The 72,089-nt window shown below is 34.4% G+C and overlaps 3 protein-coding genes across 13 annotated transcripts in view; 1 reads left to right on the top strand and 2 right to left on the bottom strand.

Moving 5' to 3' along the window:
* The window catches only part of LOC147393138 (stromal 70 kDa heat shock-related protein, chloroplastic), a 10,607-nt gene extending 4,065 nt beyond the window's left edge, over window positions 1-6,542 (bottom strand). Inside the window, exons 1-2 of the mRNA XM_086455208.1 lie at window positions 5,646-6,542; window positions 1,489-1,741 (exon numbers count right to left, since the gene is read on the bottom strand). Coding sequence (XP_086311334.1) covers window positions 1,489-1,741; window positions 5,646-6,203 — 811 coding nt within the window. The 5' untranslated portion in view covers window positions 6,204-6,542. The remainder of the gene's footprint in view (window positions 1-1,488; window positions 1,742-5,645) is intronic.
* A 21,462-nt stretch (window positions 6,543-28,004) lies between these two features.
* On the top strand, window positions 28,005-32,651 carry LOC147393137 (glucan endo-1,3-beta-glucosidase 6-like). 2 transcript variants are annotated; one of them, XM_086455912.1, is made up of 3 exons: window positions 28,005-28,767; window positions 31,514-32,397; window positions 32,516-32,651. In XM_086455912.1, exons 1-3 carry the CDS (start codon window positions 28,436-28,438, stop codon window positions 32,581-32,583), a joined length of 1,284 nt encoding a protein of 427 aa, XP_086312038.1. In that variant the 5' UTR covers window positions 28,005-28,435; the 3' UTR covers window positions 32,584-32,651. The 2 variants fall into 2 exon arrangements, with proteins under 2 accessions (XP_086312038.1, XP_086312037.1); XM_086455911.1 differs by having other exon boundaries at window positions 28,007-28,767; window positions 31,514-32,618.
* On the bottom strand, window positions 30,379-53,287 carry LOC147393136 (endonuclease V family protein). Of its 10 annotated transcripts, XR_015182106.1 has the most exons (10): window positions 53,153-53,287; window positions 52,798-53,074; window positions 46,131-46,193; window positions 45,852-45,891; window positions 45,321-45,385; window positions 44,949-45,065; window positions 42,611-42,739; window positions 34,767-34,839; window positions 34,614-34,669; window positions 30,379-34,574 (listed from the first exon to the last, which is right to left on the bottom strand). XR_015182106.1 is itself a non-coding variant. In XM_086455914.1 (9 exons), the coding sequence occupies exons 1-8, from the start codon at window positions 53,209-53,211 to the stop codon at window positions 34,774-34,776; spliced, it is 816 nt and encodes a 271-aa protein (XP_086312040.1). In that variant the 5' UTR covers window positions 53,212-53,287; the 3' UTR covers window positions 30,379-34,669; window positions 34,767-34,773. The 10 variants fall into 10 exon arrangements, 9 of the variants coding, with proteins under 9 accessions (XP_086312040.1, XP_086312042.1, XP_086312043.1 ...); XM_086455914.1 differs by having other exon boundaries at window positions 30,379-34,669; XM_086455916.1 differs by lacking the exon at window positions 34,614-34,669 and having other exon boundaries at window positions 30,379-32,455.
* Between the last annotated feature and the right edge of the window lie 18,802 nt (window positions 53,288-72,089).

Below are 72,089 nucleotides of genomic sequence, written 5' to 3'. Positions count from 1 at the left end.
GATCCATCTTGATGATGAATTCCACAATAACAAGACCAAGAAATTAATCATTCAATTTATGCTTGTTATCCCCTTTTCAATTCCAGTCCTAGGAGTTCAAAACATATCATTAAACGGATATCACAGGAACTTCTCTCTTTCATATTCCTTAAGAACTTGTGAAAATATCACAAAATGTTTTGTGCGTAACTCAATGACTAAAATATTTAAAACTACCAAATTCCAATATATATTATTTTCATTCTTCCATCCCTTCCAAAATTTTCAACCCCTAACCCAAAAAGAAAAAATAAGAAATATTGAAGGAACTCCCAAAAATTGTCAAATCAAAAGTTGAAGGAACCACACACAAAAAAAAATAAAATAATAATAGCACTACCCTACTCCTATTCCCCAACCCAAAAAAATAAAACAATAGATAAGTAAAACTCTCAAGTAAGAACACAGAGAACACCTTTCACATATTCCCGGTGTTTAACTAAAATATAATTAAATCAAAACAATATATGAATACATATGGACGATCTATGTCAAACAGGAAAAAACAAAAATGAAAAGAAGAAAGGCACGTAGTTGTAGCAGGCATCCAGTCAATGACCATTCATTTGTTTCTAACAAGGACACATATAGGAAAGAGGGAGCACCCCCACCCACACAAAGGCCTATATAAAATTCCCAAGCTTTGGGCAGAAGTTATAATGACAACCAAAGCTAAAATAAAATACTCATAAATGAACTTCAGGATTGGCACCAAAGTTGATATATACCATCCTACCTATAAACTAAGAAAAGGTTGTTTGATTCCTTAAAAACTCTAAGTATAGCCAACACATGAAATAATTAGAATTAAAAACAAATTTCCAAATAGCTACGCAAATCTAGAAAGTAAAAAAATAAAAACATGAACACTACGTATTCCTTCAGCCTGGAGTCCAAGAGCAAACTAGATCCAGAATCAAACTATGATAAGCTAAGGCACTGGGGTCTAGGTATGCAGGAAGGGAAATCCATATGGGAGCAACAAGAAACTATCCTTGTCTAAAGGTATAAATCTATCTATAGCAATAGATTTCCCTCGACTGTGGTAGGCATGCCTCACTCTTAGATATGACTGACATGGTCAGCTCTCTGGTCAAATGCTTGGCCACCTGCACTGGCTTCGTCCCAAAAATTCATTCCTTCAGATGCTATTGATCATTCAACCAATAATTGCAGGAAGTTGTCTACATATATCATGAAGGCTTCTAGAACATACAATTCAGCTTGGCGGAATGAAGTGAAATTCGGCTGTGACCAATTAAAAAATGGCCTAACATTTGTACAGGCTAAAGAAATTATTATGCATTCTACACATGCCACATTGTGTAGTAATGGAGAGACAAAGGGCATTAAGTGACATAATGTAATAAGGTTGAGCAAGTCAACGTGGTATTTGGGAGTTGCAACAAAAGAAAGATGGGGAAACATATGTTAAAATAATTTTGTTACCTGAAACATCAAAAGTACCACCTCCAAGATCAAAAACTAGAATGGTTTCATTGTTCTTTTTCTCAAAACCATAAGCTAATGAAGCAGCAGTTGGCTCATTTATAATTCGGAGAACTTCTAATCCCGCAATACGACCAGCATCCTTTGTTGCTGTCCTTTGGGAATCATTGAAGTATGCTGGCACTGTAACCACAGCTTTAGTGACTTTATCATTCAAAAACTTTGATGCATCATCCACAAGCTTTCTTAAGACCTGGTTGCAGAAAACCAAAAGTATGCTTGTTAGCTAAAAGAAAATTAAAATCATGGCCCTAAACAGTAAGATTGTAAAAGAGAAATCCTAGTTGAAAGATGTAAACCATAGGAAAACCTGGAAACTGCTAAAATCATATTTAGCAATTTACCATACAATGAAAATACTGCACAAGGAAAAGCTCAAGTGTTGTTTGACTGTGTCAACAAAAACTTAAATAGATTAAAAGCTAATTTAGTGAGTAGTTGTTGAATAATATGTATAATATTCCTGACCCAAAAAATATGTGAACTTTACAGATATTTTGAAAATATTGGGCATATAATATGTTTCATAAAGAAAAATAATCCTCACATACAATATGCATATAATTTGCAATATTTCTAAATACGAATAGAATATGGAAATTTTCCATTAACTACTTTTCTTCGTTTAGAATGATTTATTGCACTAATACTTCTAGTATAACAAACACCAAAGTAATAAAATAGAAATATCTAAGAATAGTTTAATGGCCTACACATTAGGCCACAGAGGCACCAAATTATAGAAGAATAACTTCACCCCTTTACAAACTAGAACCAAGCCAAATTACAAAGTCAATTCTCTCTCATAACATACAGTGTAAATTGAGACCTTTATTGTGATCCAACCAATCTTCAAATGTTTGATCATATGCAAAACATCAGATGGATGCACTTTATTCTCCCAAATAAAATGGTGTGAGACGTTAAAATTCTCTGTAGTTTTCGATTGTTACACTATGATCACATGAAACGTGGACAAATTACAATACCAATTAAAATGCAAGTTGAAAGTTCTAAAAGAGAGGAGGAATACCAAAAGAAAGTAAACTGAGATAGTGAGAAAGCTATGAATACACTAGAATTAATAGAGGACATGGGTTTAAATAGAATTGAATAGAAGAATATAAGTCATCCAACCCACCCCAAAAGTCCTCAAGATAAAGCTTTGAAGGTGACAATGATGATGAGCTGAACGGTAACTCATCATCTAATGACAACATTTTGTATGAAAACTTACCAATATGTGACAAAACAATTTGTTCAGCTACCCTGATATGCATTTAGAATTACTTCTAGAGACTCCCAATTTATGATGCTGGACCATATAGTGTGGATACAACATTTACACAATAAAAAATGGAAGTATTCGGCATGGAACAACATAGTTATGACATCCATTTCAAAGAATGAAGGCATCATAAATGTAGTAGCTTTACTCTAAAAAATTAAAAAATATATATATAAAAATAAATAAAAAAAATATGTATCTCACTTTGTTGTCAAACAGAACACCTTTCCACCTGTCATGAATGATCTTGATTCACACATTTCGAATTCAATGCATGGATATTCATGCTTTGTTGTCAATTGTTTTAGGTGATGTTAGATAATAAGTAAAAAATACCTAGATATCTTGTAAACTACTTTTAAGGTCTAGAAAAAACAAAAAATACAGACATACGGATTATATTGACGTAATTAATTACATGCGTATGAGAATCGTTGAATAGTGTGAGAACAAATTAGGAAAAGAAAAGTGATTTCCTAGCTACGATTGGTTTAAATTATGGATTGACTCTAAGACAGTAAATGTTTTCCCTAGATGAAGTGTTTGTTGACACCAAAATTTAGAATACTAAAAGTACCCCCACTTTTACATTTAATCATACTATTATCAAGGTCATTTTTGTCAAAACGTATAAAATAACAATCCCACAACCCTATGAACACTTAAGTTTTAAGTTTTCCAAAAGTAAATATCCTTTTATTACCTTCAAAATTGCATTAGTTAATACGTTAGATTGCAAAAAGACATTAGAATATATCAAATGATAAGCATATGATACAATTATATTATCTATTTGAAAAGTTTAAATAAATTTTTAAAGTAATTATGAAATAATTTATTCAAGTGCAAAAATCCTAATTTTTGTAGTACGTGTGTTTGCACATGCCATCTACTACTGCCCAATTAAAATAGGACTAATTATAGCCCTCGTCAATGAAGATTACTAATCATGCTTATGTGATTACAATTGAAAGGTAATGATAAAGACGTAACTGACATTGAAAAACCAGGGATTGGATAGAAATGAATCATTGAAAAAAATATGTAGTACAAAAAAACCTACTAAATGGGGAGAAGGAAGATTGATTGGTAAGGTTTTAAGGGTTGAGACTCTTGGTTATTCTAAAATTATTCCTTCGCTTAGTAACTGACTTTGTCATCAGTGCCCTAAGTTCGAATTTGCAAGCAAACAAGGAGATGAAGGAGATTGATCTGTTCATCAAACGAGTGATCTCGAGCATTCTTCTAAATATCGGAATATATCAAAATCCATTGGCCGATATGTATCGGTATTGGTCAAAACCGGTACAAAATATTAAGCACTACTCATTGGATGTTTTGGGAATGTATAACAATGTATCGACCCATTTAGTATCAATTTTTTCCTTGACCGGAACACATTCATCTGATACAATATTTTAAACCATGATCTCGAGGTTTAACAAGAAATCATGCTTACAACACAAGTATGGACCAATTGAATACTTACCAAACCATCAATAAGTAACACATGGCTCAACACTCTGCAAATATAATGCCAATTATCTCAATCTTCAGATGTGAAGATTCCCCCAAAAATTATAAATTGCACATTCAGATTAAGAAAAGCTGTAATATAAAATATAGGGACAATGACTCTACAAGACTCTTTATTGAGAATATACTGAATAGTTCCCTAATAAACAAGGGAAAATCACTAAAAAAGGGTTAAATATTTTAATATTGACAAAAAACAAGTTTTTTGTTTTAAATTACAAAAAACGAATTAAGTCGCTGGATAGTCCAACGATTTAAATGGAGGCTAAATTACTGGGGTGTTAAAGCAAACTATTAAAACGCTGGACAATCCAATACTTCAAGTATTCAGAGCACATTTTTGGTAAAAAAATTTATTTTATAATACATTAAAACGCTGGACAGTCCAGCGACTTAATTCGTTTTTGGTACTTTTTGCAAAAAAAAAAAGATTGGTTTTTATAAATATTAAAATATTTAACCCATTTTCTAAAAATTTTCCAATAAACAATATGGACCATTTAAGTCCCACTTAATAAAATATTAGCCTATTAAGAATCTTTTGAAGATTCTTTTAAGAAAAATACCTGAAATACCATTTTTAACAACTTTACAAAGTGGTTTGATCTAAAAATATACGAGGCAAATAAAAAACTTGACCAATTTATTTGGTTATTATATTTTTGTGAAAAATAAAAAATAAAAAATAAAAAATTGAATTTATTAAAAGCTATTTATATATTCAATATAATTTTATTTGACTCATTTAAGTGGACTTGCTAATTTTTTTTATAGAATCAATTAGATGAACATTCAAGTTGATTTTTAAAATTATGTTTTAATTATTGAAATTTTTTTTTATATATTTAAATAAATCTAATATACATAGATCAAATCAGTTTGATGGTGATGATGACCATACTCATCTCCATCATCATCTTTGTTGTAGTCTTCTTCTATGGGAAGACAAAATAAGGAATTTTTTTTTTTCATTTATTATTATTATTATTATTTTTAAAGATGATCATAGTCAAGGGGCTTGTCATTAATTCTAAAACATAATACTACCTAAAATATTCTCAAATAAACACATTTCTTTAAACCTCAAAAATTGTTGAAACTGTAGTTAGTATTTTCCCTTCAAAAATCCCTTTTTGACTAATATTTGATAAAAAGAGTACATTTTCTTTTTTTTAAGAAAGAACTTTTTGGTGATCATTGTTCCTGAAATATAATCAGCACCATAATAAATCTTACGAGTTAAATACCAAAGAATCAAGAAAAAAATACACACCTGAGCAGAAATCTCCTCTGCAGCAAACTGCTTCCCAATAGCAGGGCACTCAAGTTTAACATTCCCATTCTCATCTCTCACTACTCGGTACGATACCTGCTTTGCTTCCTCATCAACCTCAGACATTTTTCTACCTATAAATCTCTTCACCGAGAAGAACGTGTTCTGGGGATTCACAACCGCTTGCCTCTTCGCTACCTGCCCCACAAGCCGATCCCCATTCTTCGTGTACGCGACAACTGATGGTGTAGTTCGTTGTCCCTCGGCATTGGTCACTATAGTGGGCTTTCCTCCCTCCATTGCTGCAACAGCTGAGTTCGTTGTTCCAAGATCAATCCCGACAACTTTCTCATTGACAATTCTAACAGGACCAACTGCGAAATCTCTCTTTCCAGTTTTTCTAATCTTTACGAAAGATGAACGCGGTAGACCGAAGGAAGCACCACTGGAGTTCAATCTCTGCCCGAAGAACACACTTCTTGATCCATTATTGAATTTCTTCGAAGATGGAAAAGCAGAACCACCGAAAATGTGAATCTGCGCTGCTGTAGATGCCATTTTTTCAAGCTCGATGTAGCAGAAAACGAAAATGAAATTATAATTTAATATATATAATTCAGAAAAAGATTTCCGAAATAAGGAAAATTTTGCAGAGAAACACAATTAGACTGAATTAAGAACAGAGAGCAGAGAAATGGTGCAAGAGGTAGTTGTGGAGAAGGTTTTATGGAAAGAGAAAGGTTTCTGGAATGATCTTTGCCCCATAGATTACGACGGGCAGCAGTAGATAGCCTTGTCATCGATTTTTAGCTCTGCCCAGGGTTGCCCGTGGAAGTTCCAGGACCTTCTCGGCTTTGTTGGTGTTTCTTCGTACTTCGAACTCAAATCGGTCCATCGTCGCTCTGAATATGGGGACACAGGCTTTAATGGACTGGGTTTAAGCCCGGATCAAACTGAACCGATTTGGGTAGGTTGGAAATTTTGTTTGATTCACCCGGTCCAACAATTAGATGAACCGGGTTTGTATTTGAGTATTATTTCTCTTGGGCGTATATGCTCTCGCCATAACTTTTCTCATTAGGTTGTTTTAGATAATTTAGGTTGGTTTGGTATTCTATTACAACATATGCCATGTAGGAGATTCCTTCTCCTTTGTTTTCTTTAAATAATGAATTTGTGATTTAATACAGTCTTCTCTAAAGATTTATCTCTTTATCATAGTATCAGATTATGAGCGACCCAAACATGAACGTGAATCGATATTCAAGAGCATCCCAAACATTTTTTGAAAACTCCAGATTCAAGACATAGTAAAGAAGAGATTCAGAAAAAGTAGTAATAATACTACGAAAAAGCAATCTGATCATTGAAGAGTCATATAGAATAGTTGGGGTTAGATTCCTCCTTACCGTTGTCATCTGTAATATATTTTTTTGATTTGTTGGATTAGAGATGATAAATTTGATGTGCTCAAAGCACTACCGAGAATTGATTGTGCCAAGAGAGATAGTTCGATCAATCCAGCTTCATTGTTATTAGTGAATTGAGATTGGAGATAAAGAGATAAATCTTTAGAGAAGACTGATTTATAAGCACTTTTCCCAGGCAATTATCTCAGTTTTCATTCATATTTTGTTGTATTAAATAAATAATCATATTAAGCATCGAATTATCATGTTACATGCTCTACCATGCTAATTAGGCTTAATTGTATATAAATAATTTCATTAGTTAGAAAGTTCTGATTACGCGCGTATTCACTATGTAGGTTAAAGAGTAAATCATCGAAGATGAACCTGAAATTAAAAAAGTAATTTTGCGTTACAACCAAGAGGACAAATAAAACAATTCAGTCAAAATCTAACCCAAAAAGTGATGATATCACGGCGTGTGGCAATGAAATTTAAATGGATCATCCTAATTTTTCGGGGTCTTGCTCCGCACATGATCTTATCCGCAATAGTGATGGCGATTCGAAATGGATCCTTTCAAAACATCAAATTTCTATAAAATATAGTATTTCTCAATATAAAAAGGACCCCCTGTCTTCCCCTTCTTGGAGGCCCCTCCTCCTTTAACCTAATGCCTTTGACCTTTTCTTTTGTATTTTTTGTTGATGATCAATTGTAAAAATAATAGAGACTAAAAAAGTTCAATGTTACCTAGTCTTGAACCTTTTGAATATTATCAGAACTTTAGTACTATTGTTATTTGACCTGCAAGACAATAATAGCTGAATTGAACCGAGGCACAGACTTAGTCATTCTCTTTAAGACATTTCGAGCCTCTACAAACTTTCAAAAGTGCAAACAAAACTGTGGAGGGATAAAATCATTTTTCATCCGGATTGTTCATCTACACTATAAACACACATCCCAAGATAGACACGTGGCATTATTTGAAGAGTATTCTATTTTATTAAGGAAGAATCATAATTTAAAAGGATTCTTCCCCTTTTTTTTTTATGTAATTGATATTTTAGATAAGGGACAATGTGGTCAATTGTAATTAATTAAGGTTAAGACTTTAATTAGGATTTCTCTATTTAAAGGCCTTGAGGCCATTATAAAAGAGGGATGAGGAAAGATGAAGAAGGGGAGAAGAAACTATGTAAATTTGAAATCTATAGTGAAACGGCTACCCGAGCCCGTGGACTTAGGCACGTTTGCCGAACCACATAAAAAAGCTTTTTGTGTTTTTTCTCTTTTTCGTTATTTTTTTCATGATATTTATGATTTATTGGTGAATGATCTTGTTAAAAATTAGATCTCGAGGTCAATCACAAAAATGACCTCCACAATTGGTGCAGTCCGTGGGAACGAATAATAAACCACGAGAAACCACATGGTTCGATCGAGGGTCTCAATCAGAAGTAGGAGGTTATCGTGAATATTGGCATTTCTGTGTTTAGAATTTTCGATCTGATTTATTTATGATTGGATCTAGGGTTTTCATGGATTGAATATTTGAGTTTGCCGATGGATGCATTGTTGGAACCCAAAGTAGGTCAAGGAAAATCGCACAAGAATGGCAAGTCTGCTGTTGCAAAAGGAGGTTCTTTGATTTTAACAATAATATATAAATAAATAAATAAAAAGAGGAATTTTAGAGGACTACTGTAAAATCGTGTGCGAGGGGAAGTCCGTATGGGCGTTGGTGATAGGAGGAGATAGAAAGGGCTTCGATGCCGAAGGATCAGTAGCGGCGCCATATTCATGGAGGATACCATATTAGGGTTCTTCTCCCCTAAATTAAAAACCCTAAACTCATTCTTACTGTAGACACCCAAATTTGAACGAGTCCTCGACGCAAAAATGCTCAAAAATAATAATAAATCATATTGGGCCCGCAAAGCCCATACCTTCAAAAATCTTATTCCCCTCTCCATAAATGGTCCAAGCCCACACCCAAACCCAACCTAAGCCCATCACCCAAAGCCCAACTCATTACCTAAGCCCAATCCACTATCCAAACCCAATCTAACCCATCATCCACATCAAACTAATCACCAATTTAACATCAAAAGGTGACACATGTCATCACCCCCTTCCACCTCCCTCATCTAATCAACCAACCACATCATTTCTCTCCAAAAATCACCTCAACTCATATCCTACCCTACCCTAACCTAACCCCATTCTCTAACCCTATCAACCACCAACATCATAACCCATACCCTACATACCCTAACCTATTGCCCATTCTCTAACACCATCAACCACCCACATCACAACCCATATCTCCCATACTCAACCCATCACTTTCCCTTAAAACACTCCCACAAAATCACCTCAACCCATACCTCCCACCATCACCACCCATACCCTTCTCTCTAATCAACCAACCACCACTACCAATCAACCCATCTCATCATCTCCCCATTTGTCACATGTCATCATCCCTTCAATTCTTTCAAAATCCAACCAATCAACCTCTTACACTACCCATCCCCCCAAATCTAACACATTACCTCTTCTATCAACCCAACACTCCATCAAACACCTAACACCTTACACCCCCATTCTCCCATCAACTATCACTCATCTTACCCCACCAAACACTCTACCCAAATGGATTTGGGCAAAATCCAAACCATTTGGGTTAAAATACAACCCATCTCCTTCATTACAAAACTACCTTCATTTCCATTTCAAATTTCATACCCTTCTTCTCTAAAACCCATGCCATTATCCATTACTCCAATCATTCACCCCATTATACCTCTCAAATAACCCTCTAACTTCTATAAAAACCCCTACATTCTCCCCTCACAAGACCTAATGAAAAATTAAGAAAAATACCTAAAAAATAATCACAACTCACCTCAACTCAACCCTCAACTCTCTACTTTTACTCTACTCCCTAACCACCATCAATTCTCAACTCATCTCATCACTCTCAATTCTCAACCTTCTCTCAAACAAATCAAGAAAGGGAAAAAGAAGACTCAAAGGGGAACATCTTGGAAGATCTAAGAAGATCAAGATTGGTTCAAGGTGGGTTTGACAAAAAAATACCCCTCAACTCCCCTCTTCTACTCATCCCCTTCTTTACACTTTTGCACACACCACAATGATTTGAGTCATTTAAGGGCCCCTTTTTCAATAAGGGTGCCCTCAATGGATTAAATCAACATCAAAATCCCTCATACTTGAGGGCACATATCGACTCTTTTCAATTTTATTTTTCTTTTTATTTTAAAAGACTGAATCTGAGGTTACCACCTAAGGTGGATGGAGTAGGGTGCCTAACACCTTCCCTACTCCATAAATGGACCCCCTTACCTTTGAATCAAAGGTTGGACCATGTACCCTATCTTACGAGAGTCATCAAACATAAAAATGTTATGGTTTTCGAAAAATGTGACATCGAGTGACCATGCACACCCTTTTACCGAATTTGAATGGTGGCGACTCCAAAACACCCCAAAGTGGAGGGATGTTTAAAAATGATGAAAATCCCATGTCCACACTTACAAGCCGATTCATCTGATTCGATGGGCGTTTGATCGAGGAATTCGAGAGCTCCCTAGAACTTTTACAGGTTTTCAATGGTGTTTCACTCTCAAGCTTTCCTCATATATGGTTCTATTGTCTCATCAATTTGCAGAAGGAGTTCGAATCGAACTGAACCTCTTGAAGGGGTCCTTTTCAAACTGGTTGTCGGACAATCAAATAAAGAAGAAAAATCAGAGAGACGGTGGAGAATGGGTTGGTTGTTGTGTTGATGGAGTCGTGGGTTGGCAGGGGTTGCGGCGTGGTACAACAATACGCCTTTAATGGCGGTTTCAAGAACTACTTATTGTGTCTAGGAGGAAAACAGAGAGGAGAGGTGCAAGGCAGCCATTAATGGCAGCCATGGTTGTAGAAAAGGTGAAGATCGATCGGATTTATGAGTTGGGAGCGCTACCGGCTTATCTTTTAATTTTCGTTAGACACGTGGCTTCGATCGAACAATGGAAGAACACAAGAAGGCTTCGAGTTCGCTTGAATGTGAAGGAATCCTCAGGAACCATATACAAAAAGGTATTAATGGCGTTGATGAAATCAACCCATGTCAGGTACCTTTTAACCTTACATTTTTCTTTCAGAGTAGACAGTAGTAAGGGAAAATGAGTTGAATGCATCCTATGTGCATCAATTTTGATGTATATGAAAAAGGTGGGAGTTGATTTTTGTATCTATAGACATCAAGTATGATGTACATAAACCTCAAATCGGTAGATAAAAAGTAGAGGGGTAAAAGACTAAACTTTGATGTATGACTTATACATCAATCTTGATGTATAAAAATGAGATCTTTGTTTCATATTTAAAAAGGATAAAAGGTATTTTCAAAGGTTGAAATTTAGTGCATGGCATACACATCAATTTTGATGTATAAGACCATTTTTCTTGTTAAACCCAAGTAATTAATAACATTGAAAGGATAATATTACTCAATGCTTGACCTACACATCAATTGTGATGTACATTAAAACCAACATTATCGTATAAAGGTATAAAGGACATGGGTACAAGTTAATTCATTGGAATTCCCAATTCTCTCCGAATTGCGTCGAACAATTGTATTGCCTAGGGGCTCGGGTCATACCCATAATTGAAGGTCCCACATGACCTAATTTGTTACATGAGTTAACTCATCATGAAATTAGTGTGGGGGCTTAGTTTAAGTCCAATTCATTAGGAAATTTGGTTAATTACTATACTTGGGGGCTTATTTATGCCAAGCCAAATTTTTATTAGAAAAGTCGGCTTGACAAATAAATTTGGAGGCTATTATATGCCTAATTCAATCGAGTCTACAGATTTCGCTGAATTAAGTAGCTTAATTTATAATTCAATTTATTGTTGTATGATTGGGAACTTAATTCGAGCTCGTAATAAGAGTCCCATGTGATCCAATTTGTTACATGAGGAGGCTCGATTTAAAAGTAGTATAGAGGCTAACCTCGTACCTAATTTGATTAAGTTTAAGGACTCCGTTGAGACGGGAGATTCAGCCCATAATTTTAACCCACCAAGATAAAATGATTATATTTTATGAACATTATGATCTCTGTTGGTTCAAATTTTTCAGGTCGATTCAGCAAATTTTTATAAGGCAAAAAGGTTGACTCCCTCTACAGACCCGTGTATCACTATATGAGGCGAGTGGCACGAAACTCTAATAAAATCGGTTATTTCTGCGGACCTGTGTGTCACTCTATGAGGGTGAGTGGCACGAAATCCTAATAAGGTCAGTTCCTTCTACGGACCCGTGTGTCACTCTATGAGGTGTGTGGCATGAAACTCTAATAAGGTCGGTTCCTTCTGCAGACCTATGTGTCACTATATGATGTGAGTGGCACAAAACTCTAATAAGATCAGTTCCCTCTATGGACCCGTGCGTCACTTTATGATGTGAATGGCACGAAACTCTAATAAGGTCGATTTCTCCTTGACCTGAACGTCACTCTATGAGGTGAGTGATGCGAAATCCAATACAGTTGGTTATTTTATTCATTATCAAAGTTTGGAACATTTTGGGATCCAAGCTAGATCTGGGATTTAGATCGGTTCTTCTATTATCTAAGTCTTGGATCATTTTGGGATCCAAGCCCGATCTAGGACTTCAGTCGGTTCTTTTATTATCAAAGTCTTTGATCGTTTTGGGAACCAAGCCCGATCTGGGATTTCGGTCGGTTCTGTGGTTATTTATCAAAGTCTTGGATCATTTTGGGATCCAAGTCCGATCTGGGATTTTGGTCGATTCTTTTATTATTTATTAAAGTCTTGGATCATTTTGGGATCCAAGCCCAATCTGGGATTTTAGTCAGTCTTTTAGCATTTATCAAAATTTTAGCTCATTAAGGAAACCAAGTCTAACTCGCGGTCAAGTCTATTATTGGAACATCTATTTATTATGGGAGCTCAATTGAGTTGAATATCAAGTTTGTAAAAAATAAGTCCGGGGGATCAAGAATCATACTAGTTCGATGGTGCTCAATCAAGTCAGAAGTACTTCTCGAAGGCGGATCTTGATGTATCAATCTCCACCTTCAAGAGGGGGCTGTGGGGAGGGATAAAATCATTTTTCATCCGGATTGTTCATCTATACTATAAACACACATCCCAAGGAAGACACGTGGTATTTTTTGAAGAGTATTCTAGTTTATTAAGGAAGAATCCTAATTTCAAAGGATTCTTCCCCTTTTTTTTATATAATTGATATTTTAGATAAAGGGAAATGTGGTCAATTATAATTAATTAGGGTTAAGACTCTAATTAGAATTTCTCTATTTAAAGGCCTTGAGGCCATTATAAAAGAGGGAGGAGAAAAGATGGAGAGGGGGAGAGGAGGTCATGTAAATCTGAGATTTATAGTGAAACGGTTCCCCGAACCTGTGGACGTAGGCACGTTTATCGAACCACATAAAAAACTTTTTTTTATTATTTCTCTTTTTCGTTATTTTTTCATGATATTTATGATTTATTGGTGAATGATCTTTTAAAAATTAGATCTCGAAATCAGTTACAAAAATGACCTCCACAAAAACAATGGCACGACACCTCCAAGATACAATGGCTCAATATTAACTTGATTTTCTTCTATCTATTACACCTTAAACATGAATCCAAATTCACAACCAAAATCTTACCTAGAAAAAACAAATTTTTAATTCAAAAAAATATAATAGAAAAAAAAAATTGAGAATAAACTTGAGCACAGCTTGAGCATAGAAGAACAGCAAAGAAGTTCACTCACAGAAGAAAGAAAGAATGGAGAGATCTACTTTACCTTAAGGATTAAATTCGAATATATAGAAAATAGGAGCCTAAACGATTAAATATATTTTTTAATGCCTTAATTAGCATAATCTAAACGACTACATGAATTATTAAGAGTATTAAGTCCAAGCGGTAAGAAAATATTATAGGACCAAATGGTAAAAAATAATTAATTATTACAAAATGTAATTTGTAATAAAAAGATAAGTAATTAATCAAAGACACCTCACCTCACCATGCAGTACCTACTAGACTCGACTCGTATGTGTGTGTGTGTTATTGATTTAACTCAGTGTAGAGTTTACCCCCTCGGGGGGAAAAACTTGGGTACCTTTGGGGCCTAACCTAAAAGCTCTACTTTTGTCTTTAAAAGGAGAACATCATTCTTATCTTCCATCAATGTGGGACTAAAAGATTATAAGAAGAAACATGGAGAGACTTACAAACATGAGTAGTCACTATCACACTCTCTCTAATAGTACACATTGTAATTATCACATTCTCTCTCTAATAGTACTCAATGTACTATACTATTGATGAAAATTAAAAAGAGAACAAAGTACTAAAAATAATAAATTATAAAAATTATTTATATTTTTTTCTTAAAATATCTCCAACAATCTCTCACTTATTTTAATCAAATAGATAAAATAATACTTTTGGACAAAGATAAAATAGTATCGTGCTTAAGTGAAGGTGTCATAAGACTTGAACCTTCATATAATAATAATATGTTTAAAGTATAAGAATTAAAGTGAATAAGTCTTGAACTCAAATTCTCTAATTCTTAGTAATACAGATACCACATATTACACACAATACTTCTAGGTATGAATTTCATTAATCAGCACATTACGTTCTTAGTAATACAAAGACCACATATTACACACAATACTTCTAGGTATGAATTTCATTAATCAGTATATTACGGCCATGTGTTTTATCCCAGTAATAATGAGTGCTCTAAAGAATTAGCCTCATTCTCATAGGAAACAACTCAACTTCCACTCATATAAGTGAGTCTATCAAGAGTGCTCTTATAGCTATGCACCCCACTCAAAAAAATGAACTATAAACTTCATTAAGAGTTTAAAATCTCATCCTTATTTACGCTATAAGATTTCATCAATGAGACTATCTAGGATGCCTTTGCAGCTAACCACCCTACTCAATAATAAGTTATAATCATCATTAAGAGTTACATAACTCAACTTTATGATCACTACAAAATATATCATGCACTTAAAAATAATCGGGATGAATTAAGAGTAAAACTCTATTTTCAGCGTGATTTCCACTTATTATTCAATGACTTGTTTTTTCCTTTGAACATGGTTCTTGGGATCTCCAGTTCCTAGGTAGGGTTTCCATCATCATAATTTATCTATGGGCTTAAGTTCCATCCCTTTTGATGTGCTCCAAACTTTTTCCCTTGTTAAACCTTTAGTCAAAGGATCTGCGAGATTATTACTAGATCTCACAGAATCAATCTTTATGGTACCATTTGTTATCAGTTCTTTCACAGTACTGTGTTTGCAATGAATTTGTCTTGATTTACCATTATAACAATGGTTATATACTCTACCTATGGCAGCAGTACCATCACAATGAATAAGAATGGTCGGACTAGTCCTATCCCAAATAGGGATATCTAAAGTACACCTCTAAGCCAACTTGCTTCTTCACTGGTCGTAGATCATGCTATCAATTCTGACTCCATTGTATATTGAGTAATGATAGTTTGTTTCTTTGACTTCTAAAAAACTACTCCACCACCAATGTTAAATACATATCCACTAGTAGTTTTTGAGTGATCTGAAAGGGTATTCCAATCAACATTGCTATATCCCTCAAGAACAGTGCGACACCTTTGATAATGAATACCTAAATTGAGAGTTCTCTTCAAGTATTCTACTATCCTACTTATATCATTCCAATGATCTATACTAGGATTGCTAGTATATCTACAAAGTATTCCTACAACATAAGCTATGATAGGTCTAGTACAATCTGTAGCATACCTAAGGCTCTCTATAATACTTGCATACTCCTTTTGGTTCACACTATCAACCTCATTAGGATATAACCTAACAATTGGGTCAAAAGGAGTACAGATTGGTTACAATCATAATAATTGTATTTTCTCAAAATCTTCTCAATATAATGAAACTGGTCTAAATAAATACCATTAGGAGTTCTAGTTACTTTGATTCATAATATAACATTAACCTCTCCGAGGTCTTTCATATCAAAATTTTGAGATAATAATATCTTAGAGTCCTTAACTATTTCTAAGTTAGAACCAAATATTAGAAGATCGTCTACATATAAACAAATCAAAACACAAGAGTTATTCTCATATCTAAAAAAATACATTTGTCACTTTCATTGATTCTAAATGCATTCAAAAGAATTACTTGATCAAAATTTTCATGCCTTTGTTTTGAAACCTATTTCAAATCATACAACGACTTGATTAACTTACAAACTTTATGTTCTTGACCGGGTATCTCATAACCTTTAGGTTGATCCATGTAAATTTCTTATTCTAGATCTCCATTCAAGAATGTTGTCTTAACATCCATTTGATGTATAACTAAATTGTAAATCATTGTTATAGCAATCAACACTCTAAAATATGTAATCCTAGATATGGAAAAGTAAGCATCAATGAAATCTATATTTTCTTTTTGTCTAAAACCTTTAGCTACAAACCTAGCTTTGTATTTGTCAACTAACCCATCAAGTTTAAAGTTTTTTCTTTAAAACCTATGTACATACTATGGGTTCACAACCTAAAAGCAAATCTACTATCGTCCATATCTTATTAAACAATATTGATTCCATCTCATCAGAGATAGTCTCTTTTCAGAAATCCACATCTAAAGATGACAAAGCTTCTTCTACAGTAGAAGGATCACCTTCTAAAGTGAAGAAATGAAAATCTGACCCAAACTAAGCATCCCCAAACTTTAAAATATCCTATGTTAGGTTTTTTGACTTTCCAAAGCTCATAGGGAGTTAATTTAATTTTTGAGTGTGTTACTCTATCAAGAATATATCAAACTGCAAAGAGTATTTCTCCCCATAAATTATTAAGTGCCCTGGAACTAATTAATAAGGCATTTACTAATTTTGTAAAAGTCTTATTTTTGTGTTCAACAACTGCATTTATCTCTAGAGAATAAGTCTTCGTAGTTTCATGACTAATTCCTAGTGACTCTAAAATTTTACCAAATCCTATAGAATCATATTCCATACCTCTTATCAGTTCTAAATATCTTAACTTTTGCACTATGTTGATTTTCTACTTCTAAAATAAAAAAATTCATAATGTCAAAAGCATCGCTTTTGTGTCTTATTAAATACACCTAAGTGTATTTAGAGAAATCATCTATAAAGGTTATTAAGTACCTTTTGCCTCCTAGAGTCAAGATCCCTCCCATTTCACAAATATCAGAATGAATTAATTCTAAGAGTTTATTATCTCTATGTAAAGTTTAGTGTGATGATCGTGTTATTTTGGATTGACAACAAGATTCACATTTTTCAAAGATATCATTATTTAATGATAGGATTAATCCTAATGAGCTCATGTTCTTAACATATATCTTGTTTATATAAAGCAGACGATGATAAAGTCTAACATGCCACACATTCACAAAAGACACAATATAAGCAGAAGATGAAGTTATATTAGGATTAGTTACTGCTGAAAAATCTCCAAGGCTTATTTTAGGAAAATAGGACATTCTTGATTATTTTTTGTTTTTCTTAACCTTCTAGAATATTCTTGTAATCTTCTACAATAGGATAGTTTTCTAGAATGTTCTTGTATATTCTTATAATCTTCTACAATAGGATAGTTTCTAGAATATTCTTGTATATTCTTATAATCTTTTACAATAGGATAGTTTCTAGAATATTCTTGTAATAGGATAGTTGGTCTATAAATACCCTATTAGGGCATTTGTAATACATATACAAGAATTCTCAATAAATTCAGTTTCCTACATGGTATCAGAGCCTTAGGTTCATATCCTGGGAATCGATTTTTTTTTTCTCTTTTTTGCCATCTTGTTCGTTGTTCATCTGTTTTTACCCTCCCTTTATTTTTTTCCTTGTGATCTTTGCTAAATTCACGATGCCAGAAGAGTCAGGAGCCACCAATCAGTCTGTGATGGTGACACTTCATGGGAGACCACAAAACTTTTCTAGTAGAAATGGGGGAAGATCAAGAAATTGACAACAGAATTAGCAACAAAAGTTACATGCTAATCTGGCACGAACCGGCAGTGATGGCTCGAATGCTCAAGAGAATTCTAATAGTAAGGAGATCAACAAAGAAGACATTGAATGGCTAAGATCACTTCTCAACTCCTTGGAGAAACCATCGGGTATGTGTTCATTTGCACATTCAGGTATGATTTCTTCTTCTCATGCCTTTAGTGTCTCGGATAGTAACTATTTCGACTCTTGGATCATTGATTCAGGAGCAACCGACCATATGACTCATTGCTCCTTTATATTCTCCACATATAGTCCATGTTCTAGTAACAGAAAAATTACATTGGCCGATGGGTCACTTGTTAGTGTAGCAGGTCAAGGAGATATTCACATAAGTCCTTCATTAATTCTGAAAAATGTTTTGCACGTTCCAAAACTTACAATAAATCTAGTCTCTGTCCAAAATCTTACAAAGGATTTGAATTGTAGCTTGACATTTTCATTCACCTCTTGTATTTTTCAAGACCAAGCTACGGGGATGACGATTGGGCATGCTAAGGAAAGCAGTGGCCTCTATTACCTTGATGTGCAGAATAAAAATAAGAGTTGTAGGATTGACAATCCATCTTCCTTATTGTCAGATACAAGATCTCCAATAAAAGACCAGATTTGGCTTTATCACCTTCAGTTTGGACATCCTTCCTTTAAGACTTTAAGTGTCATGTTTCCTTCCTTATTTAAGAATATTGATATTCGTGAATTTCATTGTGACATTTGTGAGTTTGCCAAACACAAACGAGTTTCTTTTCCTTTGAGTAATAAAAAATCCTCATTTCCTTTTCAATTAATCCATAGTGACATTTGGGGACCGTCAAGAATTTCAAATATTTCAGGGGCTAAATGGTTTGTCACGTTTATTGACGACTGTACTCGTGTCACATGGGTTTTTTTACTAAAACAAAAATCTGATGTTTGTACGGTTCTCCCTATCTTTCATGACATGGTCAAAAATCAGTTTGGGGTTAAAATAAAAAAAATAAGATCTGACAACGCAAGAGAATATTTTAATCAAGTATTATCTCCATATTTTCAAAAAGAGGGGATAATACATGAATCCTCTTGCATAGATACACCCCAACAAAATGGAGTGGTAGAAAGGAAGAATGGCCATCTCTTGTCAACAACTCGTGCACTATTATTCCAACGGAATGTCCCCAAATACTTATGGGGTGAAGCAGTTCTCACATCAACCCACTTAATAAACCGTACTCCATCTCGAGTTCTTGATTTTAAAAGTCCCTGGGAGGTCTTTTCCAAATTTTTTCCTGATTTTGCATCTCACAATCGATTGTCACCTCGAATTTTTGGATGTGTCTCGTTTGTTCATATTCATTCTCATGGTCGTAGTAAACTTGATCCTCGAGCTCTTAGGTGTGTCTTTGTGGGGTATTCCTCAACTCAAAAGGGTTATAAATGTTATCATCCACCATCTCGCAAAATCTTTGTGTCCGCCGATGTAACTTTTGTTGAAGGTGAAAGTTTTTTCCAACCTTCTCTTCAGGGGGAGACACTTACTAGTTAAGATAAGGATCAAGGGGATCATGGCTTTCTAATGGACTTTCCTGCTCAAGCTAGCCAACTACCAACCCAAAACACTCCACCATTTCTCTTGCCTGAAATTGAACCACCAAAACAACTTGAACAAGAACAAGTTGAGCCTTCAAAACAACCCAAAGTTGGACAGCTTGAACCTATAACCCCAGGACATACTTGTATTGAATCAGTTATCACGAAACCATTGCAAGTTTACTCAAGGAAGAGAGGTTCCATTGCTAAGCCGAAGCTAACTCAAGCGTCTGAACCAACTCTCGAAAATGAGATAAATATTGATATCCCTGTCATCAACTTGTCTTCTGAAGTTGTTGAAAAAAATGATCTTGACTTACCCATTGCAGTTAGAAAAGGTACCCGAAATTGTACAAAATATCCATTGTCTCATTTTGTGTCATTCGAAAAAGTGTCACCATCACACAAAAGCTTTCTCACCCATCTAAACTCCACAACCATACCACAAACACTATCCGAGGCCCTAAGCAAAGAAGAATGGAGACATGCTATGAAAGTAGAAATGGATGCACTCGCGAAGAACAAAACCTGGGAGTTGGTAGAGCTACCCAAAGGAAAGAAACCTGTTGGATGCAAATGGGTGTTTTTTGAACGATACAAGGCCAGGTTAGTTGCAAAGGGTTATACACAGACCTATGGAGTGGACTATGAAGAAACATTTGCACCGGTGGCTAAGATGAACACAGTAAGGATTTTGTTGTCATTAGCAGCCAACTTAGATTGGAGTTTACACCAATTCGACGTGAAAAACGCCTTTCTTCACGGAGATTTAGAGGAAGAAATTTATATGGTGAGGCCTCCAGGATTTGATGACAATTCAGGAGATAAGAAGGTATGCAGGTTGAAGAAAGCATTGTATGGGTTAAAACAATCTCCACGAGCATGGTTCGGAAGGTTTACAAAGACAATGTTAGGAATGGGCTACAAACAAAGTCAAGGTGATCACACTTTATTCATAAAACACTCAGCCTTTGGGGGAGTAACTGCACTACTGGTATATGTGGACGATATTATTGTCACTGATAATAATGCGAAGGAAGAAGGAGCACTCAAGAAACGTCTTGCAGAAGAGTTTGAAATAAAGGACCTAGGCAAGTTGAAGTATTTCCTAGGTATAGAGGTTGCTCGTTCAAAGGAAGAAATATTTGTCTCACAACAGAAGTATGTGCTAGATCTTCTCAAGGAAACTGGAAAAATAGGTTGCAGGCCCATGGAGACACCAATAGAAGCAAATCATAGGCTAAGTGAAGCTCCAGAAGATGAGATTGTAGACAAAGGGATGTATCAACGTTTGGTTGGAAAACTGATTTACCTCTCTCATACTAGGCCTGACATAGCATATTCTGTTAGTGTGGTTAGCCAATTCATGCACAATCCTAAGAGTATACACTTGCAAGCCGTATACCGCATCCTCCAATACTTAAAAGGTAGTCCAGGTAAGGGAATTTTATTTAAAAAGGGAGCAAACTTGCGTTTGGAAGCATACACAGACTCAGATTATGCAGGGTCCATGGTGGATAGAAGATCGACATCCGGTTATTGTACATTTCTAGGAGGAAATCTAGTTACATAGAGAAGTAAAAAACAACCGGTTATAGCAAGATCAAGTGCAGAGGCAGAGTTTCGGGCAATGGCACAAGGAATTTGTGAACTTCTGTGGATCAAAATAATTCTGGAAGATCTTAAAATCACTTGGGATAGTCCAATGAGATTGTATTGTGATAACAAGTCAGCCATCAATATTGCTCATAATCCAGTGCAACATGATCGTACAAAACATGTGGAAGTGGATCGACATTTCATAAAGGAAAAACTAGACAGTGGTTTAATTTGCACCCCATACGTTTCAACAGAAGGGCAACTGGCAGACGTTCTAACGAAAGGATTACCTGGAACCACATTTCAAAAGGTCATTGGCAAGCTGGGAATGGAAAGCATATATTCACCAGCTTGAGGGGGAGTGCTGAAAAATCTCCAAGGCTTATTTTAGGAAAATAGGACATTCTTGATTATTTTTTGTTTTTCTTAACCTTCTAGAATATTCTTGTAATCTTCTACAATAGGATAGTTTTCTAGAATGTTCTTGTATATTCTTATAATCTTCTACAATAGGATAGTTTCTAGAATATTCTTGTATATTCTTATAATCTTTTACAATAAGATAGTTTCTAGAATATTCTTGTAATAGGATAGTTGGTCTATAAATACCCTATTAGGGCATTTGTAATACATATACAAGAATTCTCAATAAATTCAGTTTCCTACAGTTACATTTAAACAAAGACCCCATTCTTTGTAATTACATACCGATATGCACTCATGGTTTGCTGAAAACCTGCCTTATTTAAAAGAAATCCTGAAACTAAGATCTTTCTCATTTCTGGGGTATGAAGGACATCCTTCAGAATAACAGTTTTTTCCGAGGTAAACATCAACTCAACGTCCCTAATGTCATGAACCTTGGTAGTATGTGAATCTCCTAAGAGTACTTTCTTGTCATTAGTTGAGGAGTAAGTCTTGAACCAATTTCTATCAAAACATACGTGTCGAGAAGCACCAGTGTCTACCCACGACCCTTTGGATCCACTAAGGATGTGTATGTCAGTTATCATAGCCACAAATAGTTCTTCAACCATATTCACTTGCTTACAAGTTTTACGGCTTCGACAATTTCTCGCCAAATGTCTGGGTTTATTACAAACATAACAAACTATATCACTATAGTCTTTGGCTTGTCTTGAAGGATTCTTATTCTTAAAATAAGTCTGGGCAATAAACCTTCCGTTTTGGCTTGCTTCTCAAATACTTGATTTACCTTAATAGAAGATCCATGTTCTTCTTTTTCATCTTAACAACAAGCTTCTTCCTCAATTCGAAGTCTAATAATGAGACTCTCCATAGAAAACTCTTTTGATTTATGTCGAAAAGTATTCATAAAATACTCTCAAGAAAGTGGTAGCTTGTCTATAAGAACAACCATTTGATATTGTTCATCAATTACCATTCCTTCTGACAAGATTTCATGTGTCATCTTTTGCAAATCATGGGACTAAGATACAACAAATTTTTCATCCACCATCTGAAATTTCAGATAGTAGCTAACAACATACTTTTTTGACCCAGCTTCTTCAGTCTCATATTTTTTTTAAAGATCATCCTAAATTTCCCTAGCAGTTAGATAAGAGGCATAATAATCACAAAGGTTATCTGCTAACCTGTTTAGAAGGTAATTTTTACGCAAAAAATCAACCTCTTTCCATTATCGAGAAACTAAAGACTTGACAGGTTTATATTTTCCCTCCTTAAAAGGTCCATCCTCCAGAACATAAGCTACTCTCATAATGGTTATATTAAATAATATTTTTTGTTTCCACCTTTTATAGTGACACCCTTCATAGTAAAAGGGTTTGCAATCGCTAGAGGAGGTAGAATTTTTCTGAGTATTTGAGTCTATGTTTGTGTATACACTCCATTTTTGCATATGCCTAATTCGACAATTACCCGATTGTAGTTGAATCCTAATGATGAGCGCAAAGAACTCGAAAGTTAGAGAGTATATTTCCCAATTTTTCCTTTTTCTAGCCCTTTCATCTCTTTTAGTCATTACAATTCAACATAGAAGTTTACGCACACTTAGGATCGCTACACCTTACACTCAATTTAGCAAAGCACATACACTTAGGTTTGTTACACGTTTTGATAATCTAGAAACCCCGCGACACTAGGAAATTGTGACCTCGAGAATTAGAAATAACCAAGTTGGGACTGAAAGAAACCTCATGCCAAAATTCATAAAATTTACAAAAATTTACAAAATGACGAAAATACCCCTCATCAATCTCGTACCTCCGAAAAGACTCGAAAGTACCTTCATTACCTTTTAGAATATGATTTCAAGTCTAACAAAACCCAAATCTGAAAAATGGAGAAATTTACGAGAAATCACAAAAATGACTGAAAACGCCCCTCAATGTCCGATTTTTACCTAAAGACCTTCATTCTTAGGAAAATGTGATAAAAAATTATCAACAGATTTACGTGCATCACAAATAAAAAAAAATTGAAAATTCTCACATTGAAAATTTTAATTGATCAACAATCGATTAATCAAGTTCAAAATTAAAATTCAATCAACCAATCGAATCAAAAATCAAAATTTAATCAACCAATCAAAATTAAAATTAAAATCAAATCGACAAATCGAATTCAAATCAAAATTCAATCGACCAATCGAATTAAAATTAAAACAGAGCACTACCGAAGTGCAAATAACATGAGATCATTACCCACATTATTCTACAAAGAATGTGGAGAATAATAACAATAAAAAAAAAGTGTTAGAAATAAAAATAAAAAACGTGAAAAGAGACCGTTTTTTAAAAAGAAAAAAATTATAAAAAGAGGCTTATCTCGACATTTTTTAGGGGCTACACGTTCTCTCTCTCTTCACGTCCCCCTTGTCTCTTCTCTATCTTTATAAATTTTCTACTCCCTTGAGGTCTCTTAACGTAGGCTAAGTTGGCCTTTATTTTCAACTATTCTCTCAAAAACAATAAAAAAAAGAAATAAAAAAATGAAAAAAACGCATAAAGAAAGAAAAGGAAAGAAAAATAAGCAGTAGAAGAAGCATAAAAGAACAAGGAACTCATCGAACTCACCTTCTCCTTCTCCTCTATTGCAGCAACCATCACGACCTTCTTATGTTTCTAACGACTCTATTAAAATAGCCAACATGGTCTTCTTCTATCTTTGATGCTCCAAACAGTAGCCACGATCATTTTCTCCTCTTAATTTGACGTCTTTCTAACTAGCAAACTTTGCCATAACATCCATCTTCACCTCCATCACACTCATCGAGCTACTCCTCCGAGTTCTTTAACTCGGATCTCAAGGTGCCCAAGTCACCCTAAATCTTTAAGTTGTGGGAGGTGTCAACATCCCTCTCGCTCTACAACTTCTTGGTAGTTGCCTCAACGACATCACAGTTGATGATGGCCATATCCCTTGATTGTTTAAGCTTGAGGACCCCGTGATGAACCTAAGGCAAACAAAAAGCTGATTAAAAGTCGGGATTAAGATCAATGAAAACAAGTAAATGAAAATTTCTTACTGCAACCATAACACGGAAAATGTTGTAGAAGAATCAAATTGGATCTTCTACAAAATGCTTGTTGGTGAGTGCCCTGTCCTTGGGGAAACAAGACGACTCAAACATTGCCTGCGCAATCCGACAATTGGAAAGCGCGGCAAATTGGCCCGTGATTGGGTGGCTAGCAATGGATAGGGAGACAACCCAAGGGATACTTGGTGGGTCACCTCCCTTGGACCTCAACATAAAAGCGAAGGTCAAGGTGGGAATGGCAACAGGAGCTAAAGCGTGCTAGTTGGAAGGCAGGGCATCGAAGGGACAGTTGAGGGAGGGAGTTGAGAGTCAGAACCTATCCTTAACCTCTTCAGTCGGGGATGATTATCTTCCTTTTCTTCTTGAGGAGGAGAAGGTTGCACCTCCATCACCTCGTCATCAGAGACGTCAGAGTCTACTGGTGTAAGGCGGTTGGAGCGAAGAGACGCTATGTCTTCAGGTTGTCGGGAGCTTCTCGTAAATCGTGGAAGCGACGGGAGTCGGAAGAGGAGCACCTTACGTCTTCTCTATCACCTCTCCCCCGAAGATCAGTAGGGGCAAGGAAATATGTGACTCGATGGTACAAATCCTGGTCGGAAAGGATGTTGTTAATTACCATCGAGTCAGGAATCCTTTTATCTATGTTCAAATCTACCAAATAAGGAAAAAAGGAAAAAACGTTAAAATCCAAAGAGAAGAAAGGAATTTCGAAAGATAGGCCAGATTAACTTCAAATTAGTACTCATTGACTCAGTTAAAGGAGTTGAAGGAGAGTTGGGAAAATCATCCCTAGATACGCTCTCCCACCGACCAATTAGCAAAATCGGGAATAAAAACTAATCCTTATCCAAGTCGGGGAGCTTGAATAGGGATAGTTTCCCTCTCCTTTTTGTCAAGTAAAAATACCCCTACTTTTTGGGGCACTTCCTCACGGAGTTTAGTGGTGATTTATGGTTGTGGCTAACTCTTCACTTTTAGTAACAACCTCAAATTGTCATTAAAGGTCCATGTTTATCAATTAGTTTGACAAGTTTTAATGACAACTTCATATATTTAGTGACAGTGACTTTGTAAATTAGTTGCAATATCTTTTGTGGTTAAATGTGTGGACAAAGACAGAATCCAAATTTTCGAAATTCGGCTTCTCAAATAGTGTAGAAATACACTAGCCCAAGACTCACAACCAATAAGAAGAAGAAGAACAATTAAAAATGATGAAAAGAGAATTACTAAGTTAATTCAAAAAAGAAACTTTACAAGTTGGAAATGGGACCTCCGCTTATACAAGATATGGAATTTGGAGTGTTGATAGTATCTTACTCACTTTCTCTCTTCTCAAGGGTTATTTCAAGGACTTGGTTGTGAATGGGACTTCCTACATGTATATATAGGTGGTGGAGGAAGTTTTTAACATATTAAAATGCTTGTTCAAGAAGTTTCAAGATGGTTTCTAGAGGGTTCAAGATGGAAAACGAAAATGTATTAGAACTTAAAGTTGGTTGCATGGGAAAATGGAGATAATTGATGGTAATGGGGTTCATCGATAAAAGTGGGGATTTTAGAAGAGTACATGGGAAAAGGTGATGAGGTAGAGAAGAGAGAGAAAGTGACACGTGTCAACCACACATGTGAAGTGGGGCCCATACAAAATTACATAAATACCCTCACTACAACCCTTAATAAAATAAGACTTCTAAAAAATTAACTTTAAAATTAAACAAAATGTTATAATTTTAGTGATGATTTATTTGTCGTAGCTAAAGGTATAATCTTTAGTGACTTTTTTAAAAAGTTGCAAGTAAAACATTTAGCCACGTCACTATTAGCCGCGATATAGCCGCAATAAAAATCTCATTATTAAAATTTTTAGTGGCAACTTGTGAACATTTAGTGATGAAAAATATTGTGGCTAAAGATCAAATTTCTTATAGTGCGTGGGTTTTGTATTTGTTTCACAGCCCTACTTTTTGATACCTCCTTGAAAATGCCACGTGTAATTCAAAAGAAAGGGTTCTATCAAAATTTTGAAGCAGGATGGCCGCTTCAAAGTTTTTTCCTCACGGGAGTTGAAGATCTACAATCAAATAACATCTATTTAATCTTACACAAATAATAGTTGAAATGGATGAAAAAATATAACATGAGAGTCAGATTAAAGGCATCAATATCAATGCTAAAGGGTTATGTTACATTAAATTTATATGTTATGAGATGAACTCTTTGATGTTAGAATTTGAAATCTACAATAAAAGACAATGGAAAAAATTCACATAGGATTTGATTGCTTAAACACATATTTAACAAATGGGGCAAACATGCAACATTGGATCACATCCATTTCTTCAACAAAAAATAAATAAAATAAATTGGATTGCATTTCTAATTATCAAACACTCTAACCTTGCATTCATTGCATTTTTAATCATAAACAATTTTTACTGTACATTGCATCAATTAGAGTTAAAGGTGAGACGTATGACACAAACTAAAAATTATAAATAAATAAATAAATAAATAATTGATTTAAACTTCATTTAAATAATTTCAAGGGTTTACCACTGAAGATTAAGCATATGGATCGACTTTTTCTATCTTTTCAGCAAAATAGAGCTTTTACCGGTGGGATTCAAGTTTTCGACGACCGATATTACAGTCTGAAATTTCTGGCGTAAGGTTGATTCACAGAAGAAGGAGCTGTAAAAGAGGAAGAAAGAAATGTAGACGTTTACATGATGGGGGCTTTAGTAACAAATTTTTAAACTTTATATTTTAAGTTGATCCGCCCTTAAAGAGTTAAGGGCGTGTCAATATAATTTGCCCATTTTATAATTTGCCAACTGTTGGTTACCTCCTCCTTTATCTGGGACTGAGGGCAATGTTTTTGAGAGATTCTTCAGCTCTCTCGCTAATCCATAACAGTATCGTTAGCTTCTCATTCCTTACGAACCCCTTTTTATCTAATATCTTTATGCTTACTTTTCATTTTCTTTCTTCTAGATATTTATTATAGAATATCTACTTTTTGCTGTAGTTTTCTGTTATTAAAGGTCTCATCACTTTATTTGGTTCTCTACAAATCTTCACAACTTGATTCGGTTCTCAAACAATCCATCTTTGGGTTTATTTATTTTAGGCCTTATTTGAGATGGAGAACAGAATCAGGTGCTTCTTAATATTAATATATATATATATATATTTCAATATTATCTGAGCATTACTTTTCTTAGTTGTTCTTTTTTTCTTTTTGTGAACCATTTATGTTTTTTAATTTGCTTTATTTATATGCGGATCTTCTACCACCTTTGAAATGGGTATGGACGAATTTATGTTTTAAACCAGTTGTCATGAGAGAACCCAAGAGGCTTTTAATTGTTTCAACTTTCAAACCCACTTCAGTTTTAATGTTAGAAGTAAATCCATAAGTAGTCTTCTTTAAATCTAGCTCTGGCTTGAAACCCGTTTCATGAAAACTAATCTCTTACTTGAATTTCAGACCCACTTTGATTAAAATTGTGTTGGAGCAGGAGAAATTGATTTAAGGGGTAATGGGGTGGCTTTCTATGGTTTTTGGATTGGTTGTCTTGTTATCTTTGATGATTTCAGTGAGTAGCATTGGTGCTAATTGGGGCACACAGTCAACCCACCCTTTGCCGCCCGATACTATTGTTAGATTGCTAAGAGATAATGGATTTCAGAAAGTGAAGCTCTTTGATGCAGATTCAGACACTCTCAATGCTCTTGGTAATTCTGGGGTTGAGGTAATGGTGGGTATCCCTAATGACATGCTTGCAACTTTGGCCAGCAGTGTGAAGGCAGCTGAGAAATGGGTGGCCAAGAATGTCTCTGCACATATCTCCACTAACTCTCTAAAAATCAGGTGAAACTTGTCTTTGATTTCCTTCATGTCTTGCTTTCCAATTTGAGTCATATAGAAACCAATTTGCTGGTCATTCGAGTTTCTTGTAGACAAAGTTCGGGTTCAGTGATCCAAAAATTATGGGGGGTAAAGGAATCATGTTCCCCCATTCAATTTCATCTAAAGCCACGACTTTGTTGATTCAAGAGTCTTCAAATCTACTCTCTCCCTCTACCGCAATTCATGTCCTTTTTGGTCTCGCTGGGCCGTTTGTTATTGGTCTTTCATCTCAATTGGCTTTCTCTTAGTTTATTACAATTGAGACTTGTTATACACTTTCATAAATATAATTATTTCAAATTTTATTTTTTCTTATTCTTTTAATTCATCCATCTCAATACTATCATCTAGGGGTGCAACTTGGTTCAGGTTAGAGGAAAATCAGAACCGAACCGACCGAGATCGGTTCCACTATATAAGAACCAGAACCAGAACCGAACCGACTTGTTCTAGAATTGAACCAACCCAAATCGATCTTAATTCGGTTCCATGAGATTTACAGTTTGATCGTAAATCACAACTATGGAGAGGGAGAGAGAGAGGGGGGGGGGGGAGGAACCTGTCGCAGGTCGTAACCGGAGATCACAGTCGCAGGTTGCAACATCAGGTCACAGCCGCAGAGAGAGAAGGGAGCGAGAGAGACACGAGCCGGTGGCAGCCGCTGGCGACGGATAGAAGAGACGAGAGAGAGAGAGAGCGCAGGGACGAGAGAGAGAGATGAGAGACGAATGATAAAAAAATTAAAAAACAAACAAATATATATAATATTTTATTTTAAATTAATTAATTCGATTTTCGGTTTGGTTTGATTTTTTATATTACCTGAACCGAGAATCAAACCGAATTTAGTCTAAATCGAACCAAACCAATCCAAATCTCACTGTTTGTTTCGGTTCTCAAATTAAGTTGCACCCCAACTATCATCTTTGCTATGCTCAATTCTTGATCATATATTACTCATTGATTGCCCAAATTCATCACAAAGCATGGTCATAGTATCATCTTTTGTTTTGATTTGATCGGGATCCATCTGCCACATAGCACTCTAGAATCACAATTCCAATTTAACCATCCAACTCTAATTTTATTTTATTGGCAACATCCTTCTTAATCTATTCATCCTCGATGATAATAGAACCTAAATAATGACACCGTCGATTTTAAGTAGAGCTTTCTCTCTATTGTACATACCCTATGTCTGTCCTACTTATTATAAGCTACTTTGATTCCTGAACAGATTTCCCGACTTATACTTTATTTTTAGTTTAGTTAAAAGAAAATCTTTTACAAATAGTTAGATTTTAGAAGAGCTCCATGATATATAGTCATTTGAGAATTTGTTCTCAATTTAATTTTCACAGCATCAGTTTGAAAAAAATTTCTCGGGCTGGTTTAAGGTGTTAAATTTGTTCTTCTCCTCTTTTTTTTTTTTTTTTCTCTTCCTCTATCGGAAGGGGTGAGCGAAAAAATAGGTGTTCGCTATTATGTAATATGTGTCATCCCTTCCCTATCCCTATTTATCTAAACACACACACATTTTGTCGTGTCACGTGCGTGCGCTTTAGCAAAAAATTGTTTTTTTTTTTTTTTTTTGTAGAATAATAAAGATACATCCTCCTTTCTTATTATGTTTATACCTTGTATTTTTGGGTTGACTTTTTTACTCAATCTCGTAGCTATCTACCTAAAGCACCGTAAATGTGCTATTTCGGGAGTCTTACACCGTTACACCTAAAGAGAGTTAGTTTCGGATTGGAAAACCTCCATTTTTATACTTAAGGACTGCAATTACTCGCATACACAATGAAACTCTCCTCTCATATCAATGGAAGTAGGCATAGCCGAACCATGTAAAATCTTGCATTTCATGTTTTTCGTTTAATCTATACATCCACTAGATCTAGAGATCCGCACTTGCATCCTTAATGATTGGCTTTTTTTTCTTTTTTTCTTTTTTTTTATGATTTTTTTCCAATTAGCTTTTCAAGTTTTGAGTTTAAGATGGATGAATTTCTTTACATTATTCCCAGTTATAATTTTATGATTTCCTCTAGTATAGGACTGCTCAAAATCAACTTGGACTCAACCTGATTGGTAGGCAAGCCTGGGTAAAGTTATGTAGAAAATGAATTGAAGCTGGCTTAGAATATCTCAAACCGACGTAAATTCCGGTTGAGATCATGTTAATGGTTCGGGTGACCCAACTCAGCCCTGATTCTATATACTAATATATAAATTTTTATATTAGTTATAGATTTTTTATTCCATCTTATTATTGTGACTTGAGGAAAATTGGATATTATTAATTTGGGCTCTGGTTTAGTATGATTTTTCCAAATATTCTCTTAATGATAGATTTGAAGGTTGTATGCGATTTTATTTATTAGCGAATTTGTTTTTTTATGTTGTATTTCTTATTTAAAATATAAAATTTATTTGCTAATCAACATGAAATTAGAGTTACTCAATGAGCCCAACTGTCTAAAATTACCTAACCCGTGCTAACCTAAACTCAACCAGATTTTAGAAGATCAAGCTTGGGTTTGTAATCTTAGGCCCGTTGGTCGGGTTTAGTTGAGCCTGGGTTTACCCTCCAACCCGCCGATGTTGCAGCCCTACTCTAGTATTGCTATTCAAGAACTTCCAATGTAATTTGAATCGTTTTTCATGCCCTCTGACCTCACCAACCTTCCATTCGTTTTCCTAGGTATGTTGCAGTTGGTAACGAACCTTTCTTACAGACATATAATGGAAGCTTCCTGAAAACGACATTTCCCGCTCTACAGAATATCCAGTCAGCTATCATAAAAGCTGGCCTGGGCAACCAAATAAAGGTCACAATCCCGCTCAACGCAGATGTGTACGAGAGTTCAACAGGCCTCCCATCTGGAGGTGACTTCCGGACTGACATCCATGATCTCGTGCTCACCATTGTCAAGTACTTAAATGAAAACGGAGCACCCTTCACCGTCAACATCTACCCATTCATAAGCCTCTACACTGACTCCAACTTTCCTGTTGAATATGCATTCTTTGATGGCATCTCAACTCCTGTGAATGATGGTGAAACCAGCTACACCAACACGTTCGATGCGAACCATGACACCCTTGTATGGGCCCTACAAAAGAACGGATATGGAAACTTACCAATCATCATTGGAGAAATTGGGTGGCCTACAGATGGAGACCAGAATGCAAATCTCAACTATGCCCAGCGGTTCAACCAAGGATTCATGGCCCACATCTTGACTGGGAAAGGGACTCCGATGAGACCAGGTCCTATTGATGCATACTTGTTTAGTTTGATCGATGAGGATGCCAAGAGCATTGACCCGGGGAATTTTGAACGACATTGGGGTATATTTTACTTCGATGGAGAGCCCAAATATCAGTTTAACCTTGGGACAAGGAACACTGGATCCTTAGTTCCTGCAAAGAATGTGCACTATCTGAGCCAAAAATGGTGTGTGCTGTCTCCATCAGCAGGACTCGACGACCCAGAAGTGGCATCAAGTGTGAGTTATGCATGTGGGCATGCTGACTGCACAAGCCTCGGGTATGGCACATCATGTGGGAGTTTGGACGCACGAGGTAACATTTCCTATGCGTTTAACAGTTACTATCAGATTAATAATCAGATGGAGATAGCCTGCAAATTCCCAAACATTTCCATGGTCACGAAGACAGACCCATCAACTGAAAATTGCAGGTTTGGGATCATGGTCCAGCCCTATGCAGCCAGTGGTGAGCTTAGAGGATGGTGTCTTCAAAAGCTGATTGGTTTGGTGGTGCTTCTGTTGATAGGTATATGAATTTCGAGCTTTTAGCCTATGGGTTCATTTTTCTAATTGAAGGAGCGCACAGAAAGCAATGAGCACGAATGTTGTAAACATGGCTATTGAAACATGTGGTCTTAAAAGGTGAAAATTCATCTCTCCTAGGTATTTAGCAAGTATAAACAGGTTGCATAAATTCTTGATAGGGAACAATTAGGCGATGATTGAAATGATGGCATCTGTACCATATATATATATATATTGTAACATTTTCATTTGGCATAATGATTTTCTAAAAGAAACTGTTGAAACAATATTGAGGTTGCCAATATAAATCCTATTTTTTCATTCAATTCTATGTTGAGCCATACCTTCAGTCAAGGAATATTTGTTTAATAAATAAAATTATTATGACATCATGTAGTCCACCTTTTTATTGTCGACATCAATAATTTTAATGTTGAGTTCAACATTTTTTATTTTTGAGATAAACTTTTTTTATTGTCGAGTTCAACATGTCAATCTCGACAATAAAAATGTTGAACTCAACATTGAAATTGTAGATCTTGACAATAAAAAGTGTGGAATTCTACACTACAAATGTGATTCAAATTTTTTTTTTTCATTTTTTTGATCTCAACACTGGATAGATCTTCTTGAAATACCCAAAATGTATATATCATAGTTGCCAAATGGGCATTTGAATCAAACGTTACCACGAAATCTTCAAAAAAATTATTGACGGTTTTGACCACTACTTTGATGACTATGATCTTCAGTCCTAGTATATTTCCTATCTTAAAAACACATTGATGGAAATGTGTATGAGGTGGGATGAGAACGGTAATAGAGTGCTCTCCACACCATCGAAAGGTTTTCTATTATGGGCTCTCTATATTAATGAACCCCACATTAATCACATGCAACCTGATCCACTATGTGCATGAGATTGATCATGCCCAAGCGAGTCTCACCAGCATTAACAATGTCTAAGGGCCCCATTCCCTGGACATTGCATTATGAGATACATTCATGAAGATGGAAATCATGAATCACACAACCAATCTATATCTATATAATAAAACATTGTTGAGTTGCCACAGTTTTGTGTTTTTTGAGTTGGGGATAAATATCCCCTTAGCTACAGTTTTATAGTTGGACAAATGTCCCATCGACCTACACCACACTTTTTTTTTCTTTCCTCTTCACTCCCTCTAACTTTATTATATCTCCTCTTTAACCGCTTTTAACCTGCTCTATTGCTTTTCATCTTTTATCCCTTTAACCTCAAAATTCTTTAATAATACCCTTGTATCTTTATTTTTTCACTTTTATCCCCTTAACCCTCCTATCAAGCTATAATTTTGTGAGACTCATTTTATTTCATTTTTTGACCCTTTAACATATTTTATTATTTTTCATCTTTTACCCTTTTAACCTTAAAAATTTTCAATAATACCCCTCGAACTTTATTTTTTACACTATTCTAAAACTTTTTATTTGATTTTTTTTTCTTTCTAATTTTTATTAATTTTGGGTTTTTATTAGCAAAACTGCAAGAAAAATGGAAACTACTACCATAAAGATTGAAACCATGAGCCAGCCAATATCACATCTGAGAAAGAAATCTTGTATGTGCATATGCATATGTGACGTGCATGTGTAGGTCTTTTTATTTATTTTTTATGCAAACCAAGGTATCTTAGAGCACCCAACTAATCCTTGGGCACATGAAGTCCCCTCCCCCCCACACGCACCGGGTAATTTCTAGGATTAGAAGCCATGTCTGATTTTCTACTGTATTTGAACAATGGAAATTCTTGGATTTTTACTTTTTTGCCCTCTAGATGTCATTCTCCAAGTTTTATCGATGAACCAAACAAAAGGAAGGAAATTATACAGTAAAGTTCAGATGGCTAGTACCTGGCACTTGGCACACAGCCAAGCCCATTAAACTTGGCTGGGGCTATCATCAAATCAGCTATTTTTTAGCAGAGGTCAGATGGTGTTGCTGGAAGACTAAAGTCACTGATTGTGTGTTTAAGTTTCCACTAGCAAGAAAGTGGCAAACACTGCAATTTTTTACCTGAAGACTAGCATCTCAGGTTTTTGGATTCTTACCCGTCTATATCTAGAATTTAAGAGAGATGAAAAATAAATAAAGGGATTTAGAGGTGAACATACCAGCTTATTATATTTGCATTATCTTATTGATCCCCGGATGCTTCTGCAGGAAATCTCTTGACCTCATATCAGCCTGCAATCACATACAGAACATATAGGATTTAAACAATTTCAAATGCGTGTCTAGATGAATGATTACAACTAGATTTTGACCCATTGATATAGGAAAACCTAGAATTTATTTATTCTAGGTCTATTCTACTTTAGGAAGAGTGGGGGAAAAGCTAATAATGTGGTGAAGAAGAAAGAAAAATTATCGAAAGGGTTTAAGTCCAAAAGGTATTATTGGCCAATGTGAAGGTTTTCAACATGGCTAATTGGATATGTGAAACACAAAATTTTACAATGAGAGTACAATGAAAACATTCAAAGAACCGAACAGTAATAATTTTCCACAGAGAAACTAAATTGGCTTGTGGGGAAGAGTTTAGGGTATTTGGTTGGGGTTGGATAGGAGCTGGGGATTGGTTTAAAATAGAAAATAAAGAAAATGACACGAAGAGGAAGAATAGATGAAAAGAAGAAGACAAAGATAAAAGAAAATATGGAAGAATTGCCTTAGAATCACACCAAAAGCTCTTGGCATCACACGAAGATGGCTTCACACCCATAGTCACCAAAGTGGCCAACTTTTTCAAAAAATCGTGTTTAAATTGCGATTTTAAAGACTAGTGATTAAATCCTGTTTAAATTGCCACTTTTTGAAAAAGTCGCAATTTAAACACACAAAAATATGATTTTTTTTTTTTTTTTTTTTTTTGCTGAGCAAGCTATTTTAAAAGGAGTTTTTTAAAGACTAGTTATTCTTAAGTTTAAAATACGATTTGATGATATAAATGATAACACCACTTAGTAGAAAAAAAAATATTGTCTTAACACTATTTTGATTTTTTTCCCGATTTTCTCTCTATTTTTTTCCGATTTTTTTATTTTTTTTTTACTTTTTCCCTTGCTAACTTATTCCTAAACCTTGACTTGGTGACATTATGTTCACACCATATCCAATCATTGTAGAAGTTCGAGAAGAGATATCTAAAATTTTTATTCTATAAACTGAGACCACAATACACATATATATATATATATCCTCACAAAAAATCAGCCCAGTCTAAAACTTATAACCCCATGAAAAAGGTTTACAAATTAACGGTAAAACATTGACGGTCCACAATTCTAAACAACTTTCGATGGGATTAGAAGTGTAAGATTGGGCTGATTTTTTGTGAGCATGATCTCCTCACCTGTAAATCTTTTTCATGGGGTTAGAAGTTTCAAATTGGGCTGATTTTTTGTGAGGATGATCTCTGCTTCTAACCCATATAGGACAAAGGTGTTGTCTCCCTAACATTGTCTATCGAATGGGGACCCATATATACAACGTTTGTCCTATATGGGTTAAAAATTTTGGATTGGGCTGATTTTTTGTGAGGATGATCACTATGGAGAGGAGATCATCCTTACAAAAAATCATCCTAATCCGTAACTTTTAAGCCATATAGGACAAATTATGTCTCCCAACATTGTCTCTCTAACGTTGTCAGCCGAACGAGACCATATCTATATATATATATATATATATATATATATATATATATATATATATATATATATATATACATTTTAGACTCAAACCCTAATCTTAACATGACTTGAACTTTGGGCTTTTTGACCCTAATATATAAATCTCATCACAAATTTCACCCTATCAATATTTTGGCGTTAACTTTCTCAAAACCTATCAGATTTGCAAAATATAGGACTCATTGAACAGGTAACTAAATGAAATGAAAATCAATCTAATACGATAAGTTTTCAACCATTAAAATAAGACCTAAAGAAAAGTGACATGATTAGTACTTACTGAAATTGAACTCTTAAAATAACCATAAAAACAACTCAAAACTAAAATATAAGAAATGTAACTAAATTAAAACTAAACTCAATAAAAATAAAAGTGATAAAAAAATAAATCTAGACCCAAACAAGTAGATACTAGAATAATTACAAATTTCCATTAGAGCCTGTGATTGTAGCTTTATTTGCATCACGCATTACCCACGATTTAGTATTGTAAAACATGACTTTTAAATATCCTCGAATAAAGTTCCTTCGAAACTATAACCCAGTGATGGAACTTCGAGGAGCTAAAGAATTTTAAATAGATGGTCTTAGTCAAAGTTGTGATTCTTAGGAGTTCACATTGGATCGAGCGAAACCAAGAACCAAACCAAACCAAAACATTTCGGATTGGTTTGGTTCGGCTTTTTAGCTCATTGGTTCCATTCTGGTATACAATTTTGAAAAACCGACTGATTTGGTTCGATTCTCGATTCAGGGAATCCTAGAACCGAACCAAATTCATCAACAAAAAAGAGCTTTCACTATTTGCTTTATGTATTCTAACAAATTTAGTCACCAATCAGAGTGGTCCAAATAACATAGCCCTAACCATCTGTAAACACCCCATTTTTGCACTCGCCTGATTAATCAACTCGTCAACCCGATTGCGACGGTTCCCAATGATAGATGATTATTCTAATGCTCTATTTTGTTACTAGATATGTTTCAGAAATTCGGATGAGGTATCTCAAACCAACAAAATTGTAGAAACTACACTACGCTAGGAAAATATAACCCCAAAAACATATAAATCATCATTTTGCAGACAAAAATAAGTTTTACGATAAAAATCACTAAAAAATGATCAAATTATCAAAATACCCCTAACATCAAGCATCCCTAGAGCCCACATTACGCTTACGAATCCATAAACTATGTTTCCTTGATTTCTTGATTCTTGAAATCTCTTTCTTGATTTTTAATTCTTGAAATCCCTTTCTTAATTCTTGATAGCTACAAACCTCAACCCTTAATCCTTTCTCCATTCTCTTAACTTTTATTCATTACCCTATAATCCTTAACCTTTAATCATTTCCTTATCTTATAAACTTTAACCTTTAACCCTTTTCATCTAACACGTTATAATTGCAAATATATATATATATATATGGGGTCGGGTTCCTGCAACACACATTGCGACACACATATAGACAACGTGTTTGTCTTATATGGGCAAAAATATTTGGAATGGGCTGATTTTTTGTGAGGATGATCTCTGTGATGAGGGGATCATCCTGGCAAAAAATCATCCCATTCCAAAACTTGTAACCCCATCAAAATTGATTTACAAAAATTGGACGGTCTATAATTTTTCAATAAAAATTGGACGGTCTATAATTTTTCAATAAAAATTGGACGGTCTAGAAGTTTCATAATGAGCTGATTTTTTGGCAAGGATGATCTCCTCACCACAGAGATCATCCTCACAAAAAATCAGCCCATTCCAAACATTTTTGCCCATATAAGACAAAACACGTTGTCTATATGTGTGTTGAAATGGTTGTCGTTTGAACCTGACCCATATATATATATATATATATATTTTTGGTTTAGCCTATCCTAGCCCAAATCCTTAACCCAATCTCCAACCAAATTCCCCTAAACCCTTTATTTTCCCTTTCTTCCCTCACCATCCTACATCATGGAGTTTAAAAGAAGCCTCAATAAGCGTGCATTAGCGTCCATTAGAAATATGAGATTTTTATAAAAGTTGTTTTAACAAAATTCAAGTACACCATTAAATACGTATCGAAAACTTATCCAAAATAGAGTATGAGATTGTGTCATCAAAAGAAAATAATTACATAAATTACCATTACATCCCTGGTATCATATAAATATCAAAGTTAGGAGAGAATTAGATTTCTCTTTCTTCTCCATCTTTTTTCTCCAATGTATAACACTTCAACCCTAGACCCTCAAGGGACGATTCGAACACCTTAGAGCGAAAACCAAGAGCTTGTGAAGAAAAGAAAAAGCTTCGCCTCGTCGAGGTCTTTAATCTAAGTCAAAGAGTTTGTATTGGAGCCAAATGCAAAGTTAAGGTTTCGAGCAAAGAACTTTGTTAGGAGTTGTTCTTGACAAAATCACGTCATTAGAAAATGCAAATCAAGTAGGAAAACTTCCCTTCTACCTTTTGGTGACTATTTTCTAGAAGAACAATGGATTATCAAAAGTCTATGTTGAAATTATTTTATTTAGGATATTGTTCATATGAAATCCATGCATGATTTGGTGTTTGAATTCAATAGATTTGTCTCTAATTAAGTTAAAAAATGTTGTTTTCACTATGTTTGATAGAAAACATGTTGTGGTGAAGTTTTAAAGTGAAAATCGTGTCAAGTTATTTTGGGAGTCCTTATTGGAAAATTGAGTTTGAAGGTGAATGTAATACCCTTGTTCGCATGATAGCACCTTGTTCCCTATATAACGCCTTCATTCGCTATAAAAGCCCCCTCTTATTTGCAATTAAAGCCCCCTCCCATTCGCTATATGGCACATGTTCGTTCGTTATATGCCATGTGTCTGTTCACTATATTTCATGTGTTAGACATAGTGTCATGTGTCTGTTCGCTATGTGCCATGTGTATGTTCGTTGTATTTCATGTGTCAAGCACAACATCTTGTGTCAGATTCGCTACATTTCATATGTCAGCCCCAGTGCCATGTGTCAGATTTGTTATATGTCATGTGTCAACACCCGTGCCATTTGTTAGATTCTCTAAATGCTATGTGTCAACACTAGAGCCAAGAGTCAACACCCATGCAGTGTGTCAGATTCGTTGTGCCATGTGTCAACACCAGAGCCATGTGTCAACTCTCGTGCCATGTGTTAGATTCATTGTATGCCATGTGTCAACACAAGTCCCATGTGTCAGATTCGTTGAATGACATGCATCAACATGATAGAACTGATAAAATCTTTACATGATAGAATGGTGATTATTATAATTGTTTTACTACTATTCATTTAGTCTTTATTCGAATGTTATATGTTGTGATAAAAATCTACATTATTTAAATTTTAGTATGCTTTAACGTTGCATATCGTGACTAGATGTTAGAACGGTTGATTTCCTATTGAGTAACTCCCGTTACTCACCCTACCATTCACCATTTCAGATTACTCGGCTGGTGAAAAACCAATTTATGAGGAGGAATATTATGAGGTCATTGTGGAGGAGTATACTGATGAGTAGCAACCTCCTTCAATCTAAGACGTATTAGAGTTTTAGGATATTTTTGTCTTCTATTTTAAGAGACTAATGTCAGGGCACTTCATGCTGCTATATTCAGTGCTACTTACTTATTCTGTCGTTTATTTAAGTCAAGTGAGTTTATGTTTGTGAGATTTGATGTTGGAGAACGGTTATTATTGATGGTTAGCTTCCGTACTCTGTTAATTAGATGGTTGTTTTATTTTTACGTTATTTTTTATTGGTTGAACATAATTGGTTATCTTATTATTATATGTTATAATGGGTTGGGATTGAATATCATGCCTTGAGATCTAGTAGAGAAATCCTAGGGATTCATGTTAGATCGACGGGGAGTGACATAAATCCTAAATTTAAACCCCAAACAAGATCTGAAATTTATTTCAGACCACATGCCTGCAACCAAACCAGTGTTTATACCCATAAACCAATCTAAAATTTGTCCCTCACCCTTCCTAAGTAGAATAGTCTTAGAAAAAAATTTCTGAAATGGTTCGGGTTAAAATTTTTTAGGTTTAAAATAAAGAAAATTGAGTCGTATTGGTGTATAGTGTAGCACGGTATAAAGATGGGTTATGCATGTAGGTTTATTCAAGTAAACTGGTTTAAGGTGAAAAGGGGATGTGCAGAAAATTTCTGTAGAGTTAGAGGAGGCAGGTTTGGGGAATATACGTTTGAATTTAAAGTGGCTACAGATGTTGCAGCAGGGACATATAATGGGTTTAAGGGTGGTTTGGCCAGGGTTTAAAGGACTCCACTGAGCTTTGGCCAGATCTGTTTTCAGATCAAGTTTGGCGCAGAAAACACTTAAACAAATATTATATATATGTACTAGAGTTTGCCCATGATAAGGCACGAGCATCCTCTTTGGGGTTAAAGAGGTAAAAGAGGAAAGCTAATAAAGTAAGAAGTGCATTATTGAAAAGGGGGGTAAAAGAGGAAAGATAGTAAAATTGGAGGGATATTATTGAAAAAGGAGGGAGGAGAGGAAAGACAATAAAGTTGAAGGAGGTGAAGAGGAAAGGCAATAAAGTGGGGTAATGTGGACCCCACTCCACTGTAGCATAAGTGGGTCGTTTTTACACCACAAAACTATAGTTGGAATGGGACCCACCATCGTGTTTTATATATGTAGAGATTGAAGGATAGTTTTTTACCTCGAAATCACACCAAGGACGAAAAAAAAAGGCTTCACACCAAAAGATCAATGGAATCACACCATCATTCCCATCACAGGAGAAAACTCAGAAAAAATTTCTAAAACTTTTTTTGTTCAATATCAATCATCCTCAAAAACATGATATAAATTTTTTGATGGGTAAGCTAGACAAGAACCCACGACTTTAAAGTTGTTTTGCAATGTGTCAAACCAACTAAGGTATGGGTCTAAAACAGTTAATTAACAAAGTACCAAACCTACCTTTCTATTAAGTCCCCATGTCCCCCCCCCATAAATAGCAAGGCTTAAATATCCCATGGGCTGGCCAACCAGCCCATTACTACATTGTATGGCCTTCTGGCCCATATTTAAGTAGACCACGCTCTAAATGAAACATAAAAATAGCCCATGGATAAGGCCCACTAACCAAAATAACAGAAATAAAATATAAATAAATAACAATGGCCCAAAGCCAAGGCCCGTAAGTGTTCCGTAACTCCGATGTCCTCATCATTTGTGCATAGGACATGATGGAGAAGAAGACTGTGCTTTACTTAAATTGTTTTCAATCTATAGATAAATATCGTAACATACTAATATATAAATAACTATCATAAAAATGCAATTTTCTACTGCTCTATAGCATGTTTGGTTGCCTTTGGTCAGCTTGAGTTAAGCCAAATCCAACATTTAAATGAAAATTGTCCACGTCCTCAATCTTTCCCCATCCATTATTTCACTTGAATGGCTGGGATTGGGTGTATGGAAGGGAAGAAAACATAGGGAGTATATTATCTCGAGGGACTCCTTTATATTTGACAAGTAAAAAGAAATAGCAAGGTGAAGATAGAAGATAGATTTACTCTGACAAGTGGAGCATTTGCACCCTCTCTTTGCCGGCCACGAGTCCATGTAACATTGTTTTGATAATTTGGATATAGGCAAAAAAATGTGTTTTGATTTATTTTTCAACTAAAAGCACAAAAATATGGTGTTCTTCTACTCATGCAAGTAACTCTAGCATCCTCTTGGCAGACTGGTGATTTGAATGGATGTTTCTTGTCCATTGTTACATTGAGGCAGATGGTTGACTATCTTACTTAACAACTTAAAGCATCACAAATAGGCAAGCCAGATTACTTGAAACCAAGGTTTGAAATCTCATCTCGAGGCAATGTTTCAATCAGGAGAAAAGCGAGACGGTCTCAACCAAAACATTCCAAGACAATCCAAAGCATCCCCAAACATTCAACGTTTCAGGGTCAATGTTCCATTTCAGTCTCAGCTGAAACCAAAACGTCTTGGATGAAATATTCCAAAACGGTATGAAACTTTAACCATGCTTGAGATTATATAAAATCTATATTATTCGAAGAAAGACAAGATTAGATATCAGAGAAACTTGAGTAGGTTTTATCTTCTTTCAGTTCTTTTTTTCCGGCTCTTTTGGGCTTCAGTAAAAGGCCAAGTTATCTTTTAATTAGTCTCTACTGATTCCAGTGAGCTCAGTAAGGTTTTTGAGTACCAAAAGAACCATCAGACACTCACAAGGAAACAAAGAACCTTACCTGCCGGATGGGCTCTGGAACACGGTACTTGCAGGTCATTTTAACAACTTTGCTGGCTGTATCAAGTGATATACGGTTGCCAATAGATATAAATATGGGCTTCAAAGAACCCTGAGTCGATCGCATTGCCTACAAAAAATTAAGAATAATGGTAGGAACAAAGTCACATATAAACCAGATAAAAAATTTCCCTCACTCCTCGAGTTGTGCACACAAATATAGTTATAGACTTATAGTGTACATATGTTGGATTCCTTCTCTAGTAAAATATAAAAAGATGTCTGTCTTTTTCTAATCTCTAGAGGTACATGAAAAAGCTATATAAGTAGGAATTTCCACGTCCGGCACATAAATCATTGGAACACAATTATTAGAACAGGATACTAATCAATTTTTCCATTTTCTTAACTTATTTCTACTGATATGGACTTGCACAAATATATACATTTATGTTGTATGTAGTTAAAAAGAATCACTTCCAGTCCCATAGTTGGCGACTTCTTTTATAAGTTAAGTGAATGAGAGGTATGGAAGCATTAGAATCAATCGCGCCATTGCTGAAAAGGAGGCACTTTAGGTGAGGGAATGAAGTCATCATTTACCAAAACACCCTTACATGGCCCAGGTGTCAAACAAGGAGGCATTGGTACCTCTTTTTTGGCATTTCACTACTGGCACAATCATTTCTCATACTTGAATATTGTCTTTACAAAAAACAATGCTCAAATGTCAACCATCATCTTCTGAATGCCATGGATAACCTGTGAATGTCAGGATTTCAATTCTAAACAAGGACGATTTGGTAGCAGCAGTTCAAGATGCAACTCCCACTGCTGAACTCTAATGTGCAGTCGGGTCCAACTCCTCGAAATTGCCACTCTAAGAAGGCCTCCAACTGTTTTGGGCGGAAACTTTTGAGCTCAAAGGGTCAGAATTGCAACTCCATCCATGTAATATATAAAACCTATTTTGTCCAACTCTGAGTGAGAGTTTATCAAAAGAAAATATTGAAACTCGATTGTTTCTTTTCACTCTTACTGCAACAGAAACAAAAGCCAGATCTCTCTCAACATTCTACAAATCCTAGCTCTGGCAGCCACAACTCTAACAAATGGTAGGTTTTTCTCTCTCTCTCTCTCTCTCCATATCTATATGGGTGGGGTTCCATTGACTCAAGCAAGGTATGACTACCAAGCCTGACCCTATATATATATATGACCCCGAAGCATGGTATCTCTTTCTTTCTCCACCTTCCTCTTTTGAGAACCCCAAACCAGGGTTGATTCCCCTTCCCTCTCTCTTTTGAAAATCCAATTTGCTTGATCAACCTAGGATTGGGTTATGAAAGTCCCATTTGCTTAGACATGCTTATAGCTCTATGTAAGAAATTTCAACCAATTTATCTATATTCTGAAGGAATGGGAGTAGTAGTTGTAGTAATGCAACAGAGTAGAATGTATACAAGTATGATGAAAGCTTCTTGAATGTAATCCAGGGACTCCCTGGTTCCATCTAAGAACACAAAGGATGCCAATCACTCTTGTGACCAGCCGATTCAATCGCTCCAAGATGTTTGGGAGATCGATGTCGAATCCCAAGTTTTTATAACTACCATGATGCTCTTGAAAGCTACCCAAAGCCGCAGAAATTTGGTTTTTGCTAAATGAACTCTGGTGTAATACAAGAAATCATAGCACAGATTTGGACTACTATTTTTGGTCGTTGGTTTTAGAGGCCCATTGTAAGGAATTGAACTCAATGCCCAAAGGGTTTCTTTTAGAAATATCGGGTTCTTCCTGCATGCCCATTCCAAAGCACGAACCTTTTTAAGCCTTATATTCACCATGTTGAGGGTAGTAAGGTGTCTCTGAACAAAATCTCAACAGGAATAAAAATAAGGCTCTTTTAAATGAATTTGTATATCTCAACACGATATTGCCATCCTCCGAGAAAGTGAAAAGAGTCAATTGAAGCCTAAATTCAAAAAGTGCTGGCAATAGAAAATATATGTTGGGAGACAGAAATCAAGAGTGGATTGGCTCAAAGGAGACAATAGCACAAAGTACTTTCATCGAGCTACCAATAGGAACTGAGAATGGAATTCACTATTTGATGGCCAAGAACATAGAAGATCACTGATGGAAAAAAAAAAAAAAGGACCTAATTGAATGATCCTAACAGTCCGATTATTGACTTCTTTTGTGCAGTTGAGAAGAATACAGTGAATGGTCGATAAAACTTCTGGTAGTTCTTAGTAAGGAACTCAATGTAGTATAATGATGTACTTGAAGATTCCAAAACTAATTTAAAAATAAGCCAAATTATATAAATCTCTTACCACTCCCCAGGTGCGCCCAGAGTATCCAGTTAAAGTAATCAGATCTTTAGCACAATTTTCTTTTGCTTCTAGAAGTTGTCTCACTCTAGATTGGGTAAGACCATCCACATGATGCAACTGGTATAAGATGAAGTTAGAACTTCGGAGCGATTAAATCAAAAGAGACGCTATGGTGTATAATCAGCAAAGTTTGCCGCAGTTGCCCAATTGAACAATATACACAAGTATTGAATGAGTGAGAAACTTAAATAGTGATCAATCTTATAAAAACTGAATCAAAATATATTCATTACTCCAATTCCAAGAAAAACAAAGTTAATGACTTAACTTTAGCATTCAAGAAGCTAATGGGTTTAAAGTTAACAAACTCACATTCTTTCCTATCCCAATTGTAGGGAGATTAGCCATAACTCCAAGGTGACATGCCAAACCAAAACCTAAAACAGAAACTTCAGGTTTTATCACTAATTTTAATGGAGTAATATAATGCAGAATGCAGGGGTTAATAATGATGAAATCAATTGAAAGCACCAAAGCAATTCAGAATGAAAGCTTTGTGTCCTAGTAAGCCTTGATAGTATGGCAGTCGTTAGATGAGCAGTAAGAAATAGCTATATTCACATTAATTTGGGCTCTACCAAGAACGAAGTATAAACCAAAGGAGAACCAACAAATTCTAGCAAGTCTGCAACTTTTGTTAAAACTCTGGATACTTACCTACCGACTTTCTTGACCAAAGTGGCCCTACAGTTGTGTTTTATTATATAGATATGTGTTGTGGTGTGTCAATATGTGTAGATACATTGATACATGTCCAACATGGCAAAATTCTTAAAAGTGCCATGTCATTGTATGTACATCTAGCTCGATGATAACACATACTATGAAACAAAGAAAACTTGCCTCGAGGATGAAGTAATCCATTGCCATCAACCATAAGTAACTGTTGACATTCATGAAAGATCCATACTTCAGGCAGATTGACGGGTAAAATTATCACACAAAAAAAAAAAGCTGAAGTACATGAAATTGGTAGTCTGGATCATTTTCAACTAATCATATTTGAGAATCAAGGAAAAAATCCACAAAGTTTTGTATTCATGGCCTCACATATCCAATAAATTATCCAACTCTAGTTAAAAGGAAATCTAAAACAGGTATCCCATTAAATACAAAGATCACCTGGGGGTAAAAGGGATGAGAATTGTGCTTCATTTTGTCCAACAACTCTAGAATAACTGGAGCCTAAATCATGAAAGGAATCATATTCATCACTATCTTGTTATGTACTAGTAATATTACCAAAAACAATGGTAGGACTGTCAAATATTTGAAATGCAAATTCACCTAGAGATTAGACCGAATTAACGCCATTTTTCTGAGCAAAGAGGGAATGGATCGAAGGTTTAAGCAATATACTATAAAATTTTGTTCATCATAATCATAATCATCATGGTTTACCGTTTCAGAATGTTTCAACCGAGACATTCCAATTTCAGTCGAGACCAGCCAGAAGGAAAGATTGAATGTTTCGGTCAAGACAGTCTTGGATTTTCTTCTAACCAAAACATTGCCTTCAGACAAGATTTTAAATCTTGGTAATCAGCATCCCAAATATTAGAGTTAGGAACGTGAATTCATGAAGATATAGGAGTAGCTGCAATATGTGATAACTAAGGGGAAACTGATTGAAATGGTTTGGTCGTGTGAAATAAAAACCGATGACAGCACTTTGTATTGGGAAATATGATATGTCATCTTTTATGTTTTTCCTAGTTTTCTATTATTATCTGTTTTCTATTGTTCTCTATGTAAGGGCATTTATGTCCATTCACTCTTGTTTTATTATAAATACATTAACAAGCTCTCTTTAAGAGTCTTGATTGTTCTTCTTCTACAATTCTTCTTAGTATCAGAGCCCTAGAAGATCTTGGAGCTTGCTTCACTGTTACCACCACCCTTTTTCTCTCCCTCCATCAACTCCTTTAATCTGTGAGGCCAAAACCCTAGGAACAGCAGCCTTCGTTGGAGGATAACCCCTTCAGGGGTTCTTTTTTTTATTTTATTTTTTATCCCAATCACATGTTGCGATAAGGATAGGACTTCTCTATTCGATCCCTGTGATCAGGCTGAATGTTGGGATTCTTTCCCTGAGTGATTAGGTCCTTGCGGTAGGCTGGACTTGGTTGATTTTCTGTATGGCTGGGCTGCTTTGCTAGCTTCGATAAGGGCAAATCTGGGCTGCGATAAGACTGGTTGTGCTGCTGGCTGTTTTCTGCTGTGTTGCCGATTGTTTTCTACTAGCTGTCTTCTGCAGGCTGTTTTATTAAGTACTGCAATAGGGCAGTGTGTTCCGAACAGCACTGCTGTGCTTCTAGATGTATGTGGATATGTTACAAACAGCACTGCTGTGTTTGTGATGGTGCTGATGTTTTAGCTCTTTAGGTGATTGCGGTGAACTCCCTTCAGAAAGCTTTGTCTTTTGCCTCAACTACTTCTCTGTCTTTCATCCTTCATCAAATTGTAGTATCCCTACATTTGATTTTTTACTCTATTCTCTTTTATCCACCTGGCTATTTGTGTGAAATATGACATCGAGCCAAGAGAACAAGGAATTCAATACTACTCTTAGGAAAAATTCCTTAGCCCAACGTATAACCAATGTCCTATTGGATGGTCAAAACTTTCAGTCTTGGTCTCAGTCAGTGAGACTTTATTTGGGAAGTAAAGGCAAATCTGGATGGATTTTGGACAACGTTAATAAGTCACCCACCACTGAACCCAAATTTGAACAATGAGAGATCGACAATTTTACTATGCTTGGTTGGTTGTTTAATTCCATTGAGCAGCGTAGCTACACTAAGTTTATGTACCATGAGACGGTCTTATCTTTGTGGTCCGCTCTCACTCAGACATATGTGGATGCTTGGAACGATTCAAGGATTTATGTGTTGTTTCGAGACATTGCCCAGGCTACTCAATAGACTCAGAGTGTAGCGGATTATTTTGGGTTTCTTCAGTCTCGTTAGGAGGAGCTCTCTCATTATGAGTCTATGGCTAAGTTGTCTGCAGAGGCAATCAGGTATGTAATTAAGAGGATTGCTCGACATCAAACATGCTAGTTTCTCATGGGCTTACTCCTGATTTTGAGGCATTACAAGTTACTATATAAAATTTTAAGAGTTTATAAAATTTAGGACTCTAATATGAGCCGTATATATTATCTTGCCATGTATATATGTTGAATATTAGGAATCAATTAGATTACGTGTATAGCATATACTTCCGTGTATAGATGGAATTGAAAGAAGAAAATCAAGGTTGCTGAAGTCAGAGAGCAACGCTTCCAAAAGTTATTTTCAAACGTTCTGGTTTCTTTAGTATTTTGACATTACAGACCCAGATTCTTAACACCTCACATTTTCCTTCTTTATTTGAGACTTTTGCAACTATTGATAATGATGAGCGTTGTCGCCATGGAGTTTCATCTAAGACTCAGGCTCCTGGTATTTTTTCTGCTCTAGCGACAGCTTAAATGGCACTAGTAGTTAATTCTGGATTCTCTAACTCTCGTGCCACAAGATATGGGAGTCGTGGCGGTGGGGGCCGTGGACGTGGTCGAGCGAGTAATCTTATTTGCAATCTTTGTGGGAAGAGTAGTCATGAAAAGACCTAGTGCTTTCAACTTTATCCCCATTTGTTGCAATCTTCTACCACTCTTTACTATGGCATTTTACTCCCCGTGCTGCCACTATGGATTCATCATCTATTCCTCCCACTAACTCTCCTGGCATTATTGATTTGCAGCAGCTTCAGGCACAGATTACACTATTGTATGTGACCAAATCCATGCTCATACTCGATAATCTTCAATTGTGGCCTCAGTTACCACACCTCCAGGTACATCCTCTGCATTTTATATCACTCAGTCAGAACCTACTCCCCTGACATGGGTTATTGACTTTGGTGCCTCTGATCACATGACCAATGAGTATCATTTTACTTGTTCCACTTTTCCTACTACTCCTAAAGAGGTTCACCTTGCTTATGGGTCCTTTATAACTATATAAAGCAAGGGTACCATCTCTTTATCTTCTGGTATTTCTCTTGATTCTGTGCTTCATGTTCCTCACCTATCTCTTAACCTTTTATCTGTGAGTAGTATTACCAAATCTCTAAATTGTTCAGTGACCATTTTTCCTACTCACTGTCTCTTTTAGGACTTAACTTTGAGGAGGATTTTTGACAAGGGGTATGAGTGGGATGGATTGTACCTGTTTGGATCTCCACATATTGTTACTCAAACTTCTGTGATTCCCTCCTCTGAGAGTCACAATTTTTCTTCTCAGTTTTTAGATTTGTGGAATACTCTTCTAGGACATGCTAATTTTCAGCACTTATATTCTTTATTTCCTGATTTAAAACATTCTTGTAGTGGACAAGAGTTTCAGTGCTCTGTGTGTAAGCTTTCTAAACACACACGTACTTCATATTTTCTCGAATGCATCGCTTTAGTACAATGTTTGATTTAATTCATTATGATGTGTGAGGACCTTCCCCTGTAACTGCGTTTAATGGTCATCGATATTATATTACATTTATAGATAATTATTCTCGTTACACTTGGGTCTATTTGATGTATTCTTGTTCTCGTTCTAAATCCTCCTTATTTTTGTTAATTTTCTTAAAATTATTCAGACCCAGTACAACATTACTGTTAAAGCTCTTCAATATAATAACTGAGGGGAATATATTTCTGATGGGATTCGTTTTCATATTCATGAGCATTTTATGCTTCGCTAATTAACTTGTCCCTACACACTTGAGCAGAACGGGGTGGAGGAACATAAGAATTGCCCCCTTATGAATATTGTCCGTTGCCTTGTTCGAGGAATGCATGTTTCTAAGTTATATTGGAATATGACGATACTCACTACAGCTTTTCTCCTTAAGTGGGTTCCTAGTCAAAACTTGGGGGGACAAGTGTCTTTCCATGTTCTTCATCCTGATAACACCCTCTTTCCTATTACACCCAAAGTATTTGGGTGCACTTTTTTTGTTTAGGATAAGACCTATCATCGCACGAAATTAGATGACTAACACGTTCAGTGTGTTTTCTTGGATTACTCCTTTATGTCTAAGGGGTATCGGTGTTATGATCCCGTTTCTCATCGTGTCATACATTCTCTTGATGTCACATTTTTTGAAAATTTTCCATACTTTCGTGCCACATCTTCTTTGCAGGACTTTTTTTCTTTGCAGGATCCTTCTCCTATAGCAACCTTCTTCAGTATTCTCTCTATCTTCGCTAAAACTTAAAGTTTACTCTTGTCACCATCACCCCTCTCCAATCTTGCCAACCTCCTCTTTGGACTCAGGTATATTCTCTTTTACTACTACTCCTATCTTTTCTATATCTAACTCTTACTTACCTATTCACTTCGTAAAAATAAACGGGGGTGTGTTACTAATCATCCTATTGCCCAGTTTGTTTCGTATCAAGGACTCCTTCTTACTAAGTCTACCTTGCTGCCACTGATTCTATTCAAATTCCCCGGTCTGTTTCAAAGGCTTTACAAGATCCTCAATTGATTATAGCCATAACTACTGAGATGGATGCTTTGCAGAAAAATCATACTTGGGCGCTTGCTCATCTTCCCTCTGGAGAGCGAACTATTAGTTATAAATGGGTTTTCACTGTTAAATATCTCGTGGATAGTACCGTTAATCAATACAAGGCCCGCCTAGTTGCTAAGGGATCTACACAGACTCCAGAAAAGGATTTTGGTGTGACCTTTGCCCCTGTAGCTAAACTTTCTACCATTCTCCTCCTTATCTCTTTAACTGTATGTCATTAATGGCCTCTTCACCAACTCGATATGAAGAATGCCTTTTTGAATGGTGATTTAATTGAGGTTATCTATATGGACCCCATTCCTAGGTATCGTCTTTAAGGGGAGTCTTCTGCGAAAGTATATCGCCTTCATAAATCTTTGTGTGGCCTGAAGTAGTATTCATGAGTTTAGTTTTAGCATTTTTTTGAGATCATTTTATCTATTGAGTTTTTCAGATGCCACTCAAATCATACATGCTTTGTTCATCGAGGTTTGGATGATCGTTACGCTATTATTCTGGTTTATATGGATGATATTATCTTTGACAAGAGATGATGCCCAGTTGATTGACAAGGTAAAGATGATATTGGGTCGTGCTTTTGAGGTTTAGTCCTCGGGTCCTCTTAAGTACTTCTTGGAGATAGAAGTAACATGCTCTCATCGTGATATTTCGTTATCTCAGTGCGAATACACATTGGATCCCCTTCAGGATACTGGCATGCTTGATTGTCGTCCTGCTTCCTCTCATATGGATCATAATCATCGGTTTCATGTCAAATCTGACGATATTTTGTTTGATTCATCTTCTAATCAGAGACTCATAGGCCGTTTGATTTATCTGACTAATATTATACCAGATTTGACTTTTACGATTAATGTGATCAGTCAATTCATACATGCTCCAAGCACTTCTCATCTTGATGTCATTTATCATATTCTTCGCTACTTGAAGTCGCGTCTTAGTCTTGAGCTTCTCTATCCGTCCACTACTCAACCTCATTTGTCCTGCTTCATTCATGTTGATTATGTTGGTTCTATTACGGATAGGAGATCTACATCTAATTTCTGTATTTTTCATAGTGGTAACTTAATCTCGTGGAAAAGTAAAAAAAACAAAGTGTGGTTTCTCATTCTTCTATTGAAGGTTAGTGTTGAGCTATGTCATTGGCACATGCAAGCTTATTTGATTTCAATCCTTGCTAACGGAGCTGGGATTTCTTGTTTCTGATTTCTCCACATTGTTTTGCGACAACAAATTTGCTATCATGCTTGCTTCTGACTCTATCCTTCACAAGAGAACCAAGCATATAGAAGTAGATGTTCACTTTCTTAAGAAGAAAGTTCGATCTAGTGCTCTTCAAATCATCTTCATATCTTTTTCAGATCAGCTTGCCGACATGGTTACGAAATTGGTTGCTCTTTCTATCACCAATTCTCATCTTGTCAAGTAGGGTTTAATTGATATCTTTAAACTAGCTTGAGGGGGAGTATTGGGAAATATGATACGTCATCTTTTATGTTTTTCCTATTTTCTATTATTACATGTTTTCTATTGTTCTTTATGTAAGGGCATTTATGTCCATTCACTCTTGTTTTATTATAAATATATTAACAAGCTATATTTGAGAGTCTTGATTGTTCTTCTTCTACAATTCTTCTCTTTGATGATGAGGATTAACATGAATTCTATTTCACCAGTCAACCCTATCTAGAGCTATATTTTCTATCAATACTAGCGTTTTCAAACGGTTTACACCTATCACAATCCATGCCATTAGACATCATCCATGCCTTATCCCAATTATTGGGTTGGGCAACATGAATAATATTAACCAAGTTCAGATTCGGCAATTCTTCAATGGGTGAACAGATCAATTAATTCAAATAAATCAGGGAAAGCTTTGAAAAAGAGTAGAAAAAATTCCAAGGATTATACAAATGATATTTTTGGGTATCTTTCCAAAAACCCATAATCTTCAACATCCCTAAAAACCCTATCTTATTCTTGAACTTTGAATAAAATGTTGAGGTTGAAGGATAAAAATTATCCTATTCAGTGATTAATCGGCAAAATGCCAATTAAAGTGTCTATCTAACCGGCAGATCCCTCATTTGGTGAATTTTGAAATTAAACCATTTAGCCATTAAACTACAAAATTAAGGAAAAAAATATAAAAAAGCAAAGTAACTTTATTTAAGAAGTAAAGTAATTCACAAGTGTCGGAAGTAGAAACCTCTCTAAAGGCAAGGAAACCAGGGATGTATGGGATTTGAAGATGAACAACACTGAAATCATCATAGACAACATTCAAACTATCAAAGAGATCTACAACAACAAGTGCACCACATGCCATTGAAGGATCATCCTTTGAGAAGCTCAAATCAACCCCTCCAACATATCTTAATTTCTCTTCTCCTCCTCCATCTTCTTGCTCGTAAGTGGTGGTGGTGGGTGGTCTCCATGTGAAGTCGTCTTCTAGAACCAATTTTCTCCTCAGCGACTCTTGAGCCCTGAAACACGAACAAATATTGAACAAGTGTTTGAGAGGAGGAGATCGTTAAGAAAGAATTTAAGACTGATTTACACACCCAATCCAATTGGTATTGCTGTCGTTGTTGTGATGGGATGATAAAGAGGTCTCCTCCATACTTCCCAAAATCGTTACGATTGCGGAGGAGGAACCGTTCCGTCAGAAAATTACAATATACGATCCTATAATAAGGTTGTTTAGTTACAATAAAGGCAAATTTACCGAAACATGCACAAAATATCGATAATTTACCAATTCGGTAAATCATAGCAATTATTTCCAAAAACGGTAATTTACTGTTTTTGAAAATATTTTTTTATCAAATTGATAAAAACAGTAAAATCATTTTTTTATACCAAAAATACCCTTTTTAATTTTCATTGAAATTACTAAAAAAATCCTCCTCTCCTCTTTCACATATTTATCTTCTTATTATTTCTATTTACGTTTTCCATCGAATAAGTTGCAGAGCTCGAAAGAATCGAAGTTCAGGTATGCAACCTCTCTCTCTCTCTCTCTCTCTCTCTCTCTATTGTGGAGATCGTTAGAAACTTGAATGGAAACTATTTGTGTATGTGTTTTGGGATATTCGAACCCTAGATTGTAAATTGGATTAGGTATAATTAGGATTTTGATTTTTGGAAGGTTTAAGATCGATGGAAATTTCATCATTATAAGAATTAATGACTAATTTTTGGATTTGTTAGGGTTTTATGTTTGAATAAGTTCATCCATGAAAGGAATTCTTGGTTCTTTAGAATTGCATTAGATTTTTTAATATTTAAAGAAATACAATGATATTTTTTCATTATTTAGTTTTATTGAAATTAAATTATTGAAATTTTGTAAAATTTTGGATGATATATTTTTATGATATTTTTCTCGTGAGTTAGAACTGCAACTATTAGTGTCTTAGAATTTGATTATCGTTTTGCATTTAATATGTTCGATGTATTGCGTCTTAAAAGTTCGTAAAATGTGTAATATTTTATCCATGTATTTTACAGATTTCCCATTTGGTAACAAATAATCTCACTCTTAGTATGAAAATACCATGCGTAGGGAGAATTTAATAAATGGATAAAAAAAAAGATTTTGTTGATTTGCTTTCACGGTGGAGAGATCGTAAACCCATTTAACAGGTTTAAGTATAGTGGTAAATGCAAAAATAAATATGTTGTACATGATATTTCATTTAAAATACTAACTGACATGATGTATGAAGTCACCGCATGTAGTCGAGATGCGATTGTTTTGAAGTTAAAATATTTGTATAGAATTACCCCTCCATTCGTTGAGATAGATATAGAAAACGATGCAAATGTTAAAGAGCTGTTCTTTGGAGTACCGGAAGATTCCCAAACCATATATGTTTTCATCACAAAATGTTGATGCCTTGTTGAAATAGAAAATGATACCAACCATATGCATGCATAGAATATATTTGAAAATAGTTATGGAACTTCATGAACTCGTATCTATCACAGTAAAAAATTTATTTGTTATATTTTATTTGTGGTTGATACAAATGATTTACAATTACATATGCAGAAGGAAAAAAACGTTAGAACTGAGTGTGGTCCCTTCGAAGTTGTTGAGAATATAAAGATGTTCAACTAGATTTGCTTTTTCTTTAATTTTATTTTAAGTTAAGAATTGATTCTAGTCTTAATTATATCAATTCATCTCTAATTATTCTTCCAATCACATTTACAAAGAAATGGTCAAGATGATCATATTTCAACAAATCCAACCAAAAGATGTGGTGATATTAGACGAGTTCCAGATTCATCACCTATTAGGTTTGTATATGAAATTAGGCATACGATAGAGGTAATTCAAACCTTAAAATTTATATATATTTTTTCCTTGATTTTTGTATTCATGTTGTCAAGTTTATGGTAAAGTTGGGAGTTTAATTTATCCACCTGCACATCGAAATATTCCAAATTCAGATCCCCCCAATCCAGACCTACACATAGATGTTTCAGGATGTTCAACCCCTATGTATGTCCATTCTTGTTGTTTTTTTCAATTAATCATCTTAGAAAAGTTTATAAATTTGGCATGTCTATGTTCAGGTACAATTTTCCTTCTACAACAAATTGTTTGTTTGATAGAGGGGATGTTGATATGGATGAGGGTGTTTATTCTAGTAGAAAAAAAATTATTTGAATCATGTATTTCATCCGTAGAAAAAGTCTTACAAAATAGTTCATACAAGAGTTTTGACCCAAGAGAGGACTTTAGTTGCAGCGTAGACATGGGATTGGATTCTGATAAAGGATCAGATGATGTTGAATCTGACAATATGTGGGGAAAAGATTATAATAAAATATACGATAGCCCATATTTCGATGATGAATTTCTTGAGTTTTCTCTTGAAAATTATTCTAGAGGATAGATATAATTAAAAGTTGGAAATACTTATGGGTCAAAATTTTTGTTTCAAGTAGCTTTGAAGGAGTTTGCGATGTTGTCAAACTTTTAGATTAAACCTATAAGGACTTGTCACACCGCGATCTCAGTCAAGTATGATGTCCAAAGTTGTCATTGGCACATTCATGCTACTAAACTCCGCGAGGTTCCAACTTTTAAAATAAAGAAGTTAATCTCCAATCATACCTGTGCATTACCAACATGTGGTCGTGACCATAGGCTGGCCAGTAGTCGTTGGATTGCAGTTCGAGTGAAGACCATTTTGAAGGAATATCCCAGTATGACACCTGCTCAAATTTTCACATATATAAAAAACATTGTGATGCTACAATTTCATATTGTAAGATGTGGAGGGCAAAAGTGTTTGCTATATCAGAATTAGTTGGTTCATGGGATGAGTCATATTGTAAATTACCATCATATTGTGCAGAGTTAATGCGTGTTGAACCTGATGTCGTCAATATACTTGTATGTAAAGAGGAAGATAGGTTTATGAGATTTTTTTAGGCTTTTGGTCCTTGTATTAAGAGTTACAGAAATAACATAAGAGACATCATATCGATTGATGCAGTTCACTTAAAATGTAAATATCATGGCCAACTCTTAATTGTAATTGACATGGATGGTAATAACATAGTCATTCGCAATAGCCTTTGAAGTCGTTGAGAATGAAAATATTGATTCATGGTCATGATTTTTTTGAATCATCAGAGATAGGGTTATTGGAATTGAAAGTCAGTTTGTATTGATATTTGATCATCACCCAAGCGTTCTAAAGAGTTTCCGTCTTGTATTTCCTAACATTATCCATGGGTTTTATTTAAGACACGTATGTCATAACTTCCTATGTGAATTCAAGGACAACGTTGCTAAATAGAATATCTGGATGATGGGAAAGATATATAACATTTCAGCATTTGAATACGGATGCTTGGGTTGCGTGACGCTCAACCCGAATATTACAAATGATTAAGTGCTATCGATCAGAACAAATAGACTAGAGGTTACTTTTCTGCCAAATGATATCACATGATGACCACGAACATATTTGAATGTATAAAAAAAGTTCTAAAGTTAGAAATGGAACTTTCGATTACAACACTTATTCATACAACACATATTGAGTTGTTTGACCATTTTTTTGAGTGGTTTGAAGAATGCAAAACATTCAATGATCAATTGATTCATTTTGCTCTACGTGAAATTAAAAGATTTGACAGTCCATTAAATTATATGGATGTTCGTCAGATTGGAATGCATATTTACGAGGTTGATGTGCTTAAAAATAAATATGTTGTTGATCTGGGAAATTTGAGTTGCACATGTTATCATTATGACCACCTTGATTTCCCATGCCTTCATGTCATTTTTGTTATCAAGTAAGGAAAAATGTCACTTTATGATTTTTCAGAGGATTACTTCATAGTTGATCGATATTGAGAAACATATAAGGATTTCATCAATCTTACGATTGATGAAAGTCAATGAACTATTAGATGTGATGATGTGATCGTATCCCCTCCAAATGTAGTAATTCAACCCTATAGGCTAAAGAAGAACAAGTTTAAAAGCCAATCCAAGAAGCACTTATATTATCGATATGGAAATTATGGTCATCGTGGCTACAATTGTAGGAAATGTGTGTACCCTCCCGCTTTATAATTGTGGTTGGCTTCTACTCAAAAAATAATTATGAATATTTTTGCACAATTATAAAATCTTATTTTTGTCATTTGTATAAAATACATTCTGATCTAATATCAAAAGATTGGTTTTTTTTATGAATTCAATGTCAAAAAGGTCATTCTAACATTCTATATATAAAATGCATTCTGATCTAATGTTAAAAGGATGCATTTGACATTGTATAAAATACATTATGATATAATGAAAAAAAGATCCTTATGATATTATATTCAAAAAATTGTATTCAAGTGTACATAGGATGAAATGCATAAAGAGATCATTTTGAGAAATATTGATTTTGTTAATGTACTTGAGGTATTCATACGAATTCTTTTAATAAAACTTATCTTTTTTATGAATGCAAAGTCAAAAGGGTCCTTCTAAAATCTAATTTAAATCCCAAATTCCATTTTTGGGGAACTAGATCTGATAAATAAGGAAATCGAGAGGAAATTGAATTTGTATTTTTTATGGATGATTTTTTGTATGTTTTCAAATTTTATAAACATGATTCTAAGTTTTTTAATAGATTAAGATGATTGAGAGGATGATTCATAGGATGGCTGAGAGGATAATTGTGAGGATGGTTGTATTGATGGAAGATGGATCATTCTTTAAAAGAGACGTTTCAAGTTATATGTTCGTCGATAAACCACAATGTGACAAAAGTATTTTATAAAACCAAAGATAATGTATTATATTAAATTTTATAAAATAAATTCTAATTTAATGTCAAAAAAATCCTTTTGATATTGTATAAAATACATTCTGATCTAATGTCAAAAGGAGCTTTCTGATATTGTATAAAATACATTTTGAATTTATGTAAAAAAGATCCTTCTGACATTATATTCAAATAATTGTATTCAAGTGTTTATAAGATTAAATGTACAAAGAGATTCTTTTTGAGAAATATTGATTTTTGTATCGTACTTGAGGTGTTCATATAAATCATTTTGATATAATTAATTTTTTTTATGAATTCAATGTCAAAAATATCCTTCTAACATTGTATTTATTCATTGTATTCAAGTGTCCAGAGAATGAAATATTTAAGAATTTTCAAATGGCTGAACATCTACTTTTTGGTCAATAAACATGTTTAAACAGATTTATATGTTTTTTAGTCAATGAATATGTCTAAATAATCACTTAAGTCTATGATTTCGAATGATTTTATTATATTATGAACATGTTTAAACAATCAGTTGGATTATGATGGTCCATCATTTTATTAGATTATGAACAATAACTTGTATGTCTTTTGCAAACATGAACTTATTACTATGTCCATGTATATTTTGATGGTTTAAATTTTAAACATTGTTGTATAAGTATATTTTGATAGTTAAATACTATGTCGTATTCATTGGATGTAAGTCAGGAATATACTCTACTTGAAAAGAGTATCATAGGTATGTCGATGGTTATCGTAGAGCATGTTATAAGTCATTTAAGACCTTGAAAAATGTTGAGAAACACTTTCTTAACGATCAAGTTCGTGGTGAAATCAATTTTTTTTAGTAGATTTATTTTAGAAGAAAAATGACAAATCAAAGGTTTGTAGGTTGTCTTGTGTTTTGGTTGGTATTAGTATGGTTTTATTAGTAGTTATGTTATTAGTTTTTTATGTAATATGATGTTATCTTACATAGATTTTTTATGCAAATTATGTTATTATGAACAAACCTTTAAAATTGTAATTGAGCAATGTCAACTCCTTATTATTTAAAATGGTTGTGAATGATATAAGTAGATGTCTTACCCCCTAAAAAAGTAAAAAAATATTCAGTGAGATGTTTCTATAAATGTTATTTATTATAGATACTCCATTTTTGCATCTGTCTGACTTAGCGATTTGTCACCCAGTTGTTGTAGATTCCTAATGATGAACGTAGAGAATTCGAAAGCTTGTGAAAGACCTTCTAATTTCCTCTATTTTCCTCCCAGTCCTTCTAATTCCACTCTCTCTTTTCTTCTTGTCACGCAACATAGAATTTACACACGCTTAGGATTGTTATAACATACACTCAATTTAGTAAACATATATGCTTAAGTTCGCTACATATTTCGATAACTTAGAGACCTCGTTATACTAGAAAAATATGACCTTAAGACTTAGAAATAATCACGTTGGGACTGAAAGAAATCTCACACCAAGATTTGTAAAAATCTACAAAAAAATATTAAAATGACAAAAATACCCCTCATGAATTTTGGACCTCCGAAAAGTTTCGAAAGTACCTTTATTACCTTTAGAATATAATTTCGAGTCTAACGGGACCCAAATCGACGAAAACAAAGAAATTTATGAAAAATCACAAAATGATTGAAGCGCCCCTCGATATTCGACTTGTACATAGAGACCTTAATTCTTAAGAAAATCGAAATAAAAATTTTTAACTTCAGTGGAATGACGAACTTGAAAATTTAAAATCCAATCAATCAACATTCAAACCAAAATTTAATCGACATTTAAACTAAAATTTAGTCGATCAAATTGAAATTAAAATTTAATTGACCAATTAAATTGAAATTAAAATTTAATTGACCAATCAAATTTAAGTTAAAATCTAATTGCTCAATCAAATTGAAATTAAAATTTAATCGATCAATTAAATCGAAATTAAAATTTAATCGATCAATCAAATTCAAATCAAAGCTTAATTGACCCATTAAAATTAAAATTAAAATTTAATCAATCAATCAAATTCAAATTAATGTTCAATCAACCAATCATAGGTTGATTAAAATTTAATCGAACAACAGATTAATCAATTGAATCAAAATTCCAACTTATCAACCAATCGGCGAACCTAGCCAACATTGAGTTATGGGAACGACATGAGTCACCAAGCATGGGAACATACTCTCTTTCTTTTTTTGTTTATAACTCAAATAGAAAGAGAAAATCTCTATTTGGTTCATTAAAAAAAGAAATAAACAAAAGGAAGAATCAATAAATAAAGAAAAAAAGAGAAAGTTACTAAAAAAAGAAAACTTGAAAACACCTATAAAAAAAGCTACTTCTCACCCTTCAAAACGAGGGCTTCTCTTCTCAACTTTTTCTCTCACAACTCACACACGACAGCAAGCAAAAAATGAAAAAATTATGTAGAGAGAGAGTAAAAAAAAGAAAAGAGGAGGACTTTCTCACATTTTGGACAAAATTAAAAGAAAGAGAAAAAAAAGAAGCTCTCTCTTTCCCCTTCTAGCAAACCTTCTCCATCTATTCTTTTATCAGACTTTTTCCCTTTTTATTGAATTTCTTTCAGCCTTCTTTCTTCTTCACTCCAAGAGCCATCTGTCTTCATCTTCTCCATGTAACCAGCAGGTCACATTTTCTTGCCCAACGTCACCACCATCATCTCTATCTAAGGCATAACAACCCCATTCATCCTCTCTTGGTTTAACTTCCATAGCCACACCATCTTCTTCTCCTTTTTCTGTCATTTGCTTCTTCGATCCACTTGAAGTCCCATCCTCCTCATCAAACATAGTAGCCCCAACTCCATCAATGCTTATAACAACTTCATTAAACCACCATCTTCTTATCTCATTCAAGCCATCACAATCCTCACAACAACAGCCACTCATGACCATCATCCCCAATCCCTCTCTCTTCCTTTTCAATTATTCCCATAGCTCCTTTTTTATGTCTTTTTCAGGCTTTCTCAATAATCTGTTATTCTAAAGAATTGAGTTCAACAACTACATTCTTCTCATTTCCATTTTAGTGTAAACGAATATCTAGTGCATCATTCAAATGATCAGTGAGTTAGGTGGGTTGTTTTCTTTCTTTATTAATATCTCTCCACAATTTTAATATATATGGAATGTAGGGAAGAGTCTCTAATGATTCTTTAATGGTTGGAGGGATGTAGGTCTTGTTTTGAGCATTCATTATTATTTTATGTGAATTAGCATGTGATATCAATAAAAATAAATTGGGGCATCGACTTGTCCATTTAGATCATTGATTTCCTTTCGAACAAGGTCATTCGTTGTTCGGAGATCAATGTTCCATAATATAGATAAGTGTGTATGTACATAGCTGATCCAATCTACTACTTTCGATTTTTAATATGTAAATTTTCATAAGATTTGAGTCGAGGTAACTCATTGATTTTTGAGTGGAGGAATATACCAAATTTTTTTACTTAGGTAAGTTGACTTACTAATTTTTGTATGCATGGGAGAGTTAAAAGGATTTTTTCACTCATAAAATTTAGACAATGAATTAACATATCAATTTTTACTCATTGGATTTCGAATTAACTCACAAATCGATTTGTTGATGTGTGCCATGTAGACTTAACTAAATTAATCAAAAATCGTGATTTTTCTAAATTCCTAATGTGATTTAAGACATTTTTTTTTATCTAAGCAATAAGATTGGTTGGCCGACTCATAGAAATTGATGATGATGATTTTTTGTTAACTTGGAATAAATTGATGATGATTGGATCTTTGACCCTAGGATGATTTAACCAATTAATTTGACTTTAGTCTTTGTATGTTGACCATAGGATAGTTTGGGATCGTAGTAGAGACCGATCATTTCGATCGGGCGGATTCGATTCCTAATACCTTTCGAAACCCGTAATCTGACCCCTTACCCATTTCTCTTACTCATGGATCAACCCGATCCATTTTGGAGTTATTTATGATTCCTAGACCTAAATTAGGTGGCAACTCCTAATTCTTAGAAAATCTCCAATTTACCAATCGGACTCCTATTCACTATTTAAAAAAAGGGTCGAGATGATTTCATTTATAAAAAAGAAATTGAAATATTGATACGTCCACCCTCTGTTTTACACAATTCTTGAGTTACTAGAAGAGATATTTATCTCTATAAACCATATTAAATTTTTTTTTAAATGATTTGTATCCCACCACTTTTTCATGGCTATGACATTGTCATGTACCTTTCATATATAAATAAACTCGGATTTAAATTTGGGTTCCAAGTTTGCATTGTCACTGTCACCTTATTAACAATGATAAATAATACTTAATTACAACAATTGAAGTAAGTTATTTAATAAATTTGATTTCATTGGTTGGGTCGTGTTAGTGAAAATGTATTTGAAGAGTACTCAACCACTTTTATTACTAAAAATAGAAACTCACACTCCATATTTAAACATAGAAATAGCAAAAACATCCACATCAACGACCATGCTCATACATCCTCTTACAAACACACTAGGTACTACAATCTTGGTTAATGTCGTCTTTCATATAGTATGGAGAGCAAATATCGTTACTATCTAAGACCTCATTTGTGAAGTCAAAGTTCACATTTGGATATTTCGCATAATTAAATCCCAAAATTTGTTGTTTATTTTTTCAGATATACATCCATATATTTTCATTATACATCCTATTAATTGCTCTTTTGTATTTGTCTAGGTTCTCTCTACTCATATATTTTCCTATCTTTTTCGGAATAAATATACACAGACTTCTCATCATACACCTTAATTTCTAATCGTTATCGAGTAAATCTTGCCCAAATAATTCCTAGCCTTCAAGTTATTATTAGTTGATTTGATAAGATCTACATTGGTCGTAAGCTCGTAGTAATCAAGTTTGAGCTCATCAACCTTGTTCGATTCATCCAATGATTTAACTTTAACAATAACTTGTGATTGCACATTTGCCATGTTAGAACTCATTTTCTTTTGTAAAAATAACTTTGAAGGTGTTGGTATTTTTTGGATAAAAATATATTTCTATTTATAGACTCTTAGGCTCGGTTATTGTGAAGCCTAATGTTATTCAATACATAGAAAAAAAAAAAAAAGATAATGACTTGATTTGACATCTGTGACACATTGATTTTTTTGTCAATTTTTGAATGAAAAAAAATCTTGAATGACTTGAAATAACATCTGTGACATTTGATTCTAAATCTAAGTGAATGACTTGACTTGACATCTGTGACACATTGATTCAACTATCCAAATTTTATGAATTTTATTTTATAAAATTGAAACAGATAAATTTACTAAAACATGTAATCGCTCATGAAAAAATTCAATTTCTAATATCAAAAGGATTCATATAGACATCTCAGTTACAATAAAAAGAGCATCATTTCTCAAATAGGATCTCTTTGTACATTTCAATCAATTACTTAGTCTCTTAGGGATATTTAACCCTAGAACGTTGGCTCCTACAAATTTGTGACAAGTCTACCTGTCATCTGTATCCGAACCATCTAAATCTAAACACAATATAATATGAAAATAATGTTATAATTAGAAGATGTTAGGGATATTCAACATATGTACAAATATTAAATATATTGATAGAAATAATAAAATAGACACTCACTTGTATTTGTACCAATATATGTATATTAGAATTGAAAATATTAATTTATTTTTACGTTTGATACAACCTATTTGATCCGGTTGAAGTCTTTTAGATTTGTATTAAATTCATAAAAAAAACTACTTATTGCAAAAGGATTTCTATATACACTTGATCTTATAGAAACTTGAATACAATGAAAATATTCAATGTCAGAAGGATCTTCTGACATGAATTCAGAATGTATTTTATATAATGTTAGAAGGATCATTTTGACATTATATCATAATGTATTTTATACATTGTCAAATGATCCTTCTAACATTAGATTAGAATATATTTTATAAAGTTTAATATAATACGTAGTCTTTGATTTTATAGAATACCTTTGTCACATTGTGATTCATCGACGTTCATATCAGTTGGAACGTCTCTTCTAAGGAATGATCCATTTTCCATCAACACAGTAATCCTCTACATAGCCATCTTCTTGGCCATCTTCATAGTCATCCTATCAACCATCTATATAGCCATCTTAATCTATTGAAAAGTCTAGAACCCTGTTTGTAAAATTTGGAAAACATACAAAAAATCATCCATAAGAAATAAAAATTTCATTTCCTCTCGATCTCCCTATTTTTGAAGGGAGATTTTTAAATTAGGTGATTTAGTTTGAGTGTAATCTTCATGCATCTATGAGTACAAATTCAGGGATTAAAGAATTACTTGTTACATAAATACAAACTTATATAATAAATAAGAGAGATTATATATTGGCTCCCTTGCAAACATCATTTTTGAAGTTCTTCTCTATAAGTTATTCAATTTTCATGTTTTCATTATTTTTTTTAATTGGATACTTACATGTATTATTTGAGATTCAAATCCTTTGTGGGATATCATGGCTAATTATTTTCAATAGACATTGATAAGTGAGTTAATAATAACCCAAAAGCCTAAGACATGATATTTTAATGTATGGTTAACCTTTTGATATTGATATTGAAAAGTGGATATCGATATGAAGGTGTTGCTTGGTATACAAATCTTTTAGAGAGTCAAGTGAAATACTTTGTATATATTCAAGTCAGAATGTAGACAGGAATGCATTTTATATGACTCGTATTATTTATTATAATGGCAAGTTCCAAAACAGGCAAATATGAAAATTTATTTTATTTTCGAAGGCAAGTGACAATGAGACCAGGGATATATAGGTCGATAGGACATGTTAATGGATTTAGAGGTTGTGCATTAAATCATATTCAATTTTAGATGCAACAACTGAGGCATTTGGAAGATATGTCATCCAAGAAGAACCATAAGGATTAATATCGGAGCATGTGCATCCTAAAAGGTATTTTTTAATCCTCTAATCTAGTATCCAACTTACTAATAGAATATAAAGCAAATGAGAGGTGGTGTTGTAGTTATCTTGTTTTGATAGTTATCATCATAACATTTTTTTATATGTATATTAATGTACATATACTTATTTTAATGTTTGTAATTGATGGTAAAAATAGTCTCTAGTTAAGTCCATCTAAATAATTGCTTAAATTGATTAATATGGTTATATTGTTCTCTATCATTAGCTCTTAAATTTTTCTCATATTTTCTATACATTTTATCTTTGAAAATTTGTACTTCTGTATTATTATATATTGGATAGTAAAGAGGGGTAGACTAGTCATCTTCATCCTTACGTTACCTAGTCGATGGGTGAATTGTTAATTTTTTGTGGCAGGAGTATGAGATGCTTTCTTGGTATAAAAAATTGTGTTCTCCATCAAGCAGGAACTCAAAGATGGTATCACCTTTTTGACAACTCTACAAGCAAAAGAGCCTTTGAATCTATTAAACTTTAAGAAGAAGATCTAATAATAAGGTTCTGGGTTTAACAGTTTGTCAAGTTATGTGGGGGTGTCTATAGGCTATTTGAGAATTTTCAAGAACTTGTGGGACAATTTGGGTCCAATTCGTTAGTAGGGAAAGTTAGTCTATATTTAAATATTGAATAATTCTATTTTTCAATCGTATAGCTCTTCTTCTATAGTTTGTGTTAATTTGTAAATCTTAAGGAAAAAATTGCATAAATTCTTTGGAAGGTGTAGACACCCCATTTTTGCATCTGCCTAATTCGATAATTCATTAGTTATGGATTCCTAATGATGAGCATAAAAGAACTCGAAGGCTCGTGAGTACTACTTGATTCCTTCCGTTTTTAGTTTTTTCATCCCCCCTACTCGTCACGATTCAACATAGAAAGTTACGCACACTTAGGATCGCTACATCTTATGCTCAACTTAGTAGGCACGTACGCATAGGTTCGTTACACAAAGCGATAACTTAGAGACCACACTACGCTAAGAAATTACAATCTCGAGACTTAGAAATAACTACACAGGGACTGAAAGAAACCTCATGTTAAAATTCATAAAAATTTGTAAAAATCACAAAAATGACGAAAATATCCCTCATAAATTTTGAACCTCTAAAAAATCTCAAGAGTACCTCTATTGCACTCAGAATGTGATTTCGAGTCTAACAGGACCCAAATCGATGAAAACAGAGAAATTCGTAAAAATCTGTAAAAAATCATCAAAATAACAAAAATGCCTCTCATAAATTTTGGACCCCCGAAGAATCTCGAAAGTACCTCCATTACACTCAGAATGTGATTTCGAGTCTAACGAGACCCAAATCGATGAAAACAAAGAAATTTAGAAAAATTCATAAAAATGACCAAAATGCCTCCAATATCCAACTTTAACATAGAAACCTTGATCTCAAGGAAAATAAAATTCGAATCGAAATCAAACTAAAATTCAACCATAGGAACCAATTTAAAATTCAAATAAAATTTAAACCAAGAATCAAAATAAAATTCAAATTGAAAATTAAATTAAAATTTAACCAAGATCAAATTAAAATTCAAAATTTAACAACAATTTAAAATCGAAAATCAAATTAAATTTCAATTAAAATACAAAATAAAAATTAAGTTTAAATTAAAAATCAAGAAACCAATTAAAATACAAAATCAAAATAAAATTTAAAATCAAGTTGAAAATCATTCAACCAATTAAAAAAAGTAAAATTAAATCGAATCGATCAACCAATCAAAATAAGATCGACCAACAACCAATAATAAAATCAAAATTCAAATCAAATTTAAAATCAAATTGAAATTAATTAAACAATTAAAATTTAAAATCAAACAGAAATTCAATTTTAATTTAAAACTTTAATCGAAATCAACCAATTGAAAATCAATTCAAAATTGGATTAAAAATAAATTCAAAATTTAAAATCCAAAATAAAATTCATCAACTAATCACAACTCAACGACTGTAGGCTATCGTAGTACGAGTAGCGTGGGATCACCATCCCACATTCTCCCAAAAAAAAAAAAAAAAGGAGAACAAAAAATAAAGAAGTGGATTCTTTCTTTTTCCCCAACGACTTCTTCTTCTGCTTCTCCAACCCCTTCTATAACGACCCACGCTCTTCACTCTCTCTTTCTTGATCTCTCCCATTAACCCCCCACGTCTTTAACTCCTTTTCTTCTCCCTTCTCCAATTGCTGTCATGACCCCTACGTTGGACAACAACTAGGTTCCATCTCCTCTATCCCATCTATCCATAACAACCCACACAACTCTCCCATAACTACTGCGATATCTCCCCCCTCTCTCCCTCTCTCTCATGTTTCATAGAGAAACCACCATAAAAGAGGGGAAGGATATAACATAAAGAAAAAAACGTTTTGGCTGTCTTCCATTAAAGAAAAAAAACTAGTAACCATAAAAAAAAACCATTTTTGTTGGCTGCCATTAAAACCTGCAACTCTCTCATTTTTCGACCTTCTCTCCCCTCTTTCTCATCTCTCCCATCTCTTATTCTTTCACATTTTCTTGGTGAATCACCATAAAAAACATGAAAGACAGCCACCATTAGAAAAACGTTTTCTGTGGGCTGCCAAGAAAAACCAGCAGCCATAAAAAAAAATATTTTTGTTGGCTGCCATTAAAACTTGCAACTCCCTCATTTTTTGACTTTCTCTCCCCTCCTTCTCATTTCTCCCATCTCTCCTTCTTTCACATTTTCTTGGTGAATCACCATAAAAAACATCAAGGAGAGCCACCATTAGAAAAACATTTTATGTGGGCTGCCAAGAAAAACTAGCAAAAAAAAAAAACGTCTTCTTTGCTGCCTCCATAGTCATCCTCCTATAGCCACCACCTTCCTCATCTCATTCACATCACAGCAACACAACCATTTCTACTGTCCAACCTCTTCACGATGTTGCCACAACGCCTCTCTCTCTGCCCTCGGCTCTCGTGTTTCCACATCTATGAGTACTCACAGGCCTTCGGGTTATATCTGAAGGAGTTAATTTGTTGTTTACGGTTCAATAGGTAAATCCATCCTCAATTTATTTTATTTTGAATTCTCATTTTCTCCTTGTTTTTCATAGTGCATCTTTTATATATTGATAGAATTAGGGGAATATCGTTTATCCAAATTCTTTTATTTTATTTTATTTTAGTTTATTATTTTTTTTATTTTTATTTCGATAGACTTAGAATTTTTATGCATCCGAATTAATTTATTGATTTTTGGGGTATACGTGGCACTAATGACAATCTTCAAGTTTCCGAAATATTAGTGTATCGATTCGCCCATATTTTTTTTTAATTAATGGATCGATTGAATCAATTCACATATATCAAGTTGATGGACCGGCTCATTGGGTGTTAATATTTATCGGGTCGATTCGTCACTTTTTGATGTTGTTGGGTCAACTCATTAATGTTGATATTAATCTACTCAATAAAAATTAATGGTGTACACAAAAGATAAAAATAAAAATCGATTTTCTCAATAAAAATTGCGAGTCGACTCACTGATTTTGGGGACATTGGAAATTTGAATTGATTTTTTTTATAAATTGGGCATATGGGTTAACTCACCAATTTAATACATGTGGCGATTCTAAAAAAAATCAAGATTCTTTAATTAATAAATTGAGTCAATTCACTGATTTTTGGTACACGTGACGACACAACAAAAAAAAATCAAATTTCGTTGATTAAAAATGCATGGGTTAATTCACTAATTTTGATGCACGTGACAATTAAAAAATTAAAATTTCTTCAATCAAAATTGTCGAATTGATTCACTGATTTTGTGTATAGTGAAAATTTAAAATTGAATTTTCTTACGAAATTGGGGCATGTGAGTCAACTCATTAATTTTGTATAAATGGCATTGAAATCGATTTCGTAATATTCTAAATATGACCGAATTGATCCATTAATTTTTGGTGTCACGTAAGCCTTATTAAATCATGAGATTCCTTTATGCGAAATTCGAGAATCTATGTAACCATAAGATTTATTTGACAAACCCGACATAAATCGATGATGATGATTGGACCCTAGATTGACATTTAGTCTTTGAGTATTGACCATAGGTTAGTTTTGGATCGTAGTAGAGACCAATCTTTTCGATCGGACGGGTTTGGTGCCTAACACCTTCCGAAACCCGTAAGCTGACCCCTTATCCATCTCTTTGATCCGTGGACCGACCCATATCCATTTGGAGTTAATTTTGGTTCCTAGACCTAAACTAGGTGGCGACTCCTTATTCTTTAAAAATCCCCGATTTGCATGACCGGACCCCTATCCTCTATCTAGCGGATGACAGTGAGGGGGTAGAGGCGATTTCAGTGGCGACTCCGCTAAGGATATTTAGGGTTAAACTTGACCCGATCCAAGACTATCCTTAGGTTGAATTTTTCCTCTCAGTTGACTCAAAGAGACTCTTAGATTAGGCTAGATTTTGTCTTTTCTTTCCTTGGCATATGATTAGGTATGTTCAATTATTTATCTATGTTGATTGGATTGATAATTGGATTATTTGATTTGTATGGTTGGATATTTACGAAAACGTTTCGGACACACTTTGTCCCTTTGCACACACTCACGAGCATGTATACACATATTTTTATCATGTCATGTCCTTATAAACCTAGTAGTCGGATCTAAGCTAACCTGGTCCTTCGGGATACGGGAGATGCCCGTGAACGCTATAACTTCAGTACAGTACCTTCAGGTATATCAAACTAGAACACCACGTACTATTTGAACAGGTAAAACTGGGACAGTATATCGGTGTTTTGGGCTAAAGTGTTCTAAGCTTTGTCCTAACCTAGCCTCAATCATATAGTAAACCTAGAACTTAGGTGCGGTCCCATTAGGCCACGACTCGAATCGACCATAAGTGCTCCCGGGTTGTCTTTCTTTAATCTAACCAAAAGGTAAGTGGGTGGACCAATCCACACCGCTCAAATCGAACCCGCAATATCGGTCCAACCCAATCAATGTACTTGAGAAGTTGTATTAATTAATCACTTTCTAACCTATTAGCCCGATTGGTAAGTTGATCTTTTAGATCAATATCTATCATTTTTTGAACCCATTGAGTAGAATCGGTCCAAATGAGATAACTGAACTTCTTTTTCTGATCAATTCTATTCAATGGATCGGACCTTTCTTTAACTCAAAATGATTGAATCACATTAAAGATTGTATCAAAATATAGATATGGCTTGTTTTTAATATGCCAGTAATAGTGTAGACACCTCATTTTTGCATCCGCCTGATTAATCAAGTCGTCAACCCGATCGCAAAGGTTCCCAATGATGGATGTCTATTCCAATGCTTTATTTTGTTACCAGATATGTTTCAGAAATCCGGATGAGATATCTCGAACTGACAAAACTTAGAAACCACGCTACGCTAGGAAAATACGACCCCAGAAACATAGAAATCATCATCTTACAAACCAAAAAGAAGCTTCACGATAAAAATCACTAAAAATGATTAAGTTACCAAAATACCCCTAACCTCAAAACAACCTTAGAGCCTACATTACGCTTAGGAAAATCCGTTCAAACACATAAAACAATAAATCGAAACCAAGTAAACCACTTCACCAATTTTCACAAAATTTGATAAAATTACAAAAATACCCCTCATAAAGTTCCCGATCATTTCATACAAAAAACTTCATAAATGACAAAAACCAACATTCCCATTGAATTCCTTACTAAAAACTGATTCCAAAACATCATGGAACATTGAAAAACGACTTAAAACGTAAAAAATCCTCTCCGAGGGACAAACGGTAATTTCACAATTTTCATAATTAAAAAATTTGAAATTAATAAAAAAATATTAAATAATCAATGAAATTAATTTAAAAAGTTGAACCTAAAAAATCGATTAATTAGACTCTCAGGCAAAATTGTTGAGGGTTCGTGGGATATTTCTTTAAGGACCCCTCCATTTGGGGGTCCAAAGAATTAAAGATATAATAGAAGGGGGTTCTCCAAAAATTAAAAGTAAATCAAGCAAGACTGAAGTCAAGGTATTAAAGTCAATCAAGTGAAACTGAAGTCAAAATTAAAGTCAATCAAGCAAGACTGAAGTCAAGGTACTAATCGAGTCAATCTCATAAGACTAAGGTCAAAACCCTAAATCAAAACCCTAATCTAAACTAATCAAGTCAATCTCATAAGACTAAGGTCAAAACCCTAAATCCAAACCCTAATCTAAAACTAATCAAGTCAATCTCATAAGACTAAAGTCAAAACCCTAAAACCCTAAAGACTAAGTCAAAACCCTAATTGAAACCCTAAAAGAAACCCTAATCAAACCCTAAATACTTCTAAAAACTTTATAAATAGGAGCCTCCACACCCTATTTTCGTATCAAAGAAAAAACCCTAGGAAAAGTAGGTGAAGAAGCCTCCACAACCCCTCCAAAATCCTAATTTTGGAGCCTTAACTCCTTCCCTAACACCCCTACTCCGATTTTAGCCTAAAAATCACCCAAAAACCTCCCAAAAACATCCCAAAAATCCATCACAAATCCGAAGCATCCAGATCCAAGAAGGAGACACCTTGCCTCGGAGATCAGAAATCAGATCCGGAGACAAAACGAAGCAAGGAGTACGGTACAAGAAACTGTTTTCAGATCTGAGGGAATAATACTTTTGCAGATCGAAGGTAAGGTTTTTTTTAATTATTTTTTTATCTAGGTTTTATCATTAGCGATGTAATTATATTTGAAATAAGTAGAGACCGGTATTGGCCGGGCGGGGTTGGTGCCTAACACCTTCCAACCCCGTAACGTGATCTCCGGATTCAGATTTCTATAGTAGATTAGTTCCTTTTTATCTATTTTAGAGTCAGTTTGGTTCCTAGACCACAATAACTAGGTGGCGACTCCCAAACCTCAAGGGTCAAAAGCGGATCCGCGCACCCCGCGGATCGAGGGCGCTTTCAGTGGCGACTCCACTGGGGACATTGAGGATTAAACTTGAAAAGCCCCGAGTATGGGATACGTCGCTAGTAGGACCTTTTTATTTGATTTTTAGTTTGTTGATTATTTGTTTATTGTGTTTTATTTATTTATGTTTTTCTCTATTCTTTTGGCTTAATTATAGATCATGTGATTCAATTTTAATATCCTAATC

This window comes from Akebia trifoliata, chromosome 10 (genome assembly GCF_017979445.1).
Source record: "Akebia trifoliata isolate Shusen 1 chromosome 10, ASM1797944v1, whole genome shotgun sequence".
Classification (NCBI taxonomy): domain Eukaryota; kingdom Viridiplantae; phylum Streptophyta; class Magnoliopsida; order Ranunculales; family Lardizabalaceae; genus Akebia; species Akebia trifoliata.
Note: the sequence above shows the minus strand (reverse complement) of the source record. Positions and strands in the feature narration are given on the sequence as shown.

Coding starts and splice junctions, on each gene's coding strand:
- LOC147393137 (XM_086455911.1), top strand. CDS start 28,436: ATGGGGTGGCTTTCTATGGTTTTTGGATTGGTTGTCTTGTTATCTTTG. Junction 28,768..31,513: donor ACTAACTCTCTAAAAATCAG/GTGAAACTTGTC, acceptor TCGTTTTCCTAG/GTATGTTGCAGTTGGTAACG.
- LOC147393136 (XM_086455913.1), bottom strand. CDS start 53,211: ATGGAGGAGACCTCTTTATCATCCCATCACAACAACGACAGCAATACC. Junction 45,066..45,320: donor CAATTGGGATAGGAAAGAAT/GTGAGTTTGTTA, acceptor ATCTTATACCAG/TTGCATCATGTGGATGGTCT. Junction 34,840..42,610: donor TTCCAGAGCCCATCCGGCAG/GTAAGGTTCTTT, acceptor ATGTGATTGCAG/GCTGATATGAGGTCAAGAGA.